General features: G+C 42.6%; 2 protein-coding genes across 4 annotated transcripts in view; one reads left to right on the top strand and one right to left on the bottom strand.

Moving 5' to 3' along the window:
* The window catches only part of GDF15 (growth differentiation factor 15), an 11074-nt gene extending 8721 nt beyond the window's left edge, over nt 1-2353 (top strand). The window contains exon 2 of the mRNA XM_070737174.1: nt 1572-2353. Coding sequence (XP_070593275.1) covers nt 1572-2353 — 782 coding nt within the window. The remainder of the gene's footprint in view (nt 1-1571) is intronic.
* A 29410-nt stretch (nt 2354-31763) lies between these two features.
* On the bottom strand, nt 31764-63273 carry LOC139156761 (uncharacterized). Of its 3 annotated transcripts, XM_070732808.1 has the most exons (4): nt 63129-63273; nt 60900-60955; nt 56981-57817; nt 31764-33427 (listed from the first exon to the last, which is right to left on the bottom strand). In XM_070732808.1, exons 3-4 carry the CDS (start codon nt 57814-57816, stop codon nt 33286-33288), a joined length of 978 nt encoding a protein of 325 aa, XP_070588909.1. In that variant the 5' UTR covers nt 57817; nt 60900-60955; nt 63129-63273; the 3' UTR covers nt 31764-33285. The 3 variants fall into 3 exon arrangements, with proteins under 3 accessions (XP_070588909.1, XP_070588901.1, XP_070588892.1); XM_070732800.1 differs by lacking the exons at nt 60900-60955; nt 63129-63273 and adding an exon at nt 60294-60367; XM_070732791.1 differs by lacking the exons at nt 60900-60955; nt 63129-63273 and having other exon boundaries at nt 56981-57828.
* Between the last annotated feature and the right edge of the window lie 8816 nt (nt 63274-72089).

Raw genomic sequence — 72089 nt, 5'->3', positions numbered from 1 at the left:
GGGAATTCTGGGAGTTGAAGTCCACACCTCTTAAAGTTGCAAAGGTTGAAAACCACTGCTATATGAATCACACAGCTGAGTTATCCACAGTTGTTTGCCTCTAGGAAGCATCTGAATCTAGTCATGTAAGACCTCCAGGTCTCTTTAGCCGGGTCAAAAGGAGTCGGCGGATGGAAGGCTGACATAGCTTGGTAGGCAATTTGAATTTGCCGTGTAGAAATGGCTGCCGTCATGTTTCCCACCGGGGTGGATATTCGGTGTCGAACAAGAAGGTCTCTTCAGTATCCCACCTTCATCACCAATGTTAAGTTCTGGTACTGAAGAGATTCGGAGATACTAGGGGAAGAGCCTTCTCTGTGGGGGGCCCAGCCCTCTGGAATCAACTCCGTCCGGAGATTTGCACTGCCCCCACCCTCCTCGCCTTTCGCAAGACCTCTAAGACCAATCTATGTTGCCAGGTATGGGGCAGCTAGATCATGCCCCCTTCCTCTCTGACCATTAAATGTTATGTGGGGATGTGATTGAGTAGACTGACTGTTTTTTACATAATGTGATTTTAGCTTACTGATTTTAACTATTAGATTTGTATAGACATTTATTTTATTTATTTATTAGATTTGTTTGTCGCCCCTCTCCGTAGACTCGGGGCAGCTCACAACACAATAGAACAGTTCATGACAAATCTAATAAGTTACAATTTAAAATATTTTAAAAACCCCATTATTAAGCAGACATACATACAAACATACCATACATAAATTGTATAGGCCTGGGGGAGATATCTCAGTTCCCCCATGCCTGACGAGAAAGGTGGGTTTTGAGGAGTTTACGAAAGGCAAGGAGGGTAGGGGCAGTTCTAATCTCTGGGGGGGGGCTGGTTCCAGAGAGTCGGGGCCGGCACAGAGAAGGCTCTTCCCCTGGGGCCCGCCAACTGACATTGTTTAGTTGATGGGACCCAGAGAAGGCCGACTCTGTGGGACCTAATCGGTCACTGGGATTCGTGCAGCAGAAGGCGGTCTCGGAGACAATGGTGACATTGTTTTGTATTGCATGTTGTGAGCTGCTCCGGGTCCTCAGAGAGGGGCGGCATACAAGTCTAATAAATAAATAATAATGATAATGATGATGATGATGATAATAATAATAATAATAGTAATAATAGTAATAGTAATAATAATAGTAACTAACAGCTCTTTATTGTAGAAGTCATAGATCCAGCAAAGGAACCAACCGGGAAGTTCTATCTTCAGTGGTTCTCAACCTTTCTAATGCCGCAACATTGTAAACATATGTTCCAAGGCACCAGAATAGAAGCTTTAGTTCCTAACACCATGGGAAATTTCTCTTTTCCCATGGTCTTAGGCAACCCCTGTGAAACGGTTGTTCGACCCCCAAAGGAGTCCTGACCCCCAGGTTGAGAACCACTGCTTAAATAGAGAGCTGCCGGCTGGTTCAACCAATCAGCAGTCTTGGTTTTCCCACTTTGCACAGCAGACCTTAGAGTAAACAGTTTCACCCTATTCAAACTCTGATGCGTAACACCCATTCTATCTGTCTTCCTCTCTGTACAGTTGTGCAGACGAATGAGTCCACCTCTGGGAATCTTCAGGCTGCCACCCACGTGCATCTGGAATTCTCCAGGACGTCAGAACTTCACCAGAACCTCAACGTTCTCCGGGCTGAATTGACTCTCTTCAAAGAAGGGCTAGACTCTCCCAGCAACGCTCTGTCCAACGTAACATGGCCACTACGGGTGAATCTCTACCGACTGTCCAAAAGGGAGAAAGTAGCGCCCGAGCTGCTCACTTCCCAAGAGATTTCGAGGACGTCACCAAGCCTCAGTCTGAAAGGTGTTGTGGAACAATGGCTAGGAAGCTCGGAGCACAAACTGAATCTGGGCCTGGAGTTTAGGTCAGACGAGGCTGCGTGGCTGACCGCTGGCATCGCAGAAGAAGGGGCAGGCATGCCGTCCCTGAAGATAGAGGCGGAAAGTCGAAAGGCCGTCAGGAAGGCCAGGCAGCTTGAGGAGGAAGAATGCAGGAAGGGGGACGGGAAATGCTGCTTGAGGTCCCTTAAAGTTTCCTTCGAGGCCATTGGGTGGTCTGACTGGGTGGTGGCCCCGCGGAGCTACTCAATGAAGTTCTGCGAGGGCTCCTGCCCGCACAACTACAAACCAGCCAGCATGCACGCCCAGATCAAGGCCAGGTTGCACAGCCTTTCTGGAGAGACTCCGGCGCCATGTTGCGTTCCCGCCGCCTATGAGCCAATGGTGCTCATGCATTATGGCAACGATGGGCAAGTGGCCACCCAACTCTTTGATGACATGATTGTTACGCGGTGTCACTGTGCGTGAAGTTGGGGAAAGGGATTCTGGGAGAAGAGGCATCCCGTTTGCTTAAATCAAGGAGTGCGAAAGTAATAATGGACCTTTTTTTAAAATAATGCACTCGTATCGAGTTGAGCTCTTTTTGGTGTGAAAAGGAATCCTCAATCTGAGTATTGTATTGGCAGTTCTGTGTTAGCAAAAACTTCAGAAGAAAAGGATTTAGGGGTAGTGATTTCAGACAGTCTCAAAATGGGGGAACAGTGCAGTCAGGTTGTAGGGAAAGCAAGTAGGATGCTTGGCTGCATAGCTAGAGGTATAACAAGCAGGAAGAGGGAGATTATGACCCCGCTATATAGAGTGCTGGTGAGACCACATTTGGAATACTGTGTTCAGTTCTGGAGACCTCACCTACAAAAAGATATGGACAAAATTGAACGGGTCCAAAGACGGGCTACAAAAATGGTGGAAGGTCTTAAGCATAAAACGTATCAGGAAAGACTTAATGAACTCAATCTGTATAGTCTGGAGGACAGAAGGAAAAGGGGGGACATGATTGAAACATTTAAATATGTTAAAGGGTTAAATAAGGTCCAGGAGGGAAGTGTTTTTAATAGGAAAGTGAACACAAGAACAAGGGGACACAATCTGAAGTTAGTTGGGGGAAAGATCAAAAGCAACATGAGAAAATATTATTTTACTGAAAGAGTAGTAGATGCTTGGAACAAACTTCCAGCAGTTGTGGTTGGTAAATCCACAGTAACTGAATTTAAACAGGCCTGGGATAAACATATATCCACCCTAAGATAAAATACAGAAAATAGTATAAGGGCAGACTAGATGGACCATGAGGTCTTTTTCTGCCATCAGACATCTATGTTTCTATGTTTCTAAAGTGGACATTGTCTCCGAAGAATAAGTGTCTCATGCACATCCTCAGGACCCCAATTGTTGGGGGGCAACATGCTGACTCTGTAAACCTCTTAGAGAGGGCTGTAAAGCACTGTGAAGCAGTATATCAGTCTAAGTCTAACAGAATCAAGATCATGAGAAGTGTTAATACCACTTTATAAGGCCTTGGTAAGGCCACACCTGAAATACTGCATTCAGTTTTGGTCAGCACAAGGCAAAAAGGATGTTGAGACTCTAGAAAGAGTGCAGAGAAGAGCAACAAAGATGATTAGAGGACTGGAGGCTAAAACATATGAAGAACAGCTGCAGGAAATGGGTGTGTTAGTTTAATGAAAAGAAGGACCAGGGGAGACGTGATAGCAGTGTTCCAATATCTCAGGGGTTGCCACAAAGAAGGAGGAGTCAAACTATTCTCCAAAGCACCTAAGGGTAGAACAGGAAGCAATGGGTGGAAACTAAACAAGTAGAGAAGCCATTTAGAACTAAGGAGAAATTTCCTGACAGTTAGAACAATTAATCCGTGGAACAACTTGCCTCCAGAAGTTGTGAATGCTCCAACACTGGAAGTTTTTAAGACGATGTTGGATAACCATTTGTCTGAAGTACTGTAGGGCTTCCTGCCTAAGCAGGGTGTTGGATTAGAAGATATCAAAGTCTATTATTCTGTTCTGTTCTGTTCTGTTCTATTCAGTGCTATTGCTATCTTCTCTGCGAACGTTTTTCATTCTTATACAGCAATTACTCAAAGTCCAAATCAACTGCTCCTTTAGCACCATTTTTTTTAAAAAACTGGGCCATCTTCCTCCCAGTCAATCATCTCAGTCTATCAGGGGTCATCACCCTAAAAGGCCAATCAGAGACCACACAATGATGTTCAAGTGTCATTTATCATCATTTATCAGTTAATGATAGAAATGGAAATTGCATCTGCAGGTTCTGAATCTGGAGAAAAAAATCAGGAGGATTTATTTAACAAAATGTGTTAAATCAGAGGCTGGAGGCCAATGAAGAGGATAACAGCTCTTTATTTAATAATCAGGAGCATCTAAAGTGACCAGCTCGCAGGCAGGTAGCGACTTAAAAAACAAGCGGCCAAAACCACACCTTATAAACATTGTTATTAGCGCAGGGATTGGTGACAATGTTTCAAGACTTCGCGCTGGAGCTTCCTATTGGTTGAGCCCGGAGGCTCCTTATTGGTCGCTCTCAGGCTTCCCATTGGTTGCGCTAGCAGGTTTCTTATTGGTCGCCCTGCTCCAATCAGCGATCACCTTTATTCTAACAACTTGCAAACATAACAAAATGACTTTTTGTTAAGAACAGGGAGTTGCCATGAAGAAGTCCTGAGCCCAAGCTCAGAATTATGATTTAAAATTATCCACTGGAAATTTATGCTCTTTTTCTTTTTTGCCTGGTTGGGTCTTTTTTGTTGTGTAATACAGAATTCCTCCACCATGCACCATAACTGAACCCCCTCCACCCAAATGGCTCTTTCCATTTCTTTTCTCTTTTTTTAATCACAAGTAGGTCACATATACAGATAATTTCAGGTCTCCTTCTGGATTTGTAAGGAATACGCACTTTACACACCAAAACATTAACTAAGAAATGTTCATAAGGAATAAATCTGTGGGGCTTTTTGACGTGTTTAGGGGGGCAAAAGCATTTGATTGTCACTTTGCCCTCCAAGCACCCCTGAAGAAACCCAACTTGTTCCATTTTCCCGATGTTTTTATCCTGTTGTCTTATTTATTTTAACTTATTCTTGTTTACATCAATATGATTTTGTGGTTAGTTTGTATTATTTATAAGAGAAGGTTTATTCGGAGCGGGGAAATAATTAAGCAGACAATAAAATTAGCAGATCAGGAAATAGAGCCGAGATCTTGTGTTCTTTCTTCCAAGGGGGAAATCAGCGGAGTAAAACCATGGCTTTGAAGATTTCGCCAGTAAGAGAAATATTGAATGTACAAAGGTATATGTTGAGCTCTCGTGCTGAAGAGTCATGTGACAGAGTTATTATTATTATTATTATTATTATTATTATTATTATTATTATTATTATTTATTAGACTTGTATGCCGCCCCTCTCCGTAGACTCGGGGCGGCTCACAACAGTGATGAAGGCAATACATAATAACAAATCTAATAATTAAAATCTAAAAAATAACAATAATGCATTTAAAATCTAAAAACAAGGAACCCCAATATATAAATACATACATACAATCCTATCATACACAAATACTACATAGGTAGAGGGAGATGTCTCAGTTCCCCCACACTTAACGACAGAGGTGGGTTTTGAGGAGTTTACGAAAGGCAAGGAGGGTGGGGGCAGTCCTGATCTCTGGAGGGAGCTGATTCCAGAGGGTCGGAGCCGCCACAGAGAAGGCTCTTCCCCTGGGTCTCGCCAGACGGCATTGTTTAGTCGACGGGACCCGGAGAAGACCAACTCTGTGGGACCTAACCGGTTGCTGGGATTCATGCGGCAGAAGGCGGTCTCGCAGATATCCTGGTCCGGTGCCATGAAGGGCTTTATAGGTAATGACCAACACTTTGAACTGTGACCGGAAACTGATCGGCAATCAATGCAGACTGTGGAGTGTTGGTGTAATATGGGCATATTTAGGAAAGCCCATCATTGCTCTCGCAGCTGCATTCTGCACGATCTGAAGTTAGTGACAATAGCTCTTTATTTGATGTAAAGTGAATCCAGCAAAAGGCCAGCCCCTTTAAACAGAGGGCTGCCAGCTGAATGAACCAATCGGCGCTCTTTATTTTCCCATTCTGCAAAGCAGACCTGCTTCTCAAATAGTGGGGCGTGCCCCCTTGGGGGGGGCATGGAATGATGCCAGGGAAGGCACATAACCCCAGGGAATGTGTTTATTTTTTTTGGGGGGGGGGAGATATGAAGTGCAGATAACAAACCCTTAAGAGACACCATAGCAAAATATTTAACAGGGATGAAAAGAAAGGAGGCGATTCCGTTGCTGCACATGTGCACAGCAATTGAAATCCCGTACAAACCTTCTACCCTCCCCCTAAAACCCCCTCAACCAACCTACCACCCCTTCAACCCACCAACCCATACCACATCTCGGACATCAACACCCTTGAAAACGTCCAAAAATATTTCACCAGAAGAGCCCTTCACTCCTCCACTCGAAACAGAATATCCTACGAAAATAGACTAACAATCCTGGGTCTAGAAAGCTTAGAACTACAACACCTAAAACACAATTTAAGTATTGCCCACAAGATCATATGCTGCAACGTCCTACCGGTCAATGACTATTTTAGCTTCAACCACAAAAACACAAGAGCACACAACAGATTCAAACTTAATATTAACCGCTACAAACTTGACTGTAAAAAATATGACTTTAACAATCGAGTTGTCGAAGCGTGGAACTCATTACCGGACTCAATAGTGTCAACCTCTAAAACCCCCAACATTTCTCCCTTAGACTATCCACGATTGACCTCTCCAGGTTCCTAAGAGGTCAGTAAGGGGCGTGCATAAGTGCACTAGTGTGCCTTTCATCCCCTGTCCAATTGTCTTTCCTTTATCTCATATATCATATGTATTTTCTTCCTTTCATATATCTTCTCTATTTTTACATATTATCTTTATATATATCACTTCATGTCTATTCTCTTCCATATGTATTGTGTATTGGACAAATGAATATAAAAATAAATAAATAAACCCACATTTAAAATAATTACCCCAGCACTCCCAGACTCACTATCAAACCAAGCCAATTGTCATAAGGTTTCCTTGGATGGGGTGATACCAGAGCTTTGCCTCCCTACTGTCCTTGGAATAATCAGGTCATATCTCCAAAGCCTTGATGCTATCACTTCAAAGAAAACCTTCACCTGCACAAGAAGTGATTGAACCTAGGAGTCAAGGTGAGCCTATAGATATTCTTGGCCACTGTGTTGAACCTCTGAACTCAAAAGCAACGATGGTGGCATTTAGCCAGGCGTTCTCACAATAAAACAATCACCCCTGCCATAAAAGAACTTTTTATTGATTTGTTTATTAAAACCAACCACACAGTCTGAAATGGGAAAGGTTTATGCAATGTTTTGGGAATGAGGCAAACTGGGCAGGGACAAATTCATTGGATGGAGGATTCTTGTACCTTGATTCAACAGAGCCTGGGGTTTTCGTTTGCCCTGTCACCCGACCTCTCAGGTCTTACGATTCTTGGTATGACTGAACCAGGAAAAGAAGATGCGTTACGTCCTCCGAGAAGGAAATGTGATTATGTCAGGAAATTGATTAATTTTGTTCTTCTAAAAAAAAGAAAGCAAGAAACTATACGGACCTATGGCACGGTTGCCACAGGTGGCACATGGACCCATATCTGTTGGCACGCAAGTCGTTTATTTATTTGTTTGTTTGTTTGTTTGTTTGTTTGTTTGTTTATCTATCTATCTATCTATCTACCTACCGTTTGTTTGTTTGTTTGTTTGTTTATTTATTTATTTTTTGATTTGATTTGATTTGATTTGTATGCCACCCCTCTCCGCAGACTCGGGGCAGCTAACAACAATGATAAAAACAGCATGTAGCAATCTAATTAATAAAACAACTAAAAACCCTTATAATAAAACCAAACATACACACAAACATACCATGCATAACTTGTAATGGCCTAGGGGGAAGGAATATCTTAACTCCCCCATGCCTGGTGGCATAAATGAGTCTTAAGTAGTTTACGAAAGACAGGGAGGGTGGGGGCAGTTCTAGTCTCCTGGGAGAGTTGGTTCCAGAGGGCCGGGGCCGCCACAGAGAAGGCTCATCCCCTGGGTCCCGCCAAACGACATTGTTTAGTCGATGGGACCCGGAGAAGGCCAACTCTGTGGGACCTTATTGGTCGCTGGGATTACCTTAGCTCGGCTCCAGTGTGCCTGTGCGTGCCAGCTGGCTGGTTTTCGGCTCATCGGGATACTCTGGGAGGGCATTTTCAGCTTCTGTTTTTAAAAAAAATATATATATATATATTAGTTTCATTAGATTTTAAAATATAGAATATAAAGCACACACACAACATACAACAAGTGCTCAGTGATTGGTGCCCACCACCAGACAAACATTTACACCCCACCACCAAATTGAGGGTGTTTCTTATATATACCACTTTAACTCAAGAGCGAAATATCTATTTACATACCCTGTTTCCCTGAAAATAAGACGTACCCAGAAAGTAAGGCATGTCAGAGGTTTTGCAGAATTTGCTAATATAAGGCACCCCCTGAAAATAAGGCGTAGTTAAGTTTACATACGGTACGGTGGAAAAACATACGGTACCATTCAAAGCTGTTCATAGCGGCACCGTAATAATGTGGCATCCCCTGCTGGCCCCTTCCATTGCTTTGTACCGTCCCGTACAGCAGACACAGTCTGCTGCTGTCTCACCGCCATTACAGTCTCCACTACAGTGCGTAGACTGTAGTTCCTCTGGTGGCCGGAAGCTGCAATAGCGGGAGTATACTGTTGTACCATGTAAGTGTCGTTGTTTGTGTGTGGGGGTGGGTGTCATACTGACAGGTACCGTACCATAATCAGTGTACCATACGGTAGACTTTCTTTGGGGGTGTCAGGTTTTCTGCCTGTGAATTTGTCTTATTTGAGAAATATAAGGCACCCCCCGAAAATAAGACGTAACACACGTTTTGGAGCAAAAATTAATATAAGACGGTGTCTTATTTTCGAGGAAACAGGGTATTATAAAGTGATTCCAATTTATTCCTTGTAGCTTGGTCTATCGCCATATGTCGTCTTACCCTGTCCCATCGTGCCCTCAGTTGTCGCAAATCAGTTTCATTAACTGAATTCATCCATAATCACAAATTGAATATGGTCCACCATGTACCGGTACAAATTTTGCATTGTCCATTTTGTCGCATCCTTCCAATTCAAGACTATTACTGCCTGAGCGCTTTCTATCGCTGCTTGTTTTATTTCCTTAAATTCTCCCATTGCATTGCTTTTAACTAATACTGCCATTTCCTTTGTATATTTAACGGATAATGCCTCTCCATCGTATATTTAACATCCTATTAATATCCTCTGGCACTTTTTGCCAAAAATTCTGCACTACCGGGTATTCCCAAAGCTTATGCATGAACACTCCTATATCTTGACACCCATGGCAACAAATCCAGAGAGCCTCTGGGGGGGGAGGGGAGGGCATTTTTGCCTCTGGAGCCTGGGGAGGGCGAAAAATGAGCCTACCAGGCCTACCAGAGGTTGGAAAATGGGCTTTTTCAGGCCTCCAGAGGGCCTCCAGGAGGGGTGGAGGAGGCCATTTTCAGCATCCCCAGACATTGAATTATGGGTGTGGGCACTCGCGTATGGGCAATAGATGGGGGGGCCTCTTCCACTTTACCCTTAGAACAATCCTGCGTGGATTGTTTACCTTGTCATGTAATGATTGGCCTAAGGATTTAACATGGCTGACTGAGGATTTGATTTCAGGTCCTTCCAATGTTTATTTATTTATTTATTGTTAGAGTTGAAAGGGACCATGAAGGCCATCGAGTTCAACTCCCTGCCCAACCAAGAACCCTATAGTACACCAGTCAAGTGGCAGTTCAATCTTCTCTTAAAAATGTCCAGAGTGTTGGAGTTCACAACGTCCGCTGGTAGGTTGTTCCATTGGTTGATGGTTCTGACCGTCAGGAAGTTCCTCCTTATCTCCATGTTGAATCTCTCCTTGGTCAGCTTCCAGCCGTTGTTCCTCGTCCGGCCCTCTGGTGCCCTGAAGAATAAAGTGATCCCCTCCTCTCTGTGACATTTCCTCATATACTTGTAGACTGTTATCATGTCCGCTCTGGCCCTCCTTTTCTCTAGGCTATCCATGCCCAGTTCCCTCCGTCTCTCTTCTTAAGTCTTGGTTTCCAATCCCTTAATCATCTTGGTTGCTCTTTTTTGCACCTTCTCCAGAGTTTCAATGTCTCTTTTGAATACAATATTCCAGGTGTGGTCGGACCAGGGCGTAGTAGAGTGGTATTAAGACTTCCCTGGTCTTGGAGTGTATTCCCCTGTTGATGCAGCTTAGGATTGTGTTGGCTTTTTTAGCTGCTGCTGCACATTGTTGGCTCATGTTTAGTTGATTGTCCACCAAGACTCCGGTCTCTTTCGCAGTCGCTACTGCTAAGAGGGGTTTCTTCCAGGTTGTATGTGTGTCCAGGGTTTTTTCTGCCTAGGTGAAAGACTTTGCTCTTGTCAATGTTAAACATCATTTTGTTGATGTGGGCCCACTGTGTTAGTCTGTCTAGGTCTTTCTGTAATTTGAGCCTGTCTTCTAGGGTATTGGCTACCCCCGCCAGCTTGGTGTCGTCTGCGAATTTGATCAGTTAATCTATCCATTCTCACCTTTCCTTCCTTAACCAAAGCATCTCCAGAAGAGTTAGTGGCACCGTACGTGAAAAGTCCTGACCTTTATGGGTTAGGACAACAGTCAGCAACCCAAGGCTCTGGAGCCACAGGTGGCTCTTTCATCCCTTGGTTGTGGCTCCCTCTTGCTGGTTGGCTCCACTATTGATAGGGCTTTTGGTAAGGATGCCACACTAGGAGGAGACTCTATGGTGGGGGAATTGGACTTCCGGTCAGCTCCAGAATTTTTTAAAATACATTTTAAATTGATTTTTATATAATAACAGGATAACAATATAATATTCACACAACACATAACAATGTGCTCGGCGCTCAAAGTGCCCATCACCAAACAACATTCATACCCCTCCACCAAAATGGGGGCATATTTTCTATATACCATTTTAATGTAAAAGCAGTACTGTATGTCTATTTACATATTATGAAGCAATTCTAATTTATTCTTTATATCTTGGTCTCAAATTCTACTAACCATATATCTTCTTACCTTGTCTCATCATCCCATCAGTTCCCGCAGATTAATTTCGTTGGCTGAATTCATCCTCTTATCCATAATTGGATTGAACTGCATTGGTTGCCGATTGGTTTTCGGACACAAAGCGTTGGTGATAACCTATAAAGCCCTACATGACATCGGACAAGATTACTTATGGGGCCGCCTTCTGCCGCATGAATCCCAGCGACCTGTTAGGTCCCACAGAGTTGGCCTTCTCCAGGTCCCATCAGCCAGACAATATTGTTTGGCAGGGCCTAGGGGAAGAGCCTTCTCTGGGGTGGCCCCAGCCCTCTGGAATCAGCTCCCTCTGGAGATTTGCACCGCCCCAACCCTCCTCGCCTTTTATAAGAGTCGTAAGACTTATTTATGTCGCCAGGCTTGGGGCAATTAGATCAAGCCCCCCATCCTGCATTTAATAAATGAAATGTGTGGTTGTGAATGAATTGGCTAATTGATTTTACTGTATTGGGTTTTTAGTTTGTAATTTTTAATTGATTAGATTTGTTGCTGTATTGTGTACATTGTATCCTGTGAGCCGCACCGAGTCTTCGGAGAAGGGCAGCATACAAATATTATTATTATTATTATTATTATTATTATTATTATTATTATTATTATTAATAATAATAATAATTAATAATAATAATAATATCAAACAGAATATGATCCACAATGTACTGGCGGTTGGCTCCAGAATTGAATGGGGGGTGGGGGCTTTCATTTGGAACCTCTGTGGCTCTTTGAGTGTTTAAGGTTGCCGACCCCTGGGTTAGGACCTTGTTTAGGCCATCATTCTTTGATCTCCTATCCCTTCCAGCTCATCTTCTTGGCTGGCTGCCATGCTGACTCAGAGACCAAGGAACATCTCCAAAGTTCCAGCTAGGTGTCTCCTGGATTCATGGACTCTACTCCACCTCTTTTTCCAGCATCTGTCTCACACGCTTTGCCAGAGGTCAGGGAATCGGGAGCAGGAAGTAGAATGATTTTCATAAAAGACTAAACAGGACTGGGTTAAATTCTTGTCCGAGGAAGATAGAGCAGCATCTCTTGGAACACCAAAAGTCAGGTTTTCAAATAAACTAATCCACACTAATTTAGGAGTATTTATTTTATTTATTTATTTTATTTATTGTTAGAGTTGGAAGGGACCATGCGGGTCATCAAGTCCAACCCCCTGCCTAAGCAGGAACCCTATATAAGTTGATGCATAGTAATTTAGGACTGTTTTTAGTTGTACCCAGTGATGGGCTCCTACGGGTATGGTCAGGTACACAAAACCGGTAAAAAAAAATTGATTTTTTTTTTCTTTTTTTCCCCTTCTGGGCTCTGGCTATGTTTTTCCTATCATAGTAAATGAGGTTGAAGATGTATAATGAGTGTGTTTGTATATGAGTGTGTTTTTCTTTTTTTATATAACAACTTTTAAATAGGTTTTTAAGTTTGTTATGTTTTACCTCCGGTAACTATTCAACTTCTTTTCTTGTTTTGTAGTTATTCTTATTGTATTTGTACCGCTGTTGTAAGCTGCCCTGAGTCCTTTGGGATTGGGCGGCATAGAAGTCAAATTAATAATAATAATAATAATAATAATAATAATAATAATAATAATAATAATAATAATAATAATTTTAGAAGAGTAGTGCGTGTGTGTGTGTGTGTACATACACTTCATATAGTAGATAATGTATATTTTTATGTGCCTCTGTGTAATATGTATGTACACATATGGCATATATACATAGAATTAAAAATTTTTGGATGTTCAGTAATAGCAAATAGATAGAGAAATCTCTTTGAGGCGAGGAGAGGCCAGGCACCCTAACCCTAACCCTTGACGTGAGTGACGTCAAGTTGGCTACCTTTAAGCCAGTCACATGACTTTTAAGCCACGCCCACAGCATGGTAGTAAAAAAATGTGCAGCCCTTCACTAGTTGTACTTAACCATTGCAGAAGCCTGACTTGGTGTGTATCTCTGTTAATGTTACCTTCAGCTTGTCTCCAGGCCTTGCATGAAAAAGGTTGAGTCATCCTCAGTTCTACTCTTGTTAAAATGTCATCCTTCTTGTTATATAATATGAGACCAGGATTAAAAGTGTCAGGCCGAAGCCATCGTTTGAGTTGGAGACTTTGGCATTTGATCTTAGATACCAAGGGGTTCATTGATAATCACGCCCGCGGGATCCCAGCGCACGCCTTAGACTCTGGAGTAATCATGAACTTCATGGACGAGGCGTTCGCTCTTCATTGTGCTGTTCCATTGTGCCCAGGGGATCCTCCTATGCTGGTCACAATGATAGATAATCGGGTGTTACTATCCAGGCCATTTAAGGCCATCATGCAACCCGTGGCTGCGGACTCTCACATTGTGTGGTTCCAAAATTTCCTTTCATTTCCAAGCCTGCAGTGCATGGCCAAACTCTTGGACTTTTGTTGTCCCAGGACCAGTTGTCCCCACACCAGCTGTATGACTGTCCCATTGACTTGCTCCCGAATGTGCCGTTTCCTGTCTGGCGAATCTATACTATGTCGGACCCTGAACTGGTGGCATTTTTTTGGACAAGAACCTAGCCCAGGGTTTTATCTGGCCCCCGTCGTCACCTCTGTCCGCTCCGGTCCTCTTTGTCAAGATGAAATGCATCGGAAACTTAAGTGCATGTTTCGGTGGGGTTTTTGCAAGGAAGTATGTGCAGAAGCAAAAAAAACCCTTCATCGAAACTCAATCCTCCCCGTGCGAGATTTTGCTAGTTGCACAGTTGCAGAAAGCAAAATTGTGCTCGAACCCACGCTCGTGCACCAGAACCGCAGAGCTGCGCGCAATTAGCCAAACCGGCAGGACCCCAATCCTGTACTCCACCCCATCCTGGCTGTCTCCTTTTCCTTGCTTCCTTGGCTTAGGAGCAAACTCTCCGCAGGCCAGTCTTAAGCGCTTGCTAGAGAGCAATATAGAAATCCAATAAATATGCTAATTAATTGCCAACCCACCCAGGGCCTGTGTTCAAAAATTATTTCAGTGTAATTTATCGAAGAACATAAGAAACCGCCTTAAACCAAATCAGACTTGGATCGAATCTTCCGTGGGCTATTCCAGTTGGCAGCTCCTTTAGACGGAGAAAAGTTCCCCCCCCCTTTGCTAGCGATTGGCTCTGATCACGCAGAGACGGCAAAGCTTAAGTCTGCATCTTCTGCAGGCCCAGAGCTCCTCTGTCCTGCCTCTAGTCCAGAGAGTTTGCCGATTTAAATAATTTCCTTTACGTTTTTTAGAAAATTCTAAATTTGACGGGACTCTTTTCAAAACGTTGGCTTGCTTTCATTTTATTTTCCCATTTTGCAAATAATAATAATAATAATAATAATAATAATAATAATAATTTATTGGATTTGTATGACGCCACTCTCCGTAGACTCGGGGTGGCTAACAACAATAATAAAAACAACATGTACAATCCAATAATAAAAAACAACTAAAACCCTTATTATAAAACCAAACATACACACAGACATACCATGTATAACTTGTAATGGCCTAGGGGGAAGGACTATCTCAACTCCCCCATGCCTGGGGGTATAAATGAGTCTTGAGTAGTTTACAAAAGACAGGGAGGGTGGGTGCTGTTCTAATCTCTGGGGGGAGTTGGTTCCAGAGGGCCGGGGCCACTACAGAGAAGGCTCTTCCGTTGGGGCCCGCCAAACGACATTGTTTAGTCGACGGGACCCGGAGAAGGCCAACTCTGTGGGACCTTATCGGTCGCTGGGATTTGTGCGGTAGCAGGCGGTTCCGGAGGTAATCTGGTCCAATGCCATTCAGGGCTTTAAAGGTTATTACCAACACTTTGAATTGTGACCGGAAACTGATCAGCAGCCAATGCAATGCTTTGTGCACCCATAGACAGACCAGAAGAACACTTTCTTTTTCTCCACCTCCCTCCTTTTCTCTCTCCTTCTCACACACTCGCGTACGCAAATGCCACTTTCACGTTTTCCAAAGCCATTCACCCTATGAAAAAAAAAAACCTCATAAAATACTGTTGTGGTTAGCTCTGGCCCAGCTCCTGCCCCAAGGACTGTGGATGTGGGGGAGACATCCACATGCCGCAGGCCTGTTTTGCGCCCGGTGGAATCTTCTGATGAAGGCTCCTCTGACCAAGAAGACATGAGTGACAGGGAGGAGGAGAGTAAATTCAATGTCTTATACTCTGAATGTAGCTTTTTTTTTGAAGCTCTTTTTTTCCAGCCCTAACTAGGTGCTAACGATCTTCCCAGCTCTTGCCTTGCAGGTTTTTTCATTGTTACTCTTTGCAAAGAATATTTTCCAAGCCCTAAGTCTTTACTTTACTTAAGTCTTTACTTTAGGGATTTTTTCATTGTTCTAACACAGTGGTTCTCAACCTTGGGGTCGGGACCCCTTTGGGGGTCGAACGACCATTTCACAGGGGCCGCCTAAGACCATGGGAAAAGACAAATTTCCGATGGTATTAGCAACTAAAGCTTCTATTCTTGCATCTCGGAACATATTTTTACAATCCAACCAATTAGGCATTTACAGGGGGGGTGTCCCTCTGACTTCTTGCCAATCAGCTTAAAGATCTGTTGGAAGAATTGGCGCTAAACTTATAGTTGGGGGTCACCACAAGGAACTGTATTAAGGGGTTGCGGCATTAGAAAGGTTGAGAACCACTGCTTTAACATGATCCAAATGTTTCTTTCCAGCCCTTATCAGGTGCTAATGATGTTCCCAGCTCTTACCCACTTGTAAGCTCTTTCATTGTTACTCTCTGTCAAGAATGTTTTCCAAACCCTGTCTTTATAGGGGGTTTTTTATTGCTCTACTTGCTCCAAATGTTTCTTTCCACCCTTAACCAGGTGCTAACAAAGTTCCCAACTCTTATCAGCTTGCAAACTCCTTCATAGTTACTCTTTGCGAAGAATGTTTTCCAAGCCCTTAGTCTTTGCCATTTTTTTCATTGCTCTAACTTGCTCCAAATGTTTATTTCCAATCTTAACCAGGGGTTAACGATGTTCCAAGCTCTTACCTCCTTGCAAGCTCTTTCATTGTTACTCTCTCTGAATAAGGTTTTTTTTTAAGCCCTAATCAGGGGATAAAATAATGTGCTGAAGCTGACCAGACTAAGGACACTAGCCAGAGGAATATCTGGTAAGCAGATTATTTTCCCTATTTTCCTCCCCCAAACTAAGGCGCGTCTTATACTCCGGTGGGTCGTATACTCTGAAAAATAGGGTAATAATTTGGATTGAATAAATTAATGGAGGTCAGGTGCATCTTATACTCCAAAAAATACAGTGTGTGTTCCAAGATGGGAGAAAGGCACAGGATGGAGGCTGATTGGAAAGAGGGTCCATTTATCGATGAAGCAGGCCCACCAACCACGTGTGATTCTGGGCAGCTGACCACATGGAGTTGAGAGTGAGGGGGGGGGCTTTGCATTTGAACTTCCTGTTCCTGTGCAAGAGCACATTTTCTACTGGCTGTTGTAGGGATCGTAGCTGGCTGTGTAGGTTGTCTGAGCTAAATTTGGTTAAAGTTTGGAGGGGGATTAGGGGATTGTGCGATGTGGTGAACTCTGCTGCTGGATGGCGGTGAGTTAATCCTATTATGTCCTGAGGGGCCGTGTCTTAATCCCATCCCTCTGGAGTTGAAGGTCTTTTGTTTTGCAGATGGGCAGGCCCAATATTTCTCAATGGGCATGAAATTATAATGGAAGGGACTCTCAACTCCTGTCTCCCTTAAGATTTTTTAAAAATTTCTCTTTCAGGGGAAATATAATAGAAACATAGAAGACTGACGGCAGAAAAAGACCCCATGGTCCATCTAGTCTGCCCTTATACTATTTCCTGTATTTTATCTTACAATGGATATGTTTATCCCAGGCATGTTTAAATTCAGTTACTGTGGATTTACTAACCACGTCTGCTGGAAGTTTGTTCCAAGCATCAACTACTCTTTCAGTAAAATAATATTTTCTCATGTTGCTTTTGATCTTTCCCCCAACTAACTTCAGATGGTGTCCCCTTGTTCTTGTGTTCACTTTCCTATTAAAAACACTTCCCTCCTGAACCTTATTTAACCCTTTAACATATTTAAATGTTTCGATTATGTCCCCCCTTTTCCTTCTGTCCTCCAGACTACACAGATTGAGTTCATTAAGTCTTTCCTGATACGTTTTATGCTTAAGACCTTCCACCATTCTTGTAGCCCATCTTTGGACCCAATAATATTCTGCTTTTTTAAAAAATCATAACATATTCTTCTAGGCGAGGGGTGTGTGCGTGCTAACTTTCTACACCTTCAAAAGATCTCCCGCGGGAAACATTTGCAGAAAACGAAAACGATGGGATGGCTCTGCTGCTTTCAAATTTTGTTCTGTGTTCTGTTAAAATGTTGCCTCCACCCCCACCCTAATTGAATAGTCTGGGGTTTCAGGGCTTCGCTTCCTCTCCGTTACTAGTATTGGGTTGCTACCAGTATGTATGAGGATGGCTCACTGGTAGCGAAAATTGCTCTGCACACGCAGTTTCATTTCTACTGCATTATTATTATTATTTATTAGATTTGTAGACTCGGGGTGGCTCACAACACAATAAAACAGTTCATAACAAATCTAATAATTTACAATTTAAAATATTTTAAAAACCCCATTAATAAGCAGACATACGTACAAACATACCATACATAAATTGTATAGGCCTGGGGGAGATGTCTCAGTTCCCCCATGCCTGACAACAAAGGTGGGTTTTGAGGAGTTTACGAAAGGCAAGGAGAGTAGGGGCAGTTCTAATCTCTGGGGGGAGCTGGTTCCAGAGAGTTGGGGCCACCACAGAGAAGGCTCTTCCCCTGGGGCCCGCCAAACGACATTGTTTAGTCGACGGGACCTGGAGAAGGCCCACTCTGTGGGACCTAATCGGTCGCTGGGATTCGTGCAGCAGAAGGCAGTCCCGGAGATATTCTGGTCCGATGCCATGAAGGGCTTTATAGGTCATAACCAACACTTTGAATTGTGACCGGAAATTGATCGGCAACCAGTGCAGACTGTGGAGTGTTGGTGTAACATGGGCATATTTGGAAAAGCCCATGATTGCTCTCGCAGCTGCATTCTGCACGATCTGAAGTTTCCGAACATTCTTCAAAGGTAGCTCCATATAGAGAGCATTACAGTAGTCGAGCCTCGAGGTGATGAGGGCATGAGTGACTGTGAGCAGTGACTCCCGGTCCAGATAGGGCTGCAACTGGTGCACCAGGCGAACCTGGGCAAACGCCCCCCTCGCCACAGCCGAAAGATGTTTCTCTAATGGGAGCTGTGGATCGAGGAGGACGCCCAAGTTGCGGACCCTCTCTGAGGGGGTCAATAATTCCCCCCCAGGGTGATGGACAGACAGATGGAATTGTCCTTGGGTGGCAGAACCCACAGCCACTCCATCTCATCCGGGTTGAGTTTGTGCATCCCAGTGAGATTATGCTTCTGTCCATGTGCAGGAAGCAACATCTGGTGATGGGACATGGGCGCACGCAAGATTTCGGCATTTTTTTTTTTTTGCTTCTGCGCATGTGGAGAAGCAAAAAAAAGAGGCAAAATTTCACGAACACACATGTGTCCCCTTGCAAGATTTTGCTTCCTGAGCATGCACAGAAGCAAAGTCTCGCTGGGATGCGTTTGTGCATATGCCAGAAAAGTAAAGCTGTGCGCGCAGTGCACCAGTAGAATAAGGAATGGGAATCTCCCCTGTCCGTTTCCTCTACAAGTTGAACCTCCAAGTGATGATAGAGGACAATCTGGTGCATTGCACCTGGACCAGAGGTGGATTCCAACCAGGTTCAAGAATTGAGGGGGGGGATATCTACTTATGGCCTGTGTGATGCTTGGTAGGCATAATCCTATCAATTTATCATCTATCTGATAAACGTTGTAGGTGCTCCAAGATTTTTAAGAAGAGTTGGAGAGCCATTTGTCTGGAATGGTATAGGGCAGTGGTTCTTGAACTTTTCTTTACCCCTTTAAATACCCCCAAAACTTAACTCAAGATTTAAATCAGAGGTCTTCAAACTTGGCAACTTTAAGACTTGTGGACTTCAACTCCCACCACCATCATCATCATCATCATCATCACAACAACAACAACAACAATAACAATAATGTCATATGGACAGTTGGCAGAAGAAAGCATTGCATGGCCAGTTCTTGGAGAAGATTGAAGGCAAAATGGATAAAGAAAAGACCTGGTCATGGCTTACAAGTGGAACACTCAAAAAGGAGACAGAAGGATTAATACTGGTGGCACAAGAACAGGCCATTAGAACAAATGCTGTCAAAGCCAGAATTGAAAAATCAACCGACCATCCAAAGTGCAGACTCTGTAAAGAAACAGATGAAACAATCGATCACATACTTAGCTGCTGCAAAAAGATCCCACAGACTGACTACAAGCATAGACATGATGCTGTGGCACAGATGATCCACTGGAACCTGTGCCGGAACTACCATTTACAAGTGGCAAAGAACTGGTGGGATCATAAGCCCGAAAAAGTGGTTGAAAATGAACAAGCAAAACTACTGTGGGACTTCTGACTTCAGACTGACCGAATTCTGAAGCATAACATACCAGACATCATGATTGTGGAGAAAAAGAAAGTATGGATCATCGACATCGCAATCCCAGGGGAGCAGAATTGAGGAGAAGCAGCTAGAGAAATTAGTGAAATACGAAGATCTAAAAATCGAGCTACAACGACTCTGGCATAAGCCAGTGAAAGTGGTCCCAGTGGTACTTGGCACGCTGGGCGCAGTGCCAAAGGATCTCAATGGACATTTGGAAACCATCGGAATTGACAAAATCTCCATCTGTCAATTGCAAAAGGCTGCTTTACTGGGATTGGCAAACATAATTCGCCGCTACATTACGCAGTCCTATGTGCTTGGGAAGCACCCGACTGGTGATGAAATACGAAATCCAGCATAGTGATCTCGTTTGCTGTGTTGTATTGACATGATAATAATAATAATAACGATGATAATGATAATGATAACAACGATGATAATGATGGGGAAGATGATGATGATAATAACAGAGTTGGAAGAGACCTTGGAGGTCTTCCAGTCCAACCCTCTGCTTGGGCAGGGAACTCTACACTACTTGAGACAAATGGTTATCCAACATCTTCCTAAAACTTCCAGTGTTGGAGCATTCACAACTTCAGGAGGCAAGCTGTTCCACTGATTAACTGTTCTGACTGTCAGGAAATTTCTCCTTAGTTCTAAGTTACTTCTCTCTTTGTTCAGTTTCCACCTATTGCTTCCTGTTCTACCCTCAGGTGCTTTGGAGAATAGATTGACTCCTTCTTTGTGGCAACCCCTGAGATATTGGAAGATTGCTATCATGCCTCCCCTGGTCCTTCTTTCCATTAAACTAGCCATGCCCAGTTCCTGCAACTGTTCTTCATATGTTTGAGCCTCTAGTCCCCTAATCATCTTTGTTGCTCTTCTCTGCACTCTTTCTAGAGTCTCAACATCCTTTTTACATCGTGGCAACCAAAACTGAATCCAGTATTCCAAGTGTGGCCTTACCAAGGCCTTATAAAGTGGTATTAACACTTCTCATGATCTTGATTCTATCCCTCTGTTAATGCAGCCTAGAACTGTGTTGGCTTTTTTGGCAGCTGCTGCACATTGCTGGCTCATATTCAAATGGTTGTCCAAGGTCCCTCTCACAGTTACTACTGTTGACCAAGGTACCACATATACCGTACCTGTGCGTTTTGTTCTCAGATCTCCTTTGAACACATCTTGGCTCCCCCAGCAGTCCACGAACTACAGGTTGAGAATCATTAGTAAAGGGTCTCCTGATTGAGCAGAGGTTCAACTAGAAGCTCCTGTCTGACCCTGTTACTCTGCATTCCGCAATTATCTTGCATAGTATCTCTCCTGACTGCTGCTAGCAATGGGATGGGCAAAGTATTATTTGAGTTGCAAATTATAGGTTCAGCTGGGCAGGGTTCAAAGCCAGGCTGAATTTCTAGGAATTGTCCTGCACTCAGATCAGTTTTATTTAGAGTCTGGAAAAGTACGGAGCAAGGCACATTCATCAGACGTAATCATTCACCATAGTTATAGTTGTGCCAGAATCTCTTACGCACCATTTACATTGGTGCTGTGAGCAACTGACAATATTTGAGACTGGAATCTGAAGTGGATGGTCCATAAATATTTATTTATGGCTTTGTATCTATTTATATTGTATTTTTATTATTGTTATAAACTGCCATGAGTCCTTCGGGATTGGGCAGCATAGAAGTCGAATAAATAAATATATATATATATATATATGTGTGTGTGTGTGTGTGTGTGTGTGTGTGTGTATATATATATATATATATATATATATACCGGTATATATATATATAGTGATAGTGATAATGGTAGTGATTTCTGACAGTCTCAAAATGGGTGAGCACTGTGGTCGGGCAGTAGGGAAAGCAAGTAGGATGCTTGGCTGCATAGCTAGAGGTATAACAAGCAGGAAGAGGGAGATTGTGATCCCCTTATATAGAGCGCTGGTGAGACCACATTTGGAGTACTGTGTTCAGTTCTGGAGACCTCACCTACAAAAAGAGATTGACAAAATTGAACGGGTCCAAAGACAGGCTACAAGAATGGTGGAAGGTCTTAAGCATAAAACGTATCAGGAAAGACTTAATGAACTCAATCTGCATAGTCTGGAAGACAGAAGGAAAAGGGGGGACATGATCGAAACATTTAAATATGTTAAAGGGTTAAATAAGGTTCAGGAGGGAAGTGTTTTTAATAGGAAAGTGAACACAAGAACAAGGGGACACAATCTGAAGTTAGTTGGGGGAAAGATCAAAAGCAATATGAGAAAATATTATTTTACTGAAAGAGTAGTAGATCCTTGGAACAAACTTCCAGCAGACGTGGTTGGTAAATCCACAGTAACTGAATTTAAACATGCCTGGGATAAACATATATCCATTGTAAGATAAAATACAGGATATACTATAAGGGCAGACTAGATTGACCGTGAGGTCTTTTTCTGCCGTCAGTCTTCTATGTTTCTATGTTTCTAACAAATAAATAAATAAATTTATTTGTTTGTTTGTTTGTTTGTTTGTTTGTTTATTTAATTGGATTTATATGCCACCCCTCTCGAACGACTCGGGCAGCTTACAACATTTTTTAAAAAGCAACATCGTAATTCAATTAATTTAAAACAGCTAATTTAAAAACCCTGTAGTATTAAAATCAGTCATTGCCATTCACACAACAAACATATACTACATTTGTTTGGCCAGGGGGCTAGGATCTAATGGCCCCAAGCCTGGCGGCATAAATGAGTCTTGAGACTCTTGGGAAGACAAGGAGGGTGGGGCCAGTGTGGATCTCTGGAGGGAGCTGATTCCAGAGGGCTGGGGCCCCCACAGAGAAGGCTCTTCCCCTAGGCCCCGCCAAGTGACATTGTCTAGTTGACGGGACCCGGAGAAGGCCGACTTTGTGGGATCTAACCGGTCATTGGGTCTCATGCGACAGGAAGCGGTGCCGCAAGTAATCTGTTCCAATGCCATGTAGGTCATGGTCATGTAGGTCATGGCTTTATAGGTCATAACCAACACTTTGAATTGTGTTCGGAAACCAATCGGCAAGCAATGCAATCCACGGAGTGCTGGAGAAACATGGGTATATCTCGGGAGGCCCATGATTGCTCGCACGGCTGCATTATGCACGATTTGCCGTTTCCAAACACTCTTCAAAGGTAGCCCCGTGTAGAGAGCATTGCCGTAATCGAACCTCGAGGTGATGAGTGACTGTGAGTAAAGACTCCCTGTCCAAATAGGGCCGCGACTGGTGCACCAGGCGAACCTGGGCAAGTACCCCCCCTCGTCACAGCCGAAAGATTTATTTTATTTATTTATTTTGTCCAATACACAATGAGGGTTTTAGTGGGTATATATCTATATACACATAGTAAAATACATGAAGAAGGTTATAGAGGAGATACTCATAGTAAAATATATCTAAGAAATAATAGAAAAGAAGATATAGTAATAGAACATATCAATGAAAGAATAGAAGAAGAGATATAGGACTAGAAGAAAGGTATAGGAGATATAGGAGAGCAATAGGACAGGGGACGAAAGGCACTCTAGTGCACTTGTACTCGGCCCTTACTGACCTCTTAGGAATATGGATAGGTCAACCGTAGATAATCTAAGGGTAATGTGTTGGGGGTTTGGGGATGACACTATGGAGTCCAGTAATGTGTTCCATGCTTCGACAACTCGGTTGCTGAAGTCATATTTTTTACAGTCAAGTTTGGAGCGGTTAATATTAAGTTTAAATCTGTTGTGTGCTCTTATGTTGTTGTGGTTGAAGCTGAAGTAGTCGCCGACAGGGAAGGATGTTGCTGCAGGACGATGATGTTCCAAAGTCAGCTGTGGATCAAGGAAGATGCCCAAGTTGCAAACCCTCTCTGAGGGGGTCAAAAGTCCCCCCCCGAGTAATGGATGGACAGATGGAGGTGTCCTTGGGAGGCAGAACCCACAGCCACTCCATCTTGTTGGGGTTGAGTTTGAGCCTTTTAATACCTATCCAAACCCTAACAGCCTCCAGACCCATCACTTCCACTGCTTCACTGAGTGGACACGGGGTGGAGATGTATAGCTGAGTATCATCAGCATACTGATGGTAACTGACCCCGTGCCCTCGGATGATTTCACCCAGCGATTTCATGTAGATATTACACAGCAGGGAATATCTTCTGGAAGCAAGATTCAGTTCTCCTGAAATAAAAGGGGTAGACACCCCAAGGGTGTCCTTGAACTCACAAATACCTGCTTGATGAACAGCTGTTCAGCTGTGGCCGGAATAGGCTTTTGCACAGCTTCATCTAGTGTACCCGTTGCATTCTTTCCTTAACTTTCCTTTCACACCCTCGTCATCTCACATCTTGACTACTGCCATGTGCTCTGCATGGGGCTGCCCTTGAAGACCACTTGGATGCTTTAGCTGGTCCAGATATGAGCGACATGAACAGTGATGTGCTCTGCTTTTCAGGCTGCACTGGTTTTTGAGTCTTCATATTATGTATCCAATGTATTAAAAATGACCCCCCGTCATTTATTTCCTGAGTGAGAATTCACTGATTTTTGCCCCTTAGCTGTCCTTGGCTTTCTCAGAAGAGTTCTTCCACACCAAAGCTCAAAAGTATCAATTCTTTTTTTATCCCGTTTTCACATCCATGCAACGTCATAGAAAAATATACTAGTTGTGCAATTCTGATATTTGTAGCTATAAATAGTCTAACTAAAGTAGTTACTTATTACCCCTTGGGTGGAGATAGATAGATATATATAGATATAGAGAGAGGGGGAGGGGGGAGGGAAGGAGAGAGAGAGAGTGAGAGAGTGAGAGAGAGAGAGAGAGAAAGAGAGAGAGAGAAGAAACACAAGTCCAGAAGTGGGCAATTGATTCATATGAGTTAAAGCACGACAAATGTTTTAAATACTTGGGCGCTGTATTTCAGGCTACTAGGTAATTAACAGCCCAAGTAGAGTAAATTATGGTACTTCTACTGCCCGAAAGAGTACTGTAACAATAACTAAATTTTAAAGGCAACAGACAGTAAATTTACATCCCAGCATCAATCAAACAGTTGGCCAGCCATTATATGGGATACAACTTAGCCCATATACAAACTGTTACGTACTGACATACGGAGTATGGCTTTCCATCACTGCTGCTGATTGGCCAATTTAGTGACGGGAGAAATAAACTATTGCCAGTGGCCAGCAGGCTTAGGGAAGTTCTTAAAAGCGTATTCCCTGCAGCCAGGCAGAAGTCTGTATTGGTTCTAGCTAATAATAAATGTGCTGAACTGTTCCTGCAACTCACCTCTTCATTTACATGCAAATTTAACACTGGCAACGAAGGTGGTTGAAGAAGGACAATAGGCCTGAGCGCTCTGCCAGCGAAAACAGACTCCCAAGCTCCATTTTCAGCTGCCACGGCCTCCTGCAACCCTCTGCAAGTAAAAATGGAGCTCCATTTTCATTGGTAGAGGGTTGCAGGAGGCCATGGCAGCCAAAAATGGTGCTTGGGAGTCTGTTTTCGCTGGCAAAAGCACTGAGGTCTTTCATTGTTTCCAGGGTGGCCCCGCGGGCCAGATCTAAGTATCTTATGGGCCGGATCTGGCCCCCAGGCCTTGAGTTTCACACCCCTGATCTATACAATATAATCCAGCTCTGATCTATTCCTAAGAAAATATAGATGGGCTTTAATGAGCCTGCTTTAATATCTTCCTATTAGTATTAATAATTCAGTAACTAGATTATCATCTATTTATCTATCATTCTATCTATCATCTATCATCTATCATCTATATCTATCACCTATCTGTCTACCATCTATCTATCTATCTATCTATCTATCTATCTATCTATCTATCTATGTCTGTCTGTCTGTCTGTCTATATCTATCTATCTATCTATCTATCTATCTATCTATCTCTCCCTCCCTCCATTCCTCCCTCCCTCCATCCATCCATCTATCATATCTACCTACCTACCTACCTATCTATACCTCCCTCCCTCCATCCATCCATCCATTCCTCCCTCCATCCATCCATCTATCATATCTATCTATCTGTCTCTCCGTCCGTCCGTCCGTCCGTCCGTCCATCCATCCATCCTTCTTTCTTTCTTTCTTTCTTTCTTTCTTTCTTTCTATCTATCTATCTTTCTTTCTTTCTTTCTTTCTATCTATCTATCTATCTATCTATCTATCTACCATCTCTCTCTCTTCCTCTCCCTCTCCTCTAATTTATCTATCAAAATTGTATGCTGCCCATCTCACTGAAGGGGCGTTTGGGAGGCTTACAGACTAAATAAGTGAATAAAATACACATTAAAACATTAAAACAATAAATAAAGATCTGAAATTTAAAAATTCAATTAAAATTATGCGAGTTCTGTAAATGTAATTTAGGCATATACTGTACTCTAATGGCAAGATCAAAGCCACGTGATCGGGTCCAAAATATTCCAAACACCACAATTAATTGTCCTGACAGAAGCAGGCTGGATCATATAGAAATCCCCGTACCAAAAATATTTTTACTTTATTTCTCCTTATTCCCCTTGACCCCGATGGCTTCATCTTTAATGAGGTCACTACAGATTTTCTCTTTTTTGTTAAGGCAAGAAGTGAGCCCAGTTCACAAATGGAGAGCTGTATATTGTGCAGTAGCCTAGAGGGAGATTTGGAACTTCGCCCCCTTTTTGCTGTAGTCTCAAATAAAGCTGAGACAAAAAGAGACAGATAAACTTAAGATCGCTTAAGTAGAACAGAAGAAGGAGCAATTTCCGGATTTTTTAATTTGCTTAATTGCTACATTTTTGGTGCTTTAGGTACAGGGGGTGTACATTCTTTTTTGGGTGGGTGGGTTATGTTGTGTGTTATGTTCTGCTAGGAAATCAAAACACTCCTTATTTTTCTTTCATGCTTGGAAGCCCTGGGGGCAATCGCCTCTTCCTCTCAGCCCAGAATTTCTGGTTGAGCTGGAACAGGAGCACCATGGTGAGAAACATCTCAAGAAAACAAAGTCAGATATGGTTTGTGACCTCAAGAAGCACGGTTAATATCACGGCTGCCTAGGAGAGGAAGTGGGTTGGCTCCTTGCGTGAGAGTCAAGGTGCTCTTGTCCTCAAATCACACACACACACACAAACACACACACAACAGTTGACCAGATCCAAAGAGTGTGCAGTGCAAGAGCACTTTTTAAAAGACTGATGCTTCTCAAAGATTGTTTTCCCCCAGGCATCTCTTTTGATCACTACAGAGCTGGAAGAGACCTTGGAGGTCTTTGAGTCCATCCCATGGAAAACCTTTTTTCCCCTTGGGTGCCAAAAGTGTGCCCACACCCATAATTCAATGTTGCCCACCCCCCACGGATGCATGCACAACCCCCCCCCCATTTCCCAACGTCTAGTGGACCCAGTAGGTCTCTTTTTCACCTTCACCAGCCTCCAGAGGCTTCTCTGGAACCTGGGGAGGGTAGAAAGGGCTCCCACGCCCTCCAGAAGTTCTCTAAAGGCCAGAAACAGCCCAGTGGATCTGATAGGACTGTTTTTCTCCCTCCCCAGGCACCAGAGGCTATCTTGGAGCCTGGGAAGGGCAAAAATATGCCCCTGAGGCCCTCCGGAGGCCAAAAACGCCCTCCCAGAGCATCCACACATGCCAAAAATCAGCTAGCCAGCATGCAGGGGTGTGCTGGAGCTAAGCTAGGGCAATGGCTTGTGTGCCAGCAGATATGGCTCCGGGTGCCACCTATAGTGCATGAGCCATAGATTTGCTATCACAGCCCTATAATGTTTCAGACAAATTTATTAATTAATTTATTTTATTTTATTTTATTTATTTTATTTTATTTTATTTTATTTTATTTTATTTTATTTTATTTTATTTTATTTTATTTTATTTTATTTTATTTTATTTTATTTTATTTTATTTTATTTTATTTTATTTTATTTTATTTTATTTTATTTTATTTTATTTTATTTTATTTTATTTTATTTTATTTTATTTTATTTTATTTTATTTTATTTTATTTTATTTTATTTTATTTTATTTTATTCGATGTTTATGCCGCCCTTCTCCTTAGACTCAGGGCGGCTTACAACATGTTAGTACTAGCACTTTTCAACAGAATCAGCCTATTGCCCCCACAATCCGGGTCCTCATTTTACCCACCTCGGAGGGATGGGAGGCTGAGTCAACCTTGAGCCGGTGATGAGATTTGAACTGCTGACCTTCAGATCTACAGTCAGCTTCAGTGGCCTGCAGTACAGCACTCTACCTGCTGCACCACCCCGGCTCTTGAGTCTTCTTTAGGGATTAATTTCTGATAATTAACTGGGCCGGACAGAACAATTCCCTCCCTCTCAAACATCATCCTTACAGCAAGAAAATTGGCTCTCACCTTGATGCTCTTTGAAAAGGTCCTGAAGACCTTTGGGGGATTCCAGAGTGATATGGAGCCCATCAAGCGATTGGTTTGATTTCTGCCACCAGGCTGGATGAGGACTTATTGTATTTTGTATTGGGCTTTTATTTCTATAAGCTGCCCAGAATGACCATGAATGAGTTGGGCGGCCACATAAATTCTAACAAGGATAGCTGGCAATAGCAATAGCATTTAAACTTATGTACTATTTCACAGTGCTTTGCAGCCCACTCTAAGTGGTTTACAGAGAGTCAGCCTATTGCCTCCAATAATCTGGGTCCTCATTTTATCGACCTTGAAAAGATGGAAGGATGAGTCAACCTTGAGCCTACTGAGATTTGATCTGCCAAAATGCTGGCAGCCGGTGATCAGCATATGTAGCTTGCAGTACTGCACTCTAACCACTGCACCACGGAGGCTCCTATCCTCGACAAATCATCTTTAAAATAAGTCAACTATCACTCAAGATCTAAAGGCGGAAAAAAATATCCTTGGTTTGGTTGCTCCTAAGAAGGGAGAAAGTAGGTGAAGTGGTTTGAATCATCAGGAAGTTACTCTCTAGGTAAACAACAGCATGGTCATATGCTACAGCCACATTACAGCTGTGAAAGGGTCAAGTTCAAAGCTCGGATGATGGCACTCCAAGTGCCATCCCAGCCATAAAGCGTGCCAACCTGGAAGCCTTGAAACCTGAGGTCTGAGGTTCCCCTGACATTGCAGCCCATTTCCTTTGGGGACTAGGGGTTATGACATGCATGTGTCAAATATGAGCAAGCCTTTGCTTAACCACCTATAGTTGTGGGGGTGGGGGAGTTGCAGTGGCTCAGCAGTTAAAGATGCTCAGCTGGTAAGCTGACAGTCCTGGTTTGAGACCCAAGTTCCCAACCTTGCCCCAGTTCCTGTCCACCTAACAGTTCGAAAGCAGGCAAATGCAAGTAGAACAATAGGTACCACTTCAGTAGGAAGGTTACAGCATTCCATATGCTTTTGGTGTATACTCATGCTGGTCATATGACCACAGAAATGTTTTTGGTCACTGCTCGTTCCCTCAGCTAAGAAACGGAAATGAGCACCAGCCTCTAGAGTTGAGGGGAAAGAGGGAAGCCTTTACCTTTAGCCACCTATAATCTACAGTATGTCATGTTAATGATGGGACCCATACAATGAATAATTTTGAACGCACAGGAAGGATTGGAATAATGAAAACACTGATTTACACACATCCGTACACACATGAATGGAATGGAATAGAATGGAATAGAATAGAATAGAAACATAGAAACATAGAAACATAGAAACATAGAAACATAGAAACATAGAAACATAGAAACATAGAAACATAGAAACATAGAAACATAGAAACAACATAGAAACACAGAAGACTGACAGCAGAAAAAGACCTCACGGTCAATCTAGTCTGCCCTTATACTATTTTTTGTATTTTATTTTAGGGTGGATCTATGTTTATCCCAGGCATGTTTAAATTCAGTTACTGTGGATTTACCAACCACGTCTGCTGGAAGTTTGTTCCAAGGATCTACTACTCTTTCAGTAAAATAATATTTTCTCATGTTGCTTTTGATCTTTCCCCCAACTAACTTCAGATTGTGTCCCCTTGTTCTTGTGTTCACTTTCCTATTAAAAACACTTCCCTCCTGGACCTTATTTAACCCTTTGACATATTTAAATGTTTCGATCATGTCCCCCTTTTCCTTCTGTCCTCCAGACTATACAGATTGAGTCCATTAAGTCTTTCCTGATACGTTTTATGCTTAAGACCTTCCACCATTCTTGTAGCCCGTCTTTGGACCCGTTCAATAGAATAGAATGGAATGGAATGTTTTATTGGCCAAGTATGATTGGACACACCAGGAATTTGTCTTTGGTGCATATGCTCTCAGTGTACATAAAAGAAAAGATACTTTTGTCAAGAATCATGAGGTGCAATACTTAATGATTGTCATACGGGTCAAATAAGCAATCTGGACACAATCAATATCAATAAAAAATTTAAGGATACAAGTTACAGTCATACAGTCATAAGTGGGAGGTGATGGGTGATAGGAATGATGAGAATCGTAATAGGAGTGCAGACTTAATAAATAGTTTGACAGTGTTGAGGGGATTATTTGTTTAGCAGAGTGATGGCATTCAGGGAAAAACTCTTCTTGTGTCTAGTTGTCTTGGTGTGCAGTGCTCTGTAGTGCCGTTTGAAGGGTAGGAGTTGAAACAGTTTGTGTCCAGGATGTGAGGGGTCAGGATGTGAGGGGTCCTCAATGGAAGGCAGGTTGGCAGCAATTGTTTTTTCCGCAGTTCTGATTATTCCCTGAAGTCTATGTCAGTCCTGTTGGGTTGCAGAACCAAACCAAGTTATAGAGGTGCAGATGACAGATTGCATTGATTAATTGTTCTCATTGTCAGGAAATTTCTCCTTAATTCTAGACTGGAGAAGATTGGATCCAAGAGATTGGATCTCTCTTTGAACATTTCCATCCGTTACTTTTTAATCTGCTCTCAGAATCCTGCAGCATTCACTTACCTGAGAGTAAGTCCAATTAACCACCGAGAGATTTATCTTTGCATAAAACAATTCACATACAGATGACCAAGTCTATAACCCAGCTATTCTTTCTTTCCGATTCTGCCCTAAAAGGAGAGCAACACTGCCCCCTATAGATGAAGAAATAAATCACCCTTGCTTGAAAGGTTGAATTTTTTAAAAATTGTATCATGCATCATCAAAGAATGGTGTGATGGCAAAGCTTTTTCCCTTGGGTGCCGAAAGCATGCGCAAGTGCCCACACCCATAATTCAATGCCTGGGGAGGGCAAAAACAACTTCCCTGCCCCTCGGAGGCCCTCTGGAGGCTGGAAACAGCCTGTTTCCCAACTTCTGGTGGGCCCAGTAGGCTCTTGTTTTGCCCTTCCCAGGATCCAAAGGCTTCCGTGGAGCCAGGGGAGGGTAAAAACACCCTCCTCGTCCCCCCAGCCAAAATCGCCTGCCCAGAGCCTCTGTGTGAGCCAAAAATCAGCTGGCCGGCACACACATGCATGTTGGAGCTGAGCTAGTGCAACAGCTCATGTGCCAGCAGATATGGATCTATGTGCCACCTGTGGCACCCGTACCATAGGTTCGCCATCACTGGTTTAAAGCATTCATTATGATCAAATCAATTCTAGGAAGGGGTGGCAGTAGATTAGCTGAACTTATCAATCCTTCGTTCTGATAAAGGGAGGAGAAAGGAAGTCAACACAAGCATGAGCCATAAGAAGTGCGTTTCACGACTCCCATATTCCACTGTTGTTAAATTTTTATCCTGCCTTTTATAAATACTGTGCAACTTAAGGAAGTGAACACACTCAATGTTCCTCCTCCTATTTTTCTCACAGCAGAAACCCGGTGAGGAGACAGTGACTGGCCCAAGATCACATCTAGCCAACATTTGTGGCTACACAGGATTAGAACTCATGGTGACTGGTCCAAAGTCACCCAGCCAGATTTCTTGTCTAAAGCATGAACTAGAACTCTAGCCTCCTGGTTTCATGGCCCGCACACTGGTTCCTCATGAAAATGAAACACCAACACAAAATGCCCGTTTATTCATTTATTATATTTGTTTATTTATTTACATTTATTACATTTCTATACCGCCCATCCACCCTAAGTCACTCTGAAAAGTTTAACCATCACATCATAAAAGAATCTAAACACATGGTTAAAAACAGAATTAAGAACAAGGTTAAAATTTACAAGTTAAAAGAGAAAAATCATAGTTTAAAGAATTCAGGTTAACAAGGTGGAGGGAGTGTCCTTAGGCCAACCCCTATTCCCTAAGGCAGTGTTGGCGAACCATTTTTTCCCTCGGGTGCCGAAAGAGCGTCCGTGCGCACTATCCCCCATGCGCGAGTGCCATATCTATAATTCAATGCCTGGGGAGGGCGAAAACAGCTTCCCCTGCCCACTGGAGGCCCTCTGGAAGGAGGAAATGGCCTGTTTCCCAACTTCTGGTGGGCCCAGTAGGCTCGTGTTTCTCCCTCCCCAGGCTCCAAAGGCTTCCCTGGAGCTGGGGAAGGCTAAAAACACTTGCCCCATCCCTCTGTAGGCTCTTGAAGCCAAAAAGCGCCCTCCCAGAGCCTCTGTGCAAGTCAAAAATCAGCTGGCCGGCACAAACATGCACATTGGAGCTGAGCTAGGGAAATGGCTTGCGCACCAGCAGATATGGCTCTGCGTGCCACCTGTGGCATCCGTGCCATAGGTTCGCCATCACTGCCCTAAGGCTACCTCATCCTTTGTAGACTCCCATGTTCATTGGTAGGGCCACGTCTTAACCTTCACCAAGAAAGCCAGAAGTATTGGGGTTCCTCTTACCTCTGGGGATTAACATGCCCCAAAGTGTGGGGCAACAGCAGAGGAGGTCTCCTACCTGATAGGTACCAAACACAGGTAATCCAAATCAACAAAACAAACATGATGAACATCAAGTGAAACCACAAGGAGAAGATAACCTAATGTGGCCTGAAGACAATCCATTCCACCACACCACCATAACCACGACAAGGCCGCAGTGATGGTCTCATCCAGTCTGTCGGTCCCATCTAGCTCTTCAGAAATGTACAGAATGCCAGCCAATTGGGACCAAATGAATTGGGGGATGGTGTTCTGGAGAAGGGCCATGGCAACAGGAAAGGCCCAGTGTCAGGCCGAAGCCATCGTGGAGTTAGAGATTTCGGCCTGTCACAGCATAAGGGGGGATGGGAGGGGTAGTGAGTGGTCAGTGGGAAAATTACTAGACACAACCAAAGATTCCTTTCTCCGAGCCAAGGTCACCATTTGTTCTGCCTCAACTGAAGAGAAGTTGATAAACCCATGTACACTGGCTTTCGTGTTGAACTTGTGGGTGTGGGGGATGTAAGATGAACCTTAACCCAGGTGGGATTCTGGGAACTATTCAGAATCGGAATGGCTATGGCGTAACCACCATGGTTCTGTTAATAAATCGAGCTCTGATTGAGAGAATTGGACTGGGACTTGGTTTATTTCTCAGGTGCTATTTGGAACGCTGACACCCAGAGGTTGTTTTGGGTCATAGCAATGTTGATGGAGTTACGGTCTCACTGGTCTGGAATAATGTAGACGTCCTCTACTGTTTCCGGGATAGACTTCTTACTGCAGTTGTAATATAATTCATGAGTGTTGGCATAGACGGGCTGATGGCCTTCAGAGGAATCTGCGTTCTCACCTTCTGATGGAGACCTGAGGGCCCAAAATCCCCCAAACAAAAGACATTATTGTCATGGCCCCCCATGGAATAGAAACATAGAAACATAGAAGACTGACGGCAGAAAAAGACCTCCTGGTCCATCAATCTGCCCTTATACTATTTCCTGTATTTTATCTTAAGATGGATATATGTTTATCCCAGGCATGTTTAAATTCAGTTACTGTGGATTTACCAACCACGTCTGCTGGAAGTTTGTTCCAAGGATCTACTACTCTTTCAGTAAAATAATATTTTCTCATGTTGCTTTTGATCTTTCCGCCAACTAACTTCAGATTGTGTCCCCTTGTTCTTGTGTTCACTTTCCTATTAAAAACACTTCCCTCCTGAACCTTATTTAACCCTTTGACATATTTAAATGTTTCGAACATGTCCCCCCTTTTCCTTCTGTCCTCCAGACTATTAAAAAGAATAGGACCCAGAACAGACCCTTGTGGCACACTGCTTGTAACCTGTCTCTGCTCAGAATACATTTTGATCCTCCTATCATTTTTGATCCAATACGATATGCAATGTTGTTTTAAACTTTATGTATTTATTTAGTCGAACAAGTATAGGGTTGTCATTTGTATAAGCATAAGATAAGTAGCAAGTAATGATAAAAGAAGACAATAAAACATTAGGACAGCGACAGTAGGCACAATGGTGCACTTATTTAATTATAAATTAAATAATTTATCTATTAATTATAAATTTAATTATAAATTGTTATAGGAAAGTGAACACAAGAACAAGGGGGCACAATCTGAGGTTAGTTGGAGGAAAGATCAGAAGCAACATGAGAAAATATTATTTTACTGAAAGAGTAGTAGATGCTTGGAACAAACTTCCAGCAGACATGGTTGGTAAATCCACAATACCTGAATTTAAACATGCCTAGGATAAACATATATCCATCCTAAGATAAAATACAGGAAATAGTATAAGGGTAGACTAGATGGACCATGAGGTCTTTTTTTGCTGTCAATCTTCTATGTTTATTTTCCTTTGGTGACCATTTTGAGGGATTTTAAGGGAGCTGTTATAATAGCAAATTTATTCACCTGTCTATGCACCTGTATAAGCACAGGCTAGACATAGAGTAAAAACGGCAATTAATCTTAAAAACATAATACAAAGAGATGTTAAATCACATTATGAAGTAAAGAGACTTTACAGTAGTGTAGAACTTTTAAGATGTGTGTCAGGCTGAAGCCATTGTTTTGAATTGGACATTTTGGCCTGCCACAAGTAGAATAGTACTGTGGGAACACAAGATCATATGCTGTAATGTTCTACCTGTCAATGACTACTTCAGCTTCAACCGCAAGAACACAAGAGCACCCAACAGATTCAAACTTAATATTAACCGCTACAACTTGACTGTAAAAAATATGACTTTTACAATCGAGTTGTCGAAGCGTGGAACCCATTACCAGACTCAATAGTGTCAACCCCTATCCCCCAACATTTCTCCCTTAGATTATCCACGATTGACCACTCCAGGTTCCTAAGAGGTTAGTAAGGGGCGTACATAAGTGCACTAGTGTGCCTTTCGTCCCCTATCCAATTGTCTTTTCTTTATCTCATATATCATATGTTGTGGTTAACTCTGGCCCAGCTCCTGCCCCAAGGACTGTGGATGTGGGGGAGACATCCACATGCTCCAGGCCTGTTTTGCCCCCGGTGGAATCTGCTGATGGAATCTCTGACCAAGAAGACATGAGTGACAGGGAGGAGGAGAGTGTGGCAGACAGCTCAAAAGGAGATCAATTATCTAGCTCCTCCTTGGATTCAGAACAAGAGTTAATGATACAGCCACGCATGCGGAGAGCGATGCATAGACAACAACAACTGAGAGATTATTATCAAAGAAAATGAGGCCACCTGTGGTTGGGTGGGGCTGTGGTAATTAGTGAGGCTGCTATAAATAGCAGCCTGTGGGTTTGGCCATTGTGGAGGATTATCTGATCGTTGTGTTTCGTGACTGCTTTACTGACTTTGACCTTTTGTGTGCTGATTTTCCCCCGCTTTGAAACTAAACCAGGGCAAAGTGTGTTTCACTTTGTGAAAAAAGAAGGACTTTGAATTGCCTCACAGCTGCAAGCTAAGTATCACAGAACTGATAAGGGACTTGTACCAATTACCAATTTGTTTGGAGACCAGTGCTCTTTGCTATACCAAAAGAGGGCTTGGTTTAAGTGAATTTTCATTATAAAGAACATTGTTTTGAATTTTCAAACGTGTGTGTGTCTGAAATTGTATCTGCATTTTTGGGAGGATTCTATCAGAGAGCTCGACAGAACAATCATATATATTTTCTTCCTTCCATATATCTTCTCCTCTATTTTTATATTTTTCTTTATATATATTACCTCATGTCTATTGTCTTCTATATGTATTGTGTATTGGACAAAATAAATAAATAAATAAATAAAAATAAATAAACTGGGAGGGGTGGTTGCACGAGAGGGGAAAAATACTAGCCGCAACAAATTCTTTCCAGAGATTCAAGGTCATCTTTTGTTCAGCACCAGCCAGAAGAACAGGGGAGGATTGTGGACACTGCGAGAACCGGAGTGGTCCATGTAATAATAATAATAACAACAACAGAGTTGGAAGGGACTTTGAAGGTCTTCTAGTCCAACCCTCTTTTCAGGCAGAAAATCCTATAACTCTGATGGCAAACATTTTTTCCCCTTAGGTGTCGAAAGTTTGCCCACACCCATATGTTAAACTTGTGGATTTGGGGACAAGGGATGAACTTTAACCTGGGTGGAGAACTGTAGGAAAAGTTAGTATCGGGTTGACTACGGTTTGTAACCAACATGGCTCTTTTAATAAATTGGAACTTGGAAGAAGGCCAAGGTTTAGGCTCTGATCTATTTCTCGGAAGTTAATTGGGACACTGACAATGTGTGGACTTCAACTGCCAGAATCCCCCAGCCAGCTCATTGAGAAACATTGGCCCTAGATCAAATGACTCATGATATGGAGAAATCAACTTCTTTACATTCAAATGATTAAGCAATGTTTAAAAAAAACAAAAACAGAATGGCCTGCGATAACAATGCTGATTGGCCGAGATTTTGGCCAATCAGCAATGCCAGATGAAAGTTTGGCAATAACGTATGATGTCATTGGGCAGGAAAAACTGTGGTATAGAAAAAAAACCCGCAAAGTATTTTTCAATTAATATTTTTTGAAAAAACCGTAGTACTGTATAGGCTAACCCGCGAAAATCGAGGGAACACTGTATATATATATTTGTTTGTTTTTGTAGATTTTCACGGGTACGGGTATGAAGGTCTTGGCATATTCGGGTTTCTTCCCGTGTAGGATTCAGAGATTTCTTGTAAAGTTTCGACGAGGTCCCACTCGTCATCTTCAGGCTGGTGCTTTAGTCAGTTACGCCACTGACTCACCAGGAAGTTTCAAGACAGCTTACAGCTGCTGAGCCAGCACACCACACCCACCCACCAGTATTTATAGAGGGAAGGCAGCTCAGGTCTCTATGTGTTCGCCCTAGCACAAGGACTAAAGCACCAGCCTGAAGATGACGAGTGGGAACTCGTCAAACTGTCACCAAAAATCTCTGAATCCTACATATATATATATTTGTGTCAAAGGTTCAAATCCCAGTGGGTATGGCTAGCTGATGAGGCCAAAATAAGGCCGAAATAGATCTATCCTAGTCTCCCTTAATTTTCAAATTCAGCAAAAAAACATGTTATTTATATATATATTTGTTTTCATAGATTTTCACAGGTATATGTATGTAGATTGTTCTGAGTTCGGTAAATATATATATATAGCTTATATGTATAAGCTAAAATCCCATTACATTAAAAAGCAGTCAATTAACTCAATCACATCCACACATAACATTTAATGGACAGGGGGGGCATGATCTAAATGCCCCATGCCTGGTGACATAGATGGGTGTTGAGGGTCTTGCAAAAGGCAAGGAGGGTGGGGGCAGTACAATTCTCTGGAGGGAGCTGATTCCAGAGGGCCGGGGCCGCCACAGAGAAGGCTCTTCCCCTACGTCCCGCCAGACGACATTGTTTAGTCGACGGGACCTGGAGAAGGCCAACTCTGTGGGACCTGATTGGTTGCTGGGATTTGTGCGGCAGAAGGCGATCCTGAAGGTATTCTGGTCCAATACCATGGAGAGCTTTATAGGTCATCACCAACACTTTGAATTGTGCCCGGAAACAAATCAGCAGCCAATGCATGTTTTTGCTGATAATGAAAATGAAGGGAGACTACTATGTGTACACACACACACACACACACACACATATACATACACAGACACATATAAAATCTATCTATCTATCTATCTATCTATCTATCTATCTATCTATCTATCTATCCTGTCCAGCCCAGCTAATTAGCAGTAATTTAACCCCTATGAAGACTAGGAAGCAAAGTCACTTTATATTTGTCTATTTTCAAAGAAACGTGCTGGAAACAGCAACAAAATCAGAGGAACGTCAGTTCGACTGCCAAAAGTCCAGCATTAAAGACACAGCTGATAAACGTCCAAAAGAAGGTCATAAATTCAAGTCCTTAATTCTTGGCGTGGACAGGTACTCACAAATGCCTTCCAAAGCTAGGATTGCAGGGTTGCAGAAGGATTTAAGAGAGAGACTCTTTGGCTGCTAGTTCTCTCTCTTCATATAGGGATGTTGAACTTCTGCACCAGAAATTCCCATCATCTTCCCCTTTTATACTATCTGTGATGACAAACTATGCATAGAAGTACTCAATGCCAAGATCTACATTGCTGCAGTGTCTCCCTCTCATTCTTCTTATTCTAGCGTCTAATATTGGGTCCACAATATCCATCCTCCTCATCGACATTACCACAGTTGGGGGGGGGGGGTCTGCAACATCTGGAGGATCCCCAGGCCCTAACTCTCCCTCACTCTTACTTTCCAATTTCCCTGATAAACACACTGGCCTATGATACCCAGATGGACCTGGTTCATTCTCTTCAAAGGCTGTGATCCAAGGAGCTGGATGCGAGCCAACCACAACACTAATTTATCTCTATTGTCTGTCTGTCTGTCTGTCTGTCTGTCTGTCTGTCTGTCTGTCTGTCTATCATCTAGTTATCATCTAGATATCTAGCTATGTAGAGGGAGGTGTCATTTTGATGGATTCCACCCATAACCGTGGAAGATATACAGTATATTCCAACTTATCTCACCTTTAAGTTCCCTGCAGGACTAATTATTTTCCAAATTATCCTCCTTTCTCTCCTAATGGCAATAAATGCATTTTTATCCCATTTTGAAGCTTGCCATCTGCAATTCGTCATGGAGAGATGCTTCACACATTTACCCAAAAGTGGAAAGGTGCTTCACCCTCATTTAAAAATAATGGAGAGAGACAACATATGTTCAAAAAGCATTACGGTGTTCATGAAAAGCTAATTATTTCTTTACGTGTATATGGATTTCTTTTATTTGGTGTCTGCCTGTATTTGAATAGGAGTTTCAAGTTTTGCAACAATTATTATTTATTAAATTTCTAACTGGCCACGTCACTGACACAACAACTTTTGGTGGCTTATGATAAAAACTTAAAGATTTTTTATAAAACTTTAAAAATCTGGCTACGCACCCAAGCATTACTTGCACCGAAGACCCAACCTCCCAGCTATAACATTAAGAGACCAGACGCCTTACTTTGTATATATTTCAAATTAGATGTTTTAATGGTTTTACTCTTTTAATGCTTTTTACTGTTTTTATTGCTTTAACATGTAAGATTTTAATTGTGATACATGTTTTGAATTAAGAGCCACCCAGAGTCATTTTGCTGAGATGGGTAGCTATAGAAGTCAAATCAACAAATACCAAAAAAAACATACTGTATTTTTTGGAGTATAAGACCTTGTCTTGTACCTTTTCCTCCCTAAAGGAGGATGAAAATTTGAGTGTGTTTTACACTCTGAATTTAGCTTTTTGAAGCTTTTCTCCAGTCCTAATGAGGTCCTAACGATCTTCAAAGCGCTTACCTTGCAGGCTTTTTCATTAGTACTTTCTGCAAAGAATGTTTTTCCAGCCCTAAGTCTTTTTAGGCTTTTTTTTTCATTGCTTTACTTGCTCCAAATAAGTTTTTTTCCAGCCCTAACGAGGTGCTAACAGTCTTCCCAGTTCTTATTGGCTTGCAGGCTCTTTCATTGCTACTCTCTCCGAATAAGGTTTTTTTAAGCCCTAACCAGGGGATAAAATGAAGCTGACCAGACTGAGGATGGTAGCCAGGGGAATACCTGATAGGCATATTTTCCCCTATTTTCCTCTCCAAAAACCAAGGTGTGTCTTACATTGTCTTTTTATATTGTTGTTAGCCGCCCGAGTCTTCGGAGAGGGGCGGCATACAAATCTAATTAATAGATAGATAGATAGATAGATAGATAGATAGATAGATAGATAGATAGATAGATAGATAGATAGATAGATAGATGAAGATAGATAGATGATAGATAGATAGATAGATAGATGAAGATAGATAGATAGATGATAGATAGATAGATAGATAGATAGATATTGTAGATAGATGAAGATAGATAGATAGATGATAGATAGATAGATAGATAGATAGATAGATAGATAGATAGATAGATAGATAGATAGATATTGTAGATAGATAGATAGATAGATAGATAGATAGATAGATAGATGAAGATAGATAGATAGATAGATAGATGAAGATAGATAGATAGATAGATAGATAGATAGATAGATAGATAGATAGATAGATAGATAGATAGATAGATAGATAAATACTCCTGTGCATCATATACTCCGAAAAATACGGTAAATAAAAAAATAGAAAAAATGAATAGGAAATTAAAAACCAAGATGTGGGGCAGCCTGGAGAATCTTCCTTACCTGGTTGGCCACCCCTGGGCCCAGGCCAAATAGCAGAGGGTTACCCAACAGGCAAGGCTTTTCTTCTGGACCACGCCAGCCAAAATTATTTGGGCAAAGTAGGCACTCCCCACTGAAATGACTGGAACCGGCTACTCCCATCAGATGGATTCTCAGATAACCTGGACCCTGTTCTGTCGAGCTCTCTGGTAGAATCCTCCCAAAAATTCACAGATACAAATTTCAGAAACACACATGTTTGAAAATTCAAAACAATGTTCTTTATAATCTATATAAACTAAGCCCTCTTTTTGTATAGCAAAGAACACTCGTCTCCAAACAAACTGGTAATTTGTACAAGTCCCTTATCAGTTCTGTGATACGTAGCTTGCAGCTGTGAGGCAATTCACAGTCCTTGTTCTTTCACAAAGTGAAACACACTTTGCCCTGGTTTAGATTCAAAGTGGGGAAAAATCAGCACACAAAAGGTCAAAGTCAGCAAGGCAGGCATGAAACACAACGATCAGATAATCCTCCACAATGGCCAAACCCACAGGCTGCTATTTATAGCAGCCTCACTAATTACCACAGCCCCACCCAACCACAGGTGGCCTCATTTTCTTTGATAATAATCTCTCAGTTGTTGTTGTCTATGCATCGCTCTCCGCATGCGTGGCTGTATCATTAACTCTTGTTCTGAATCCAAGGAGGAGCTAGATAATTGATCTCCTTCTGAGCTGTCTACCACACTCTCCTCCTCCCTGTCACTCATGTCTTCTTGGTCAGAGGAGCCTTCATCAGCAGATTCCACCGGGAGCAAAACAGGCCTGCGGCATGTGGATGTCTCCCCCACATCCACAGTTCTTGGGGCAAGAGCTGGGCCAGAGCTAACCACAACAGACCCATACCAGGAAGGGCTAAACAAAGCGAAACCTCTTGCATGGTTTTAGTTGAAGACGGGTCAAGTGCTTTCCCTGGAGAGGAAGATGATGGAGGAAACTCTTCTGGAAACAAAGGATGTTTGTAAGACATGTTTTTGACATTTAGGACAAAAATATAAGAGGCCAAGTAGTTCACATTAAAAAGTCCTGTATAGTCTAGTACAGCAATGGCAAACCTATGGCACAGGTGGCACACAAAGCCATATCTGTTGGCATGCAAGCTATTGCCCCTGCTCTGCTCCAATGTGCATGCGTGTGCTGGCCAGCCAATTTTTGGCTCACACAGAGGTTCTGGAGGGCATGTTCGGCTTCTAGAGAGCCTCCGGGAGGATGGGAGAGGGCGTTATACCCTCCAAGTAAGCCTTTGAGCCTGGGGAGGCAGAAACACGAGCCTACTGAGCCCACCAGAAGTTGGGAAACAGAATGCTTCCTGCCTCCGGAGGGCCTCTGGGGGTGGAGGAAACTGTTTTTGCCCTTCCAGGCCATTGAATTATGTCCCATGCTTTTTCAGCACTTGAGGGAAAAAAGGTTCACCATCACTGGTCTAGTATCTTAACCCCAAACATTTATTGTCCGGAAAAGGCAGGGAGAAGTCTCTGTGAGGCCTCTGTAGGAATCTCCTGGGAGGAAACAGGGCCGGAAAAGGCGGGGAGAAGCCTCCATGGGGCCTCTCTAGGAATCTCCTGCGAGGAAACAGGGCCGGAAAAGGCAAGGAGAATCCTCTGTGGGGCTTCTCTAGGAATCTCCTGGGAGGAAACAGGGCCGGAAAAGGCGGGGAGAAGCCTCCGTGGGGCCTCTCTAGGAATCTCCTGGGAGGAAACATGGCCGGAAAAGGCAGGGAGAATCCTCTGTGGGGCTTCTCTAAGAATTTCCTGGGAGGAAACAGGGGCCTCCACCCTCCCTGTGGTTTCCGCAATCGCACGCAATATTTTCCTAGGGGAAAAATTGCTTCTCCTTACAAACTTTTCTACTTAAGAACCTGGTCACGGAATGAATTAAGTTCGTAAGTAGAGGTACCACTGCATTTGATTGACAATAAATAAATAATAAATAAATAAATAAATAAATAAAGTATTTGTTTGTTTGTTTATTTATTGTTTATTTATTTATTTATTGTTTGTTTATTTATGTATTTATTTATTTATTCATTCATTCATTCATTTATTTATTTATTTATTTGATTTGTATGCCGCCCCTCTCCAGAGACAAACAAACAAACAAACAGACAGACAGACAGACAGACAAATAAATAAATAAACAAACAAACAAACAAACAAATCATTTTGTGAGGGGGGGGAAGCTGGCCCTAATGATTCAGGCAGCCTGAAAATCTTCTGTGGTGGACTATTTTAAGCACAACTGAAGAAGCACATTTCTGCCCAAGAAGTTGCTGCTGGGAACAAGGCATAGGGTTTCATTGGGGACTTTCTCCATTCCTTTTCCTGGCTATTAGTCAAAGCAGAGAAAAAAAGGGGGGGGTAGATAGGGAGAAAGAGAGAGAGAGAGAGAAGGAGAGATTGCCCAACCGGAAATTAGTTAAGAGAAAAAGCTGAGAAACACATGACCTCTGGATGCTGGCACAGCTCAATGACTCTTTTTTTAAAAATACAGCTTTGTAAAACAAACGTTAGCAGTAGGCATTTGTAACTGTAACGGGGTTGTGAGAAGGACCAATTTCATGTCCTGTAGTTTTGAAGTGTTGGAAAAGGGACATGAAAACTACAGGACATGAAATTGATTTTGACAGTACTAAATTAATTTCCAAAACAGAACACTACAGCAAAAGAATAATCATGGAAGCCATAGAGATTGACAAACATCCCCAAAATATGAACAAGCGGGATGATACCTCCCGCCTACCAGACATCTGAAAACCAGCCCTCAAATGTATCCCAGCCATAGAAACTGAAACCAGACTCAGAACACACATTGCAAAACAATCAAGTAGCCTGCAAGCTCCAACTACTCAGGATATCACACCTAATCCACAACCATTAACTAATCAGCATACCTCAGTTACATCAACGACCCCAGGTGTTACCCCACTGACTCACCAGGAAGTTTCTACACATCAGGCAATTGCTGAGCCATCAAACCACACCCAGCCACCAGTATTTATAGAAGGAAGGCAGCTCAGGTCTCACTGTGTTCGCCCTAGAACAAGGACAGAAACACCAGCCTGAAGATGACGAGTGGGACCTCGTCGAAACGTCGCCAGAAATTTCCAAATCCTACACGGGAAGAAACCCGAATATACCAAGACTGTCCTACCTGTACCCGTGAAAATCTACGAATATATATATATATATATATATATATATATATATATGTGTTAAATGTTCGACATAAGAAAAAACATATATATATATATATATATATATATATATATATATATATATATATATATATATATATATATATATCTTGTCTTACAAACTTAATTGGTTCCGGGATGAGGTGAAAAGTTTGTAAGACAAAACAATGTTTCCCATAAGAATCAATGGAAAAGCAATTAATGTGTGCAAGCCCAAAATTCACCCCTTTTGCCAGCCGAAGCTCCCGTTTTTGCGCTGCTGGGATTCCCCTGAGGCTCCCCTCCATATGAAACCCCACCTCCGGATTTCCGTGTTTTTGCGTTGCTGCAGGGGAATCCCAGCAGGAGAATCCCAGCATCACAAAAACAACAAAGTCCTCGAAACCCCACCTCCGGACCTCTGTGTTTTTGCAGTCCTGCAATTTCACTGAGGCTCCCCTCGCTGGGAAACTCCACCTCCGGATTTCCGTTGCCAGTGAAGCGCCAGTTTTCGCACTGCTGGGATTTCCCTGCAGCATCACAAAAACATGGAAGTCAGGAGGTGGGATTTCCCATGGAGGGGAGCCTCAGGGGAATCCCAGCAGCGCAAAAACGGGCGCTTTGCTGGCAATGGAAGTCCGGAGGCGGGGCATCCTAGCGGCAGAGGTGGGTTTGTAAGGTGAAAATAGTTTGTAAGAAGAGGCAAAAAAGTCTTAAACCCCGGGTTTGTATCTTGAAAAGTTTGTATGATGAGGCATTTGTAAGACGAGGTATCACTGTATATATATATATATTCTATATTTACAGCAGCACGAAGCTTATAACTTCAGCCTGATGATGGTGAATGTGATTTCACCGAAACGTCGCATAGACACTCAAAATATTACACGGGGCAAAACCCGAACTCAGAACAATACATACATACATACATACATACATACATACATACATACATACATACATACATACACACACACACACACTAAAGCCCTCATTGTGTATTGCACTAACTAACTAACTAACTAGCTAGCTAGCTAGCTAGCTAACTAACTAAACAAACAAAAAAACAAAAATAAAAAGGGGGGGAACCCTGCAAAGGGTTTGGAAAACATTCTTGGAAAACATTCTTCGCAGAAAGTAACAATGAAAGAGCTTGGGAACATTAATAGCACCCAGTTAGGGCTGGAAAGAAACATTTGGAGCAATGAAAAAAACCCTGCAGAGACTTAGGGCTTGCAAAACATTCTTAGCAGAGAGAAGTAATGAAAGAGCCTGTAAGGTAAGAGCTGGGAAGATCATTAGCAGCTAATTATGGTTGGGAAAAAAGCTACATTCAGAAAATAAGCCACACCCAAATTATCAGCCTCTTTTAGGGAGGAAAAGGGTGTGTCTTATACACCGAAAAATAAGGTAATTTGAGTTTGTCAACTTTGTCTTGACACATTTTTGAGCTGACTTGATGGTTGGAAGTTGTAGAAGGCTTTTCTGTTGAAGTTATAATTTCCTCCCTCGCACACATTTCCATCTCTCTAAAGCTCGCTGGCTGTTTATCCTTAGAGTAGCCTCAAAGGAGGGGATCCTCCCCTCTTGTTGTTTTTTGAGATTTAATGGAAACCCTGGAGAAATTAGGTTGCAATCTACAGGGAAGCCAAGCACACAGACCAATTAAAAAAAAGAAAAGATACTACAACCTTGAGTATTTTAAATGAAATTCTTCTCCACCATCCCTACCCCCATCTTAGGAAATGTTGAAAACAAAATTTCTTTCGGCATACCAAGAAAGTGGACTTCTATGGAAAGGGTGGATGATGTTGCACGAATCCCAGCGACCAGTTAGGTCCCACAGAGTGGGTCTTCTCTGGGTCCCGTCAACTAAACAATGTTGCTTGCCAGGACCCAGGGGAAGAGCCTTCTCTGTGGCGGCCCCGGCCCTCTGCAACCAACTCCCCCCAGAGATTAGAATTGCCCCCACCCTCCTTGCCTTTCGTAAGCTCCTTAAAACCCACCTCTGCCGCCAGGCATGGGGGAACTGAGATACTCTTTCCCCCTAGGCCTTTACAATTTTATGCATGGTGTGGCTGTATGTATGTTTGGCTTTATAATAAGGGTTTTTAACTGTTTTAATATTGGGTTGTTATATGCTGTTTCTATTACTGTTGTTAGCCACCCCGAGTCTACGGAGAGGGGCAGCATACAAATCAGATCAGATCAGATCAGATCAGATCAGATCAAATCAAATCAAATCAAATCAAATCAAATCAAATCAAATCAAATCAAATCAAATCAAATCAAATCAAATCAAATCAAATCAAATCAAATCAAATCATCAAATAAATAAATGAATAAATGAATAAATAAGTGCAAAACAACTTCAACAAGGCTGCTTCAAGATGGATATTTTGTTTTTAGAGATAAATGGCATCACATAGCCACTCTGCTTAGAATTTACACTCATCCTTACAATCCAAATCTGTCCAAGGATAGCAATAGCAATAGCATTCAGACTTATATACCGGTTCACAGTGCTTTACAGCCCTCTCTAAGCAGTTTACAGAGAGTAAGCATCTTGCCCCCAAAAAATCTGGGTCCTCATTTTACCGACCTTGGAAGGGTGGAAGGCTGAGTCAGCCTTGAGCCTACTGAGATTCGATCTGCCAAACTGCTGGCAGCCGGTGAACAGCAGAAGTAGCTTGCAGTACTGCACTCTAACCACTGCACCACCAAGGTTCTGTGTTTGTGTGTCTGTCTGTCTGTGTTTGTGTGTATCAAATATTGTAGTCTACTTGGTGACCCCGACTGGACAACCAAAGTCTTGTCCTTTTTAATGTGTGTTGGGACCGCCATCTTAACTTCCCCAAAAACTCTCAAACACCGCATTGCCACGAGTCTCTAAAACGATTCATGAAATTGTGCAACTCTGCTATTTATACAACAAATGATTTCATTTCGGTTAGGGTGTGTCCGGAAATCAATCCACCCTTATTTGAGTCTTTGCGATGTAATGAACTTTGCTTACTAGATGTAATGAACTTGGCTTATTGCATTTACATCAATAATTACATTTTAATCTAGGCATCGCCAGAGATTCCAAACTTGTATAGCAGCCCATCACAAACGTGCACAAATAATACACAACATGGTTGTACCTTGATCAGACTTCTTAAAAAAAATTGCATGCTGGTAATCATTTTAAAAACTCAGATGTCCCATAGCTCTATCTAGCTGTCCACCTATGTGGGTTCCTACCAGTTCGGACCAGTTCTATAGAACTGTTAGTAACTTGGCAGCCTGGGTCGCTGGAATCGGTAGCAACCCAGGTCTGCCACGCCCCCAAGCAGTTTCTCGTGGCGGTTGCATAGGCGCCACCATCTTGTTTTTTGCTTCTGCGCATGCACGGAAGGTTTTTTTAGTAGGTGTAACACGCGCAACCCCACGCAGTGCGTCCCTGAGTGAACCATAGAAACATAGAAGACTGACAGCAGAAAAAGTCCTCATGGTCCATCTAGTCTGCCCTTATACTATTTCCTGTATTTTATCTTACAATGGATATATGTTTATCCCAGGCATGTTTAAATTCAGTTACTGTGGATTTACCAACCACGTCTGCTGGAAGTTTGTTCCAAGGATCTACTATTCTTTCAGTAAAATAATAATAACCAGCAGTAGAAGAATCCGAAATCCACCCCTGCCTACAACTTTCTTAGAAACAGTGTGTTTATCTAATATTATATACAGTGTTCCCTCGATTTTCGCGGGGGATGCGTTCCGAGACCACCAGTAAAAGTCGAATTTCCGCGAAGTAGAGATGCGGAAGTAAATACACCATTTTTGGCTATGAACAGTATCACAAGCCTTCCCTTAACAATTTAAACCCCTAAATTACCATTTCCCATTCCCTTAGCAACCATTTAGATTATTACTCACCATGTTTATTTATTAAAGTTTATTTAAAAAAAATATTTATTAAAGGCGGACGAAAGTTTGGCGATGACATATGACGTCATCGGGCGAGAAAAAACGTGGTATGGGGGGGAAACCGCGAAGTATTTTTTAATTAATCTTTTTGAAAAACCGTGGTATAGACTTTTCGCGAAGTTCGAACCCGCAAAAATCAAGGGAACACGGGAAACCTTTTGATATTGTGATATTTATAAAATGGAGCTGCGTGCGCAACTTTGGGTGACAGGCGTGTGTGCTCGTGCACCTCAGTGAGATTTTGCTTCTGCGCATGTGCAGGAGGCAAAATTTCATCGGGGGAAATACTGGTGAGTTTTTTAGGATTTTTTGCTTCTGCACATGTGCAGGAACATAGAAACATAGAAACATAGAAGTCTGACGGCAGAAAAAGACCTCATGATCCATCTAGTCTGCCCTTATACTATTTCCTGTATTTTATCTTAGGATGGATATATGTTTATCTCACACATGTTTAAATTCAGTTACTATGGATTTACCAACCACATCTGCTGGAAGTTTGTTCCAAGGATCTACTACTCTTTCAGTAAAATAATATTTTCTCACGTTGCTTTTGATCTTTCCCCCAACTAACTTCAGATTGTGTCCCCTTGTTCTTGTGTTCACTTTCCTATTAAAAACACTTCCCTCCTGAACCTTATTTAACCCTTTAACATATTTAAATGTTTCGATCATGTCCCCCCTTTTCCTTCTGTCCTCCAGACTATACAGATTGAGTTCATTAAGTCTTTCCTGATACGTTTTATGCTTAAGACCTTCCACCATTCTTGTAGCCCGTCTTTGGACCCGTTCAATTTTGTCAATATCTTTTTGTAGGTGAGGTTTCCAGAACTAAACACAGTACTCCAAATGTGGTCTCACCAGTGCTCTATATAAGGGGATCACAATCTCCCTCTTCCTGCTTGTTATACCTCTAGCTATGCAGCCAAGCATCCTACTTGCTTTTCCTACTGCCCGACCACACTGCTCACCCATTTTGAGACTGTCAGAAATCACTACCCCTAGTGAACAAAAAAAGAGGTTGAGATCTCAAGCACGTCCATCCCCTCATGACATTTTCCTTCCTGCGTATGCGCAGAAGCAAAATCTCGCTGGGATGTATGTGTACACCTGCCAGTCACCCGAAGCTGTGTGCGCAGCACACTGGCAAGAGCAGGGAATGGCAAACCCTGCCTGACCAGGATCCAAACAATCCTAAGGTGTAGGACCCATCATGTTCAGCCATAATATGACATGCTTGTTTGAGAAAAGCATACGACAGGGTTGCAGTATGGAATCAAAGTAATTCAGTTTGAGAATGTCATGCGTTGTATGAAATCAGCCCTGGAGGATTATGGGCTTGGAAAACCTTGTCCTTGCCCCTTCCTTCCTATTCTAGCAGGAGCTACAGATGAATTTCTCATTCAGTTCCTCAGTTCTGAAGCCAGTTGTTCTACCATCTGTCCTTTCATTGGGCTCTTCGTCTAAGTATGCCCATGTTACACCAACACTTCACAATCTGCATTGGTTGCTGATCAGTTTCCAATCACAATTCAAAGTGTTGGTTATGACCTTTAAAGCCCTCCATGGCATCGGACCAGAATACATCCGGGTCCACCTTCTGCTGCACGAATACCAGCGACCGGTTAGGTCCCCCAGAGTCGGTCTTCTTCGGGTCCCGTCAACTTAACAATGTCGTCTGGCGGGACCCAGGAGAAGAGCCTTCTCTGTGGCGGCCCCGACCCTCTAGAACCAGCTTCCCCTGGAGATCAGAATTGCCCCCACCCTCCTTGCCTTTCGTAAGCTCCTCAAAACCCACCTCTGTCGTCAGGCTTGGGGGAACTGAACTACCCTTTTCCCCCTAGGCCTATACAATTTATGCATGGTATGTTTGTGTGTATGTTTGGTTTTAATAAGGCTTTTTAAATTATAATTATAATTATAATAATTAATAATAATAATTATTATTATTATTATTAATTATTTATGCATGGTATGTTTGTGTGTATGTTTGGTTTTAATAAGGGTTTTTTAATTATTTTAAACAATAGATTTGTTACATGCTGTTTATTACTGTTGTTAGCCGCCCCGAGTCCACGGAGAGGGGCGGCATACAAATCTAAGAAATAAATAAATAAATTTCTTTTTTTAATTTGATTGACCCCACTGAACCCAGACAAGGAAAGTCATCTCCTCTTCTAAAAGCAAGATGTACTTAGACGTCCTCTTTTGCCTTGATATGTCTCTTAGCTCAATTCATCTCGTTCAGAGGATGTTTACGGGTATTTGGAGAATTGGGGAAATTGACCAATCTCTCAACAGGAAGAGGAAGGAGACTTCTTGGATTAGAGAAGACGGCGTGAAAGCCAGTTTAGATGGGGGAACTGGCCAAAATCCACTCGGATATTTTGGATTACAGATTCCACAATGCAGCGGTAAAATCTACTTACAGTACCTTCCCTGTCGGTTCAGAAGCGCCACTGTTGGGTGTGCGCAGAGGGTTAAAAACAGGAAAATGGCAACATCCGGGGTGGGCGGAGCCTTGCGCTGCCACCACTACTAGTTCTCCAAACCACCGGCAGCCGCCACTATTAGTTAACCCAAACTGGGCCAAACCAGGAGCATTTCCCCCCTGGAACAGGACAAACTAACATGAAAGGCCCTAAATTGCCTATTTTTGTTCCTGGCTATATGAACTGGGTAACCTAGACCAGTGGTTCTAAACCTCAACAGTGTTAAGACATGTGGACTTCAACTCCCAGAATTCCCCAGCTAGCAACGCTAGCTGGGGAATTCTGGGAGATGAAGTTCCCACATGCTGAGGTTGAAAAATACTGATTGACATTTATGCAGATTGGTAGATTACTTACAGGATCCTTTGGAACCAACTTCCCCAAAAATTCATACCGCCTCCACTCTCTTGGCTTTTTGAAAGGTTTTAAAAATGCATTTTTGCGGGCAGGACATTGAGCATTGATACTATGCTCTGGCTGTTAGTATGAGTATTGATTTCTGACAGTCTCAAAATGGATGAGCAGTGTGGTTGGGCGGTAGGAAAAGCAAGTAGGATGCTTGGCTGCATAGCTAGAGGTATAACAAGCAGGAAGAGGGAGATTGTGATCCCGCTGTATAGAGCGCTGGTGACACCACATTTGGAATACTGTGTTCAGTTCTGGAGACCTCACCTACAAAAAGATATTGATAAAATTGAACGGGTCCAAAGACGGGCTACAAGAATGGTGGAAGGTCTTAAGCATAAATCGTATCAGGAAAGACTTAATTAACTCAATCTGTATAGTCTGGAGGACAGAAGGAAAAGGGGGGACATGATCAAAACATTTAAATATGTTAGTTAGTTGGGAGAAAGATCAAAAGCAACATGAGAAAATATTATTTTACTGAAAGAATAGTAGATCCTTGGAACAAACTTCCAGCAGACATGGTTGGTAAATCCACAGTAATTGAATTTAAACATGCCTGGGATAAACATATATCCATCCTAAGATTAAATACTGGAAATAGTATAAGGGCAGACTAGATGGACCACGAGGTCTTTTTCTGCCATCAATCTTCTATGTTTCTATGAGCACAATCTCATTGTGTTTGGAATGAATCAGGTACGTTGAATGGTTTTAGTTTTAGTTTTGTTATTATTATTATTTATTAGATTCTGCACATGTAGTACATCGCTGAGCAAATCAGCAGTGAAGAAAACCGGAACCCACCCCTGGAAGAATTTGGGTATTTTGGGGAATGGGAATTGCCAAAGAATTAAGAAACTCAGCTAATTTATTGCAGTCTTGTGCTTTTTGTAAAAGATAGACTTCCTGTAGTCACATAGGCATTTCAGGAAGCCCGAGAAATAGCTCTCTACTTTATTGTATTATAAGCTCTAAATTCTGCCCACTGCAAGAATTTCAAACTTGAAACAATTTTTGCTGTCCATCTTGGTAAGGTTAGCAAGTCAATGCAACGTGGGGAATTTTTAATATAATTTTAAAAAAACTAAACCAAAAACAGACAGTTAACTAGAGAAGACCCATTCTGGATGCTGAATTTTCACTGAATGCTATAGTACTGGATTATTTAATATTGGAAAAAATCATTTGAACATTCCTGTACTAGAAAAACACCTCTCTTTAAAAAAAAAGAATTCAAAGAGGGCACTGGAAAAATTAATTTTCTGTTGTTTTTCAGGCCCTTTGGGTTACAGGTAGTCCTCGACATATAACCATTTGTTTGGTGACTGTTTGAAGTTACAAGGACATTGAAAAAAAGTGACGTATTGTAGAGAGGTAGAAACATAGAAGATTGACAGCCCAAAAAGACCTCATGGTCCATCTAGTCTGCCCTTATACTATTTTCTGTATTTTATCTTACAATGGATATATGTTTATCCCAGGCATGCTTAAATTCAGTTACTGTGGATTTACCAACCATGTCTGCTGGAAGTTTGTTCCAAGGATCTACTACTCTTTCAGTAAAATAATATTTTCTCACGTTGCTTTTCATCTTTCCCCCAACTAACTTCAGATTGTGCCCCCTTGTTCTTGTGTTCACTTTCCTATTAAAAACACTTCCCTCCTGAACCTTATTTAATCCTTTAACATATTTAAATGTTTCAATCATGTCCCCCCATTCCCTTCTGTCCTCCAGACTATACAGATTGAGTTCATGAAGTCTTTCCTGATACGTTTTATGCTTAAGACCTTCCACCATTTTTTGGAGCCCGTCTTTGGACCCGTTCAATTTTATCAATATCTTTTTGTAGGTGAGGTCTCCAGAACTGAACACAGTATTCCAAATGTGGTCTCACAAGCACTCTATAAAGCGGGATCACAATCTCCCTCTTCCTGCTTGTTATACCTCTAGCTATGCAGCCAAGCATCCTACTTGCTTTTCCTACCGCCCGACCACACTGCTCACCCATTTTGAGACTGTCAGAAATCACTACCCCTAAATCCTTCTCTTCTGAAGTTTTTGCTAACACAGAAGATGATGCTTGTCATCATCTCCCATTCAAGATTGTACTAAGACACTTTAATGAGATATTTCACCATTATTTGCGCATCAATAAGATGCAAAACGCACACACACACAAAAAATGATGATGCGGTTATATGTTTCATCAAATTACCCACTGCCTTTTTGTAGTGTTTTATCTATGCACCCATAGGGAATATTAGGGGAAAAAAGAATTGCAAATTAACTGGAAAAAAATGGAGCAAACTGTCGTATGCGCACAATCTATTTCTGAATTGAAAATTCAAACTTCCCTTATGTAAATGGGAATTCAGAAAGGGGGAAGTTCAGGTTTAAAAAAATACCTCAATTGCTACAATCTGAGCCTTGATGAAAAGCAATTTAAAATAAAACAACCCCTATGCACCCGCCCTCGTCCTTTTACTCCTTGTGCTATTTTCAGATTTCAAACAGAATTGGGCCTTTGTTTATGCTGAGGTCACAATGCACAAATCAAGCAACAGTTGTGCATGACCTAGAATCGTAGATAGCTGCAGATTCGATGACCCAAAGGGCGTCACTTTGGATGGCTCAGAACATTGCAAGCAAGGAGCAAAAAAGAGAAGTTCAAATCCAGTTTTCTGACAGACAGGGAAGTGATGCTGCTTTTAATACACTCTTTTCTTTTCCTTTTACATTTTTTAACGTTCTAGGGGCAGTTAAAGAAGTTCCCGTTTTATTTCTTCTGTACAACTGGAATGAATTCCTGCCGTGCAAATGATGTTGTGCGCTTTCGACTCTTAAGAAACATAGAAACATAGAAGACTGACAGCAGAAAAAGACCTCATGGTCCATCTAGTCTGCCCTTATACCATTTTCCGTATTTTATCTTAGGATGGATCTATGTTTATCCCAGGCATGTTTAAACTCAGTTCCTGTGGATTTACCAACCACGTCTGCTGGAAGTTTGTTCCAAGGATCTATTACTCTTTCAGTAATATAATATTTTCTCACGTTGCTTTTGATCTTTCCCCCAACTAACTTCAGATTGTGCCCCCTTGTTCTTGTGTTCACTTTCCTATTAAAAACACTTCCCTCCTGGACCTTATTTAACCCTTTAACATATTTAAATATTTTTCCTTCTGTCCTCCAGACTATACAGATTGAGTTCATGAAGTCTTTCCTGATACATTTTATGCTTAAGACCTTCCACCATTCTTGTAGCCCATCTTTGGACCGGTTCAATTTTGTCAATATCTTTTTGTAGGTGAGGTCTCCAGAACTGAACACAGTATTCCAAATGTGGTCATTAGGTGTATTTTGGGTCTCTGCGTTGCATTTGTTTGGGGGAGACTGGTTTAATGCAGCACTTTTCAATTTTAGCAGCTTTTTAAGGTAGCTGGGGAATTCTGGGAGTTGCAGTCCACATGTCTTAAAAACATAAGAACATAAGAAGAGCCATGCTGAATCAGGCCAAAGCCCATCGAGTCCAGCATTCTGTGTCCCACAGTGGCCCACCAATTGTCCATGGGGATCTTGAGCAGAAAGAGAAGGCAAGATCCTCCCTTTCCCTTGACCCCCAACAAGTGGTACTCAAGGGAATCCTGCCTGCCTCAACCAACATAGAGGCAGCACTTGGACATTCGTCTTAACATGGCTCAAGGTTTTTTTTAAAAAACAACAACAACAACACTGCAAGTTTAAAGTCCTGTAAAGTCTGCCACATGAAACCCAGCGATCAGGCCTTCTCTGGGTCCCATCAACAAAACAATGTCGTTTGGAGGGGCCCAGGGGAAGAGCCTTCTCTCTGGTGGCCCCGGCCCTCTGGAACCAACTCCCCCTGGAGATTAGAATTGCCCCCACCCTCCTTGCCTTTCGTAAACTCCTTAAAACCCACCTCGGTCGTCAAGCGTGGGGGAACTGAGACATCTCCCCCTGCCTATGTAGTTCTAGTGCATTATATGACTGTATGTATGTTTTTTATATTGGGGTTCCTTGCTTTTAGATTTTTAAATGTGTAATTGCTATGTTAGATTTTTATTTTTATATTTGTCAATATATATTGTTTTTGTCACTGTTGTGAGCCACCCCGAGTCGGTGTTAGTGGGGGGGGTCAGAGGTCGACTCCGAGGTCTCTCCCTTGTGGGGTGCCTCAGGGGTCGGTCCTCTCCCCCCTGCTATTTAATATCTACAGGAAACCGCTGGGTGAGATCATCCAAGGGCATGGGGTGAGGTATCATCAGTAGCTGATGATACTCAGCTTTACATCTCCACCCCATGTCCAGTCAACGAAGCAGTGGAAGTGATGTGCCGGTGTCTGGAGGCTGTTGGGGCCTGGATGGGTGTCAACAGACTCAAACTCAACCCGGATAAGACGGAGTGGCTGTGGGTTTTGCCTCCCAAGGACAATTCCATCTGTCCGTCCATCACCCTGGGGGGGGAATTATTGACCCCCTCGGAGAGGGTCCGCAACTTGGGCGTCCTCCTCGATCCACAGCTCACATTAGAGAACCATCTTTCAGCTGTGGCGAGGGCGGCGTTTGCCCAGGTTCGCCTGGCTAGATTAGATTAGATTAGATTTATTGGATTTATATGCCGCTCCTCTCCAAAAACTCGGGGCGGCTCACAACAATAATAAAAAACAGTACACAATAACAAATCCAATGCCCACCAACCTAATTACAATTTAAAATTAGTAATTTCATAAAACAATCCCAATATATATAAAAAACAGGCACACAGTCAATCAATCAACAAAACAGCATGGGCAAGGGGGAGGTGTTTTAGTTCCCCCATGCCTGACGACAGAGGTGGGTCTTAAGGAGTTTACGAAAGGCAGAGAGGGTGGGGGCAATCCTAATCTCAGGGGGGAGCTGGTTCCAGAGGGTCGGGGCCCCCACAGAGAAGGCTCTTCCCCTGGGTCCCGCCAGACGACATTGTTTAGTCGACGGGACCCGAAGAAGGCCGACTCTGTGGGACCTAACCGGTCGCTGGGATTCGTGCAGCAGGAGGCGGTCCCGAAGATATTCTGGTCCGGGACCATGAAGGGCTTTATAGGTCATAACCAACACTTTGAATTGTGACCGGAAACTGATCGGCAACCAATGCAGACTGCGGAGTGTTGGAGTAACATGGGCATACTTAGAGAAGCCCATAATTGCTCTCGCAGCTGCATTCTGCACGATCTGAAGTTTCCGAACACTTTTCAAAGGTAGCCCCATGTAGAGAGCGTTACAGTAGTCAAGCCTCGAGGTGATGAGGGCATGAGTGACTGTGAGCAGTGACTCCCGGTCCAAATAGGGCCGCAGCTGGTGCACCAGGCGAACATGGGCAAACGCCCCCCTCGCCACAGCTGAAAGATGGTTCTCTAATGTGAGCTGTGGATCAAGGAGGACACCCAAGTTGCGAACCCTCTCTGAGGGGGTCAATAATTCCCCCCCCAGGGTGATGGACGGACAGATAGAATTGTCCTTGGGAGGCAAAACCCACAGCCACTCCGTCTTGTCTGGGTTGAGTTTGAGTTTGTTGACACCCATCCAGGCCCCAACAGCCTCCAGGCACCGGCACATCACTTCCACTGCTTCGTTAACTGGTGCACCAGTTGCGGCCCTATCTGGACCGGGACTCATTGCTCACAGTCACTCATGCCCTCATCACCTCGAGGTTCGACTACTGTAATGCTCTCTACATGGGGCTACCTTTGAAAAGTGTTCGGAAACTTCAGATCGTGCAGAATGCAGCTGCGAGAGCAGTCATGGGCTTACCTAGGTATGCCAATGTTTTGCCATCACTCCGCAGTCTGCATTGGCTGCCGATCAATTTCCGGTCACAAATCAAAGTGTTGGTTATGACCTTTAAAGCCCTTCATGGCACTGGACCAGAATATCTCCGAGACCGCCTTCTGCCGCACGAATCCCAGCGACCGATTAGGTCCCACAGAGTGGGCCTTCTCCGGGTCCCGTCAACTAAACAATGTCGGTTGGCAGGCCCCAGGGGAAGAGCCTTCTCTGTGGCGGCCCCGACTCTCTGGAACCAACTCCCCCCAGAGATTAGAACTGCCCCTACTCTCCCTGCCTTCCGTAAACTCCTTAAAACCCACCTTTGCCGTCAGGCATGGGGGAACTGAAACACCTCCCCCGGGCATGTACAATTTATGCATGGTATGTTTGTGTGTGTGTTTGTTAATAAATGGGGTTCTTTTTTAAAAAATGAAAAATATTTTAAATTTATTTGGATTTGTCATGATTTGCTGTATCTTGCTGTGAGCCGCCCCGAGTCTGCGGAGAGGGGCGGCATACAAATCTAAATAATTAATTAATTAATAAATAAATAAATAAATAAATAAATAAATAAATAAATAAATAAATAAATAAATAAATAAATAAATAAATAAATAAATAAATAAATAATAAAACAAATGTATTGAAAACAGCAACGAGACCATCGGAATGCCAGGCCGACGGCCAATTCGGCCATTATCAGCAAAGTCCCCAAAGCCTCCCGATTGCTCACCTTTTGGGGGTGGTCTGCTTCCGCCTCTGGTGGTTGCCTTGCCCGCTTTTCATTTTTCCCACTTTGTCCTTGGGTAGGTCATGCAAGACGTTCTCATAGTCTTTGTGGCGCTCCATGTCCCGAAATGTGCTTCCTGGCAGAGGGAAGGGGCTGATGTACCTCGATTGCTCAGAAGCGCCTTCTGATGTGTTGGAAGGTCGTTTTTCTTGGTTGATTAGGACCCCTTTCTTCCTCCGGATGACAAAGAAAGCCAGGAATGCCAGCAGGAGCAGAACCAAAATTGGCACGATTATGCCAACATAGAGACCATACCCAATGCCAGTAGAGCAGTTCATCATTAGGTTATCAGTTACATTATACAGTCCTTCGGAACTGGAGCACTGGCATGTGGTACCTTGGTTTGAGCAATTGAGACAATAATGCCATATGCTACTAGCCATGTTACAGTGACAGTCGAAGCGGAGCTCCGTCAGGCAGTGATAGGAGCCTTCAATGGATAGAGAGCCAAGTTGGTTCTTCTCCAAACGCAGGACCTTCAGGTTGGGTGTTTTGTCAAAGAAGTCGGGAGGAAGGCTCTTCAGATTGTTATGGTGAAGGAACAACGATTCCAGCTTTTCTGCAGACTTCAACTCTGTTAAGGTTGTGATCTTGTTATTGGACAGATCCAACTCTTTCAATTGGTTCCTCCACATACTGAAATTGACTTCAGGGGAGTCAAAGTTGCCACTTACATTCAGGCACGTGCCATTGAGGTTGTAATGATTGGTCCTGGGACATGCGGCATCCACAAGGCATCCAAAGGCAGAAAAGAGCAGAGTGGCTAGTAGTCCCCACATCCTACAGTACATAAAGGCAAATTGGAGGGATGTCTGTAGCAAGTGACAACTCTGATTTCAATTCTGACAATTCTAATCCACCCTAATTACTGTCTTTTACAAAACCTCTCTTTTTTTCCTCGTTTATGCAATTCTGGTAAAACTGATGGTCTTTTACAAAAGTCAGCACCCCAATGTTGCTGCATCTCAAAATGTATGTATGTTAGTTTTGCAATTTTGCCTAATTTTTGCAAATTTCCCTCCCCTCCCATTCGCATTACAAAATAATTTCCCAATATAATGCTTTTTCGGGTTATATTATATGAATTTTCAGTCAATTTTTTTTTAAAAAAGAGTGCTGCAATATTTTAAAAAGTAGTGTATATACACCACTCAAAAAAAATAAAGGCAACAGTTAAAAACAGAATATAACTTCAAGTAAATCAAACCTGTGAAATCAAACTGTCCACTAAGGAAGCAACATTTATTACTGATTGACAGTCAATTTCACATGCTGTTGTGCAAATGCAATAGTTGTGCAAATGAAATATTCAATAAGAATATTTCATTTGTACCTACAATATGCCAGATCTAGGATGTGTTATTTGAGTGTTCCCTTTATTTTTTTGAGCAGTATATTTTGAATGATGTCTGAAGGTCAGTTCATGCTTTGGTTTTAAAAAAAAAAAAATTGTAATGATTTTGCATCTAAATCTTTCTCCTAAATTTCTTTCCAAACTCAGCAATTACATTGGCCTCTCCTTCACTATGAACCATCTAGCATCACTTTTACTAATGAAAAAACTTACAAATTAACATTTTGTTTACAGAAACGTTTCAGCCTTCAGAAACAGAATTGGAATCGTTTACTGATCAAGGGGCTAGAACATAAGAAGAGCCATGCTGAATCAGGCCAAAGCCCATCGAGTCCAGCACAGCGGCCCACCAATTGTCCATGGGGATCTTGAGTAGAAAGAGAAGGCCAAACCCTCCCTTTCCCTTGACCCCCAACAAATGGTACTCAAGGGAATCCTGCCTGCCTCAACCAACATAGAAGTGGCACATGGACATCCATTTCAATAACTACCGATACACTTGGCATCCATGAATCTGTCTAATCCTGCCTTGAAGCTATCCAGGCTGACAGCTGTCACGGCCTCTTCTGGAAGTGAATTCCATAAACCAACGACCCTCTGGGTGAAGAAATATTTCCCTAGCTGGACTAACTGGACAAAGATGAGAAAGATCCAAGTTTCTTCTACGCCACAAATATCAGAGTTGACTCTAGGGTTAGTTACTACTTCTGTAATACATACTATCACACGCAAGTTTCTTGAAGGATAATATGTGGGAAGGGAAGGAGCAATTAATTAAATAATCTGCCTGGAATGTGCTCAATATTTGAACTCAGACCAGGAAGAACCACCTTCAAACCCATCCTCAACCGCGGAAACTCACTGGCTACTTCTCTCACCATAACCTACCTTACAAAATTGTTGTGGAAATAAAGTTCAAGCTCCTTTACGGGAAAGTAAGAGTCAAGCAGAATCAACTACGTTGGGTGGTTGAGAGATGATTTATACACATTTTCAGTCAACTTTATGTCCTACTTTTCTCAAGTTGATAGTGGTAGTTTTAACGCCACAACAATCCTACCAATTACAGCAGGTTGATTTGAGAGATGGTGAGCGACCTTAAGTCACCCACTGATCTTGAAAGTTTGAGAGTGGAGTTGAATCTAATCCCGTATAATGTTTAAAACTGCAACCCACCAGTTCTGTTGTTTTACTTTCCCATTCGCTTCCACTGTACAGTAACTGCACTCCCATTTCGCCCCCAGCACTTTATTCCAACTGCTATCTGAGGAAGGCTTTTCAAGACAGTAGTCCACAAGAAACAGAATATCCTACGAAAATAGACTAACAATCCTGGGCCTAGAAAGCCTAGAACTACGGCGCCTAAAACACGATTTGAGTATTGCCCACAAGATCATATGCTGCAACGTCCTACCGGTCAATGACTACTTCAGCTTCCACCGCAACAACACAAGAGCACGCAACAGATTCAAACTTAATACGAACCGCTCCAAACTTGACTGTAAAAAATATGATTTCAACTATCGAGTTATCGAAGCGTGGAACTCATTACCGGACTCAATTGTGTCAACCCCTAACCCCCAACATTTCTCCCTTAGACTCTCCACGATTGACCTCTCCATGTTCCTAAGAGGCCAGTAAGGGGCGTACATAAGTGCACTGGTGTGCCTTTCATCCCCTGTCCAATTGTCTTTCCTTTCTCTCACTTATCATATATATTTTCTTTCTTTCATATATCCTCTCCTCTAAGTTCACTTTACCCTTATATACATTACTACGTGTCTATTTTTCTTCCTATGTATTTGTGTATTGGACAAATGAATAAATAAATAAATAAATAAATGGGACTTATTTACAACCCCCCCGCCGCCCCCCAAATAACCCTTGCTTCTCACACCATACCTTGAAGTCTTCACGAGGTCTTGTCAGCTTTGCTCTCTTGTGCCGTTGGCATTGCTTGTGAAGGGGAAAAAAAAGGGAACCAGCAAAATTTCCCTCTTTCAAAAATCTGCGAAGGGTGGGTGGAAAAAAAACGGAAGTGCAAGGGGGGAGGAGGAAAGGCCCCAGTTACTCAACCTCCTGTAAATTCAGCACAGAGATACATCTGCCATTGTCGAGGGGCTGGGCCTACGTTTTGGAGTTGGATCACATCTTTGCAAAGAAGTTCCCTAAAATATGAATTGGTCCTTTGGAAGTGAGCAGACTCAGAGGAAAAAACAAAGATGGCATCTTGAGAGATCAGAGGGGCGGGGCCAGGATGCAGCCAGGACACATTGGGACTGATAAGGGCCAAGATGCACTCAAGTTTGGGGCAGCCCAATGCCAGGCCCAATTAACAGGGAGACTAACACTGACATATATAGCAGGGAAATTGTACGATGCCGTGTGAATACCCCTCTCACTGCAGCTGGGAATTTCCTCCTGCCATTCAGCTGTTGGAGCACTTACTGTTAAAACACAATTTTAGCTTTCTTCTAAAATTGTATTTATTTATTTTGTGATATTTACCGTATATGCCGCTCCACTCCAGCAGGACTCTGGGCGACTTACAGTAATCACAGCAGCTAAAAACAATATAAAAGTGTGAGAGAGTCAAATTTAATAAATATCTAATATAAATGTATATTATTTTTCTATTGATCTGACTATACAGTTAGGTTGTTATTTTTTGTAGTAGTTAGACTTCTAAGATAAGCGGAGCAATGGCAGCTCCTTGAGTGTTCAATGCTGTGTGTCTTTGTTGTGTCCTTTTTAAAAAATTCAATAAAAATATTTCACCAAAAAAAGGTGTGACAATAATAAAAACAGCAAGAAATAGAAAATACACAAAAAACTAAAAAAAAAAACATGCATATACTCAATCATTCCTAATCCCAGTAATGCTGTCGGAAAAGGCAGGTCTTAACGGCTGGAAGATGGATTAAACCCATCTGAGACTTTTTACTTTCACAAAGAACTGTTTTATTGAGGACGTCATTTTATCACAATTGAAAACATGTGTAACTGACAGGTCCCAGGGGAAGAGCCTTCTCTGTGGCGGCCCCGACCCTCTGGAACCAGCTCCCCCCTGAGATTAGAACTGCCCCCACCCTCCTTGCAAACTCCTTAAAACCCTCCTTAAAACCCACCTCTGCCGTCAGGCATGGGGGAAGTGAAATATCTTCCCCAGGCATATACTGTTTATGTATGGTATGTTGTGTGCATGTTTTTTAAATTATGGGTTTTTAGCTTTCTAATTATTGAATTTGTATTATATATTATTTTCTGTTGCTGTTGTGAGCCGCCCCGAGTCTGCGGAGAGGGGCGGCATACAAATGTAATAAGTAAGTAAGTAAGTAAGTAAGTAAGTAAGTAAGTAAGTAAGTAAGTAAGTAAATAAGTAAATAAATAAATAAATAAAATCCGCTCTGACTATTTCCCCCATTTTCAGTACAATTAAAGAATGAATAACTCCCTCCCTCATTATCACAGGTCCCATTGTCCAGTCAGGTGTTCTGGTATCTCCCTAGCAGCCTCTTCCCATTTCTGGCCAGCACCTGTTGGAACGACCTTGGTTATCATGAGATAGTAGATTGCTTCGTCTGGTCTGCATTCCAGCCTCTCCTCTATCCCAAACTGTGTGGCAACCTGAGAAGCAGAAAGATGGTTGCCACAGGCCTGATCTCTTTCGAATGCACCACCTCTCACCATGCCTGTCACTTATTTTAAGCATGGCTTCCTGTTTTGGGGAGCGGGAGGTTGCTGGCCAAGCAAAAGTAGGAACTCTGAATGCTGTACATGTGTTCCCTCCATCTTTATTTCCTAGCATGCCTCAGAACTTCAATTGAACAATGGGGAGATGGTTCCTCCTTCGTGCTCAGCACCTGCTCCTTGGCTAAGTTTTTAAGCAGCAAGGGAACAATTCTAGGTAACTTCCCATTTTCCAGAAAATCATAAAGAACAGAACACCAGCTGTGATTGCTCCCCTGGCCCTCTGGAGTACTTCCTGTCAGGATATAAAACCTGAGGTAATATTACAAGTACAGTGGAAATGCTGTAATTAAAATAAAGAATTATTTTGAACTTGGGTTGGAAATGTGGAGGATACCAGTCACTGACAGTTTTCTTAATGAAGTCACTACAGCAGGAGTTCTTTCTTCAGAAGTTCCTTTTACTCCTCAGTAGTAGTATCAAAAACTATTTACTCTACACCAGTGTTTCCCAACCTTGGCAACTTGAAGATATCTGGACTTCAACTCCCAGAATTCCCCAGCCAGCATCTACACCAGTGTTTCCCAACCTTGGGCAACCTTGTTTCCCAACCTTGGCAAGTCTTCGGACTTGCATACAAATCTAATAAATTATTAGATTATTATTATTATTATTATTATTATTATTATTATTATTATTATTATTATATCTGGACTTCAACTCCCAGAATTCCCTAGCCAGCATTTTCTGGCTGGAGAATTCTGGGAGTTGAAGTCCAAATATCTTCAAGTTGCCAAGGTTGGGAAACACTGCTCTACACTATATTACAGAACAAACCATTATCTAGTGTGACCAGACATCCCGCTTTCAGCGGGACAGTCAGGCTTTTTCATCATTTGTCCCGCATCACACGCCTTTTGAAAAATGTCCCACTTTTTTTATCTCCCAACCAGCCCGCTTGGGAAGAGGCTGGAGGGAGGGGATTCCTGGCTCTCCGGTGCTGCCTCTGCGCTTACTTCTTGCCAGCTGTGCAGGGTCTTTGCTCACCTGTTTCCCCCACCCCGCCTCCTCTCCCACCTTCGCCTCCACCTGGGCACCATCGAGGCAGGGAAGCCGGGCGGCTCCTGTGCTGCAGACGCCCCGCCTGTCAGGCTCTCAGCCCGAAGGAGGAATGGAAGCCCCGCCCTCTCTCTCCAGGTGAAGCTGCTCCTGGGCTGGAGTGCCTACTGAGCCTCAGGGAAGGAGCTGGGTTTGTGGGTGGGGAGGGAGAGGAGAAAAGGAAGGAAGGGAGAGAAAGGAAGAGAGGGAGGGAAGGAGGGAGAGAGAGAAAAAAAGAAAGAGGGAGAGAAAGAGAGAGAGAGAAAGAAAGAAAGAAAGAAAGAGGGAGGTAGAGAAAGAGAGAAAGAGAGAGAAAGGGAAGAAGGGAGAGGGAGAAAAGAAGGAAGAGAGAAACAAAGAAAGGGAGAGAGAGAGAAAGAGGGGGAAGGAGGGAGAGAGAAAGACAGAGGGAGAAAGGAAGAGAGAGAGAAAGAGAGAGCAGAAAGAGAGAAAATGTGCTAATTTTTTTTTTGCTAAACTTGTTTTAGGTCCCCCCCCCCCTCCCAATGGTGTCCCTCTTTCCCAATCTTAAAATCTGGTCACTTTATACTAAACATCTAACCATACTATCACAGCAAACCACATCAGAACAACACAGAACAGACCAAACCACATACATACAAAGGTATATTACAAGAACATGTTTCCCCGTTTCTCAGCTAGGGAAATATAATGTTCTGCTTTACTTTCTACTATTTCTCAAAATATTTCATTCTTTTAGAAGAGGGGTGGGTGATAACTTTCTACATTGCCTTTAATACAGGTAGACTAAATCTCTCAAGCTTGGGTTTGTTCTTTCATGGTATCCATCCGATTGTTAAAAGTGTTGTACTGATCAGGAAAAGTTGATGAACAGGAAATAGATGCAAAGTTAAACTGAAAAGACAGAAACGCATGAGAGAGGAAGAATTCGTGTTTAGTAATGTTTTCTGGGCCCTTTAAATTTTTATTCCTTAAATTTGGCATAGCTGAGTGGCTAAGCTCTATTTTTATCCAGGATTCTAGTTTGCGGGAGCTATACAGCAGGCGGAAGAAATTCTTCAAATTATTTATGGAGTTCCAACCACAAGATACAACGTGTAGCCTTCGGCATGGAAACCAGAGGGGGACCTTGGACCGGTCACTTTCTCTCAGCCCTAGGAAAGAGGCAATGGCAAATCTCTTCTGAAAGGATTTAGGGGTAGTGATTTCTGACAGTTTCAAAATGGGTGAACAGTGCAGTCAGGCGGTAGGGAAAGCAAGTAGGATGCTTGGCTGCATAGCTAGAGGTATAACAAGCAGGAAGAGGGAGATTGTGATCCCGCTATATAGAATGCTGGTGAGACCACATTTGCAATACTGTGTTCAGTTCTGGAGACCTCACCTACAAAAAGATATTGACAAAATTGAACGGGTCCAAAGACGGGGCTACAAGAATGGTGGAAGGTCTTAAGCATAAAACGTATCAGGAAAGACTTAATGAACTCAATCTGTATAGTCTGGAGGACAGAAGGGAAAGGGGGGACATGATCGAAACATTTAAATATGTTACAGGGTTAAATAAGGTCCAGGAGGGAAGTGTTTTTAATAGGAAAGTGAACCCAAGAACAAGGGGACACAATCTGAAGTTAGTTGGGGGAAAGATCAAAAGCAACATGAGAAAATATTATTTTAGTGAAAGAGTAGTAGATCCTTGGAACAAACTTCCAGCAGACGTGGTAGATAAATCCTCAGTGACTGAATTTAAACATGCCTGGGATAAACATATATCCATCCTAAGATAAAATACAGAAAATAGTATAAGGGCAGACTAGATGGACCAGGAGGTCTTTTTCTGCCGTCAGACTTCTATGTTTCTATGAAAAACTTTGCCAAGAAAACTGCAGGAACTAGTCCAGGCTGTCTCCTAAACTAGGACACAATTGAAATGGAAAATAAAAACCCCACAAGGTATAGAAAGGGAATAAAAGAATGGCTGTAGCCAGTAATGGCCTGCTGCCCACAGCGGTGGTGGTGTCACAGCGGGGTAATAGGTTTATAGACTATTTATTGAATAAATAGTTTTTTTAAATTATTATTATTATTATTATTATTATTATTATTATTATTTATTAGATTTGTATGCCGCCCCTCTCCGTAGACTCGGGGCGGCACACAGCAACAATAGAAACAATATATTACAAATCCAATAATTAAAAAATCATTTAAAAACCCCTTATTATTAATTGTCCTTCTTTCTCTAGTACCTTAGTACGATCCTTAATTACTTTTAAAATAGGAAATAATTAAATAGCATGTTTTTATTCATAAACGCTTTAATGATTTTAATCCTTATCCAGAAATGAACTTTTCCAGCAATTAAAGAAAATTGAGCTGCCTGCCTACTCTGTTCTCCTACTGAACCTTGTGGGTTCAGTACAAAACCTTAAAATGTTACTGTGCTCCTCAACAAATAATGCTGTCTGCCATTTGTCCTTTTTGTGGATATTCAAAGAATGTGACTTAATCAACTGAAAAAGAGTCCAAGCACCTATTTGAAAACTTATCTTGGTCGGTAAGCCACTCCCACCCAGTCACATGACCTTTAAACCACACACCCCGGTCACATGAATGCCAAGCCACTCCCACCTGGTCACATGGCCTCAGGGAGTTGGGGGAGGTGTGGCCAGCTTGATGTCACTGATAGATTGTTTAGGGAAGCATATATCCACAAAACAATTCAAGAAACAGAGTTAGGCGTGAGTGGTAATAGGAATAGTTCAGACACAGAAACCAGTGCAAAACATATATTATATACAGCAACAAGGTAATCTATTTACATTTTATTGATTGATTGATTGATTGATTGGATTTGTATGCCGCCCCTCTCCGTAGACTCGGGGCAGCTAACAACAATGATAAAAACAGCATGTAACAATCCAATTAATAAAACAACTAAAAACCCTTATTATAAAACCAAACATACACACAAACATACCATGCCTAACTTATAATAGCCTAGGGGGAAGGAATATCTGAACTCCCCCATGCCTGGTGGCATAAGTGAGTCTTGAATAGTTTACGAAAGACAGGGACGGTGGGGGCAGTTCTAATCTCTGGGGGGAGTTGGTTCCAGAGGGCTGGGGCCGCCACAGAGAAGGTTCTTCCCCTGGGGCCCGCCAGATGACATTGTTTAGTCGACGGGACCCGGAGAAGGCCAACTCTGTGGGACCTTATCGGTTGCTGGGATTTGTGCGGTAGCAGGCGGTTCCGGAGGTAATCTGGTCCAATGCCATTTAGGGCTTTAAAGGTCATGACCAACACTTTGAATTGTGACTGGAAACTGATCGGCAGCCAATTTCTAATCACAATCTCAATATCCAATACAAACCAGTTACTTCCGGAATTACCGGTCTCAGCTCTGCTCTCCTTTTTTCCCCTGCTGCTGGTGCTGTGCGCTCCTCGCTTTTTTCCTCTTTCCTCCTTCCTGGTCTCGAACGAGCTTCCCTCTCTCCTGCCTGGCTCCCCTCCAGCTTCACGTGGCCACCTCCTAAGGCCAGGAGAGCCACGCCACGCCACACCAAAGCAGTCTGGGCTGCTGTCTTTTTCCCCTCGTGAAGCTCTCACTCAGCCCACAGCTGAGATGAAAAGGCATCGTGTGGCAATAAAGTTCACTTGAATGATGATGATCGTTCAAGCCACTCCCACCTGACCATCAAGCCCCACCCACAAAATAAGTCACACCCACAGTGTGGCAGTAAAAATTTTGGCTGCCCATTATTGTATATAATAATGGCCGCTCCGACTCTCTGGAGAGGGGCGGCATACAAATCTAATAAATGAATGAATGAATGAATGAATGAATGAATGAATGAATGAATAATAAATAAATAAATAAATAAATAAATAAATAAATAAATAAGATAAGATAAGATAAGATAAGATAAGATAAGATAAGATAAGATAAGATAAGATAAGAAATGAAATGAAATGAAATGAAATGAAATAAATGAAATAAATGAAATGAAATGAAATGAAATGAATAAAATAAAATAAAGAAAAGAAATGAAATGAAATGAAATGAAATGAAATAAATGAAATGAAATAAATAAAATAAAATAAAATAAAATAAATAAATAAAATAAAATAGTCTAAATGCTATTGCTATTGCTATTCTCTTGACTGCCCTGAAAGGCTGACAACCCCCGGGTACAGTGCTGTACCGTATTTGAATTTAAACAATGATAGTTAATTCAACTATGATTAAAAACCATGGGCTAGTGCACGGGTCTCCAGCCTTGGCAACTTTAAGACTTGTGGACTTCAATTCTGAGAGTTGAAGTCCACAAGTCTTAAAGATGCCAAGGTTGGAGACCCCTGGCTTAGGGCGCTATATAAACCCAGCCAGGGACTGGAGGGAGTCATTCCAACCTTAACAGATTAACAAAGTTGGACGGGACCTTGCAGGTCATCTAGTCCAACCCCCTGCTCAAACAGGAGACCCTACATCTGCCTCTACCTAGGATCGAACTCACAACCTCCTGATTGCGAGGCAAGAGTTCCACCTCTAGGCCACAGCAGCTGGGCAATGATTCTGATTCTGCTTGCAGAATCTGGGCACCTGATTCTGCTTGCAATGTTGGACTAAGGTTGGCAACAGCTACTAAAGGTGACCATTCCCTACTTTTATTTATTTATTTTATTTTTTATTTATTTATTTTGTCCAATACACAATGAGGGTTTTAGTGGGTATATATCTATACTGTATATACATAGTAAAATACATGATGAAGGTTATAGAGGATATACTCATAGTAAAATATATCTAAGAAAGAATAGAAGAGAAGATATAGTAATAGAACATAGCAAAGGAGTCCGGTAATGAGTTCCACGCTTCGACAACTCGGTTACTGAAGTCGTATTTTTTACAGTCAAGTTTGGAGCGGTTAATATTAAGTTTAAATCTGTTGTGTGCTCTTGTGTTGTTGTGGTTGAAGCTGAAGTAGTCGCCGACAGGCAGGATGTTGCAGCATATGATCTCGTGGGCAATACTTAGATCTTGTTTAAGGCGTCTTAGTTCTAAACTTTCTAGGCCCAGGATTGAAAGTCTAGTCTCGTAGGGTATTCTATTTTGAGTGGAGGAGTGAAGGGCTCTTCTGGTGAAGTATCTTTGGACATTTTCAAGGGTGTTAATGTCTGAGATGTGATATGGGTTCCAAACAGATGAGCTGTATTCGAGGATGGGTCTGGCAAAAGTTTTGTAAGCTCTCGCAAGCAGTGTGAGATTGCCAGAGCAGAAGCTACGTAGGATTAGGTTTACAACTCTTGAAGCCTTCTTGGCTATATTGTTGCAGTGGGCTTTGGCACTTAAATCTTTTGTTATTAGTATACCAAGGTCTTTAACCGAGTGGGGATTATCTGTGATAATTTGATTATTCAGTTAGTACTTGGAGTTCAGATTCTTCTTCCCAATGTGTAGGACAGAGCATTTGCTAGTTGAGATTTGGAGTTGCCATGTGTTAGACCACTCAGAAACAGCGTCAAGGTCTTTTTGGAGAGTAGTTGTGTTATCGGTGGTGTTGAAGAGTTTTACATCGTCGGCGAAGAGGACTCAGTTGCTTGTGATGTAATCGCAAAGGTCATTGATGTAGAGAAAGCTATCCAAACTCAGCAGAATTTTACTTAAGACTCTTACTCACCAGCTGGTGGATAGCAAGGCTGAAATTCTGCCAAAAAGATTTCTCTAGCTAATGAGAGTTGTTGTTGGGGGTTTTTTTTGCAAAGGAGATCTTCTTGCAAAGCTGTTGGGAAGGAAGGCAGGAACAAGTCATTGTAAGAAACAAAAGGGCACTGGAGTTCAAAAGGAAGAGGAACAAGGACCCATAAGTGCAATCCTGCGGGGGTAAGAACAACCTTACTGAGAATTACTTTGTAATTCAATCTTACTGAGAATTACTGAGGGCAAGCTCAAATGTAGGGATTGTGAAAGCTTTCGCCCACCACCATCACCTTCTTTTAATACATCGCTGTGTTTCTCAACCCTGGGAACTGTGAGACGTGTGTGTAGGCTTCAACCCATATTGACGCTGGGGGAATTCTGGGAGTTGAAGTCCACACATCTTAAAAGTTCCCAAGGTTAAAGACGTTTTAATAGATCCAGGGTGCCACCTGCAGGCCAGTATTCAAAACGCAAGCTTGCTACTACTTTGCCACAGGAGTTTGCTCTTTGTTCTGGGGCCAAATACAGTGGTACTGAATTCGTTCCGTGACCAGGTTCTTAAGTAGAAAAGTTTGTAAGAAGAAGCAATTTTTCCCATAGGAATCAATGTAAAAGCAAATAATGTGTGCGATTGGGGAAACCACAGGAAGGGTGGAGGCCCTGTTTCCTCCCAGGAGATTCGTAGAGAGGCCCCACAGAGGCTTCTCCCCGCCTATCCGGCCCTGTTTCCTCCCAGGAGATTCCTAGAGAAGCCCCACAGAGGCTTCTCCCCGCCTATCCGGCCCTGTTTCCTCCCAGGAGATTCCTAGAGAAGCCCAACAGAGGCTTCTCCCCACCTTTTCCTGCACTGTTTCCTCCCAGGAGATTCCTAGAGAGGCCCCACAGAGGCTTCTCCCCACCTTTTCCAGCCCTGTTTCCTCCCAGGAGATTCGTAGAGAGGCCCCACAGAGGCTTCTCCCCGCCTATCCGGCCCTGTTTCCTCCCAGGAGATTCCTAGAGAAGCCCCACAGAGGCTTCTCCCCACCTTTTCCGGCACTGTTTCCTCCCAGGAGATTCCTAGAGAGGCCCCACAGAGGCTTCTCCCCACCTTTTCCAGCCCTGTTTCCTCCCAGGAGATTCCTAGAGAGGCCCCACAGAGGCTTCTCCCCGCCTATCCGGCCCTGTTTCCTCCCAGGAGATTCCTAGAGAAGCCCAACAGAGGCTTCTCCCCACCTTTTCCGGCACTGTTTCCTCCCAGGAGATTCCTAGAGAGGCCCCACAGAGGCTTCTCCCCACCTTTTCCAGCCCTGTTTCCTCCCAGGAGATTCGTAGAGAGGCCCCACGGGGACTTCTCCCAACCTTTTCCAGCCCTGTTTCCTCCCAGGAGATTCGTAGAGAGGCCCCACGGAGGCTTCTCCCTGCGTTTTCCGGTTATAGCTTTGGAGGCTCGGGTTTGTAAGTGGAAAATAGTTCTTGAGAAGAGGGGAAAAAATCTTGAACAGCCGGTTCTTGTCTAGAAAAGTTTGTAAGTAGAGGCTTTCTTATGTAGAGGTGCCACTGTATACATTGGGGCTCGATGTTAAACATAACTACCCACCACCTCTGAGACCCTTTCTTGATCAATGGGGGCAGGCAGGGGTCCCTACTTATTGCCACTACCAGTGTGATGTGCACGCAGCTCCGGGTGATCGGTGGGTGCAAACCCACATCCGGCCAGGTGGGGGCGCACTCCCGAGCAAGATTTGCCTTCTGTGCATGCACAGGAAGTGGAATCTTGCAAGAGGATGCAAGGCCACGTGGGATTTTGGTGATTTTTTTGCTTCCGCACATCTACAGAAGCAAAAAACCCCACCAAAATCACACACACACACACACACGTGTCTTCTCACAAGATTTCATTTCCTGCGCATGCACAGAAGCGAAATCTTGCTCAGATGCGCATGCATGCTCACCAGTCACCCAGAGCTGCGCGCAAGCACCATTTCCGCTACCGGTACGCAGTGTGGCGCATACCAGCTAGCAACCCATTATTGAATGGGAGTCTCTGCAAGGGGGATTTCCAAACAGTCAAGACGGTGGTCACAACAACCATTGGATCAAAACCCTGCTCCTTTTTTTTTTTCTTTGCCTGCATCACAATCCCATCTTCTTGACTTTGGGACCCCTCCCTGCAGACACCCCCGCCTTTGCCTCCCTGCTCTGTCACGTCTTGTCACCTGGCTTGTGCAAACTGACGCCCTTTCCTAACTATGTGGGTTGCTCTTTGAGGCAGCTTAGGGATTCCTCCCAGGGATGGTTTAGCCAAAGGACAAAACACTCAATTTTGCATGATGAAAGTGATTTCCCTGGTGAGCTGCCAGTCAAAGTTAAAATGTGGTGCATACCCAAGTGCCTTGCATCCTTGAGCATGTGCAGAATATTTATTTGTTTCTTTATTTCTTTATTTCTTTATTTCTTTATTTCTTTATTTCTTTATTTCTTTATTTCTTTATTTCTTTATTTCTTTATTTCTTTATTTCTTTATTTCTTTATTTCTTTATTTCTTTATTTCTTTATTTCTTTATTTCTTTATTTCTTTATTTCTTTATTTCTTTATTCTTTCATTCATTCATTCATTCATTCATTCATTCAATTTTTTTATGCCACCCTTCTCCTTAGACTCAGGGCGGCTTACAACATGTTAGCAATAGTACTTTTTAACAGAACCAACATATTGCCCCCACAATCTGGTTCCTCATTTTACCCACCTCGGAAGGATGGAAGGCTGAGTCAACTTTGAGCCAGTGATGAGATTTGAACCGCTGACCTATAGATCTAGCAGTCAGCTTTAGTGGCCTGCAGTACTGTACTCTACGCACTGCACCACCTTGGCTCATAATAGCATTTAGCAATAGTATTTAGACTTATATACTGTTTCATAGTGCTTTACAGCCCTCTCTAAGCGGTTTACAGAGAGTCAGCATCTTGCCCCTAACAATCTGGTTCCTCGTCTTATCCACCTCGGGAGGAAGGAAGGGTGAGTCAAATTTGAGCCTACTGAGATTCGATCTGTCAAACTGCTGGCAGCCGGTGATCAGCAGAAATAGCTTGCAGTACTGCACTCCAACCACTGCACCACCGAGGCTCTTAAAGAAGCCCCCTTTAACAATCTGCCACTTTTGTTTTTAATATAAGCAAGATAAAAGTATTAAATACATACAGAGCAATAACAATAACTTCCATTCTATCCTATCCTATCCTATCCTTTATTTTTA

Source organism: Erythrolamprus reginae, chromosome 1 (assembly GCF_031021105.1).
Source record: "Erythrolamprus reginae isolate rEryReg1 chromosome 1, rEryReg1.hap1, whole genome shotgun sequence".
Taxonomy (NCBI): domain Eukaryota; kingdom Metazoa; phylum Chordata; class Lepidosauria; order Squamata; family Dipsadidae; genus Erythrolamprus; species Erythrolamprus reginae.
The sequence above is the reverse complement of the archived record's forward strand: the minus strand, read 5'-3'. Positions and strand labels throughout refer to the sequence as shown.

Excerpts from the sequence above, each read along its gene's own strand:
- LOC139156761 (XM_070732791.1), bottom strand. The coding sequence starts at position 57,828 with ATGTACTGTAGGATGTGGGGACTACTAGCCACTCTGCTCTTTTCTGCC. Across the intron at positions 33,428-56,980 it reads AAGCAGACCACCCCCAAAAG|GTCTCCATCAGAAGGTGAGA; the intron begins GTGAGCAATCGG and ends TTGGGCCCTCAG.